Genomic DNA, 72,089 nt, shown 5'->3' with positions numbered 1-72,089 from the left:
GTCAAAAACTTTTAACTATTGTTGTAGGGCTGTAGTACTCGAGTCCGGTCTTGGACTCGAGTCCGGACTCGAGACATTTTTCTGTCGTCTCGGACTTGTCTCGGACTCGTTGAATTTGCACTCGGACTTGTCTCGGACTTGGCCATTGGACTCGCCAAGTCTTCTAGTTGGTCTCGACCGAGTCCAGCAAAAAAATAAAATAAAAAATGTCTCCTTCAAAACAAAACCACATTTGCATGATGTCGCGACTGAAACTGTGTGGAAAACGCTAGGCGCGCCGCTCTCCTTATTTCCAAAGCACTCTGTAATCTGCGCTCGCGCTCCAGTGGCGTCTGCTGTTGCTGGGCAACCATGACCCGCTCTCCATGATGACGCAGAAGTTTCAGCAAAGAATAAATGGAATTCCAGCAATTAAAATCACTTGCAGTAGCTCTGCTAATAGATTCATTTAAAAAATGGCTATGTACTACAACTATGATCATCTGTTTCTCCATCTTGCCTTAGCTTTCAGTATTGTTCCGGGAAAGGATGTGCATGACCAGTGGTGCACTTACTGCGACCTGAAAAGTTTAGATGTTTCTAATTTAATTTTCTACCTGTTAGATTGCGTTTTATTTACGTCTACACCTAGATAGCCTTTTTTTATCAATAAACGCGTATTAATGTATAGCCTTATGCAACATTTAAATATGTACATTTTAAAAACTTTATATATGACATTACATATTTACATTTTCATGTAACAGCCAGTATTTGTATCTGTAACAATCACAAAATTTTTCCTATCTGCATTCGGATACAACATCGTAGCCTACAGTTACTTGATAAGACTGTTATGACTTTTTATATATTTTTTCGTAGTTATCACTGAACAAGTATGTCGTGTTAAACTGAATTAATTATTAATTTCTAAAATAATATTTATCATGCAAGCAGAGAGATGTCATGACAAACGTGTCATAGTGATCATTTGAACACGACTGAATCCATTCAATGCACACATTCTCATTACGCAGAACACTTTGAGCGAGTCTATAATGTATAGTCGACTTCACTAAACAGATGTGTGTGTTCCGCGCAAACCAGCAAAACATAAAGATGCAAACATGTAGGACAAGTAGACAATGTATCCATATCTATGTTGATTATTAGCCTACTTTTGAGAGAGAACTGATTTGGTTTTTGAGAGACTGAGACGCGCAGCGCTGCTGTTTGATTGGTGAGCGCGCTGTGCTTATTCCATTCATTCGTATCATGGTAGCCTAAGCTTTCAATATTTGCCTTTTAAATATATACACATAATATAACGTGTAGCTATGATGTATTATTATAGGTAAAATTACTCTTGAACGCTCTGATTTCTGAGAGATGCACAGAGAGGCGACAACAATGCGGTGTTTGATTTGCGCTCTTTTCACTCATAAAGTTTACATTCATTCACTTCTGGCGCTGATGCCCTGGCTCACCTGTTATCTAGCAAACACCAGACTGTGTCAGCTTCAGCCGAGTATTCAGGCAGAATTATTCCTTGTCCGTTATTCGTTTTTTAAGCCATTATCCGTGCCATTCCGAATAAGGTATTCGGCTTCAGGCACAACCCTAATTATTACATTACATAGGCCTATTTTATTTTTACATGCAACATAGATAAGGTCATATAGTAACAGCTCCACGCAATATTGTAATTCTAAAATTCACGTCGTACTTGCACACTTTGTATGCATTATGGTTAATGCATGCTGGTGTAGTCGATTGTTTCCGACAGAGCTCGACTTGTCTATGCAAACACTAGCACAGTATGACAAAAATTGCTGTATTTATGTGCGCATGTCCAGTAGAGCCAAACGTATCCATTCTAGCCTCGCTGCGTGCATTTGTCATATCCCGAGCTTTGCGTGTGTCTGTGCACTGTGCCAAGGCATCTGTCATATACATTTTTGACCACAGATATAATGTCAACAAAAAATAAAGTACATAAAAATTATTTGACCTTACAGTTCCATCCAAGTTTAGCTCCCAGGGTCGGACTGGGGGTAAAACCAGTACTCATTAGCAAGGCCCCAAAGGAAGAGAGGGACCTTGAAAAATATGAATCTGAAATATATTACCTGGATATTTTCATGGTTGGGGGGCATGGGGGCCCATCAGGACTGCCTATGCATAGGGCCCAGGATCTTGTTTAACGCCCCTGTTAGCTTTAACCCTAATTATACACACTTGAACCTAATCAAGCTCTTACTAGACACACTAATCTTCCAGGTGTTTTAAGGCCAGTTGGAGCTAAACTTTTCAGGACATTGGCCATCCAGGATGTAGTTTGGAGACCCCTGTCCTACAGAGTTGTTACTTTGCACATGCTTTTTGATCATTACAAATAATAATGTAAAATGATTTTCTTAGAATAGGAGATATGCTTTCTCTCGCATCACAAACATTATCAGTAGTTAAGTATGTGGTCTTGAATAGGACCCTTTTTTCACTCATTTGGACTCGGTCTTGGACTTGGACTCGAAACTTTTGGACTTGGACTTGACTTGGACTCGAACCTCTTTGGACTCGGTCTTGACTCGGTCTCGACTAGTCCTGGACTTGGACTTGACTTGGACTCGACAAAGCCGGACTTGACTACAGCTCTATATTGTTGTGTGAGGTAGGATTTTCAGTAATAAATGACAAAAATCTCATTTTCGTCTTTGAAATTCTCTAGTTTATTGTACAATTTTTCACTCATACTTCCTTTATAAACATATTGCATGCATGCTTATGGTAGCTTAGGGTCTTCTGAATCCATTGATACCAAATACATGGTGGTCCATCCTCATTACATATGGTTTATAAGCCGAAATGTAAAAATAGAGAAAACGGACCAAAAAGGGCTTAGTCCCCTAAGGGTTAAAATGGTTAGAATGGTTCACTGAAAGGTTCTTTAGGGAACTCAAAATGGATAGCATGAAACCTAAGAATGTATGGTACAAAAGTTACTGTAGTGTACAACTGGATTTTTACATTGAACTTTAAATCAATATAATCGAGTATATCATATTATATACAGATTTTATGTAAACTAGTAATTAAAGGTCTGGGCTCTGAAAAGTTGAAGGTTCATACACCATAAAATGTGATCTGTGAAACATAACTATAGTGTATTTGAGCAAAGCACTTAACCCCATTTACTCCAGTGAGAGGTCTCTGTAACTTAAGATTGTGATTGTGTGTGTATTTAGCAATGGACCTGGTCATTGACCAATATTTTAAAAAATTCCTTTGCCAGTTTATTTCCAATGGTTCATTTCTTTTCATACACAAAATCACTTAAAATCATCCAACCAGGAATTCTGTGTAATGGCAGTTATACTCAACCTGTGCAAAATGTTGATCTAGTCATTTGTTTCTTAGCACTCCTGAATTAAATTAAGCAAATAATAATCTGTGAGCACAACTTTGTCACGCCAAAACTGCAGGTAGACACCAGTGAGGAGAAAGTTCAGTTTTAATAGTCTGTCTTCAAACTATGTTACAGCAGTTAGTATGAAGGGAAAGGTCAGCTGCAAGACAACATCACCTGCACCTTGCCAAGATTAGGTCACATCCCTAAATTGGATCTCTGAGTTGGTGAATGTAACAGGTACACTGGAAACCCTGATAAAGTTGCTGGAAAGAGAAAAATTACTGCCTTAAAAAGGTTTTGTTTATGACCACTTCAGCATAAAATGTTATGTATTGTAGTAGATTCATATCATTTACCATTTATTTATACAATTCATGCTTAGGAAATTTATAGGATTAAAAAAAGTGTGAATGCTCCAATGTACAGTATGCCAGAGACCATGAGAAATACTCATATTAGGCATTTGCTATTTTCCCATCCTTAAACTGTAATTAACTGAATTAAATAAATCTACATTTAAAGGAGGTTGCTATCCTCTTTCTAATTCTGCATTTTCTACCTGGTGCAGAGGTCTCCGGAGAGTGGTTTGACTTGAGGTGAGTCCAGACGGAAATGCAATTATGCAAAGAAATTGGATTTATTCAGTTTTGACCACTCAGTACCCGTTCAAGCAGTTATCCCCTGCAGGCTTTGCTGGGACAGAGAAAGGAAGACAGGGAGAGGAGTGAACAACAATTGGAGGGATAGGCTGATAAAGAGAAGAAGTGTGTGAGTGATTCTTGCATGCAAGGATGGTTTGTGATCAGCCGACACATCATATCATATAATATCAGGCCTGGCATATAAGGTGTGTGTTTTGTCACTACATGTTACGTATTCGGTCAATATCTTCCCATTAAATTCTTATTTGAAGGTGTTACCATGTAATCTTTAGCAAATAATAATAATAATAATAATAATAATAATAATAATAATAATAATAATAATAATAATAATAATTAATAATTTGAAAAGTAGCATTTTCTAAATTGATTTTTAGATTCAAGATTTTTCACATACACAATTATATATAGCATTTATAACCAGCAGTGAAATGTGAGTCAGGCCCTCTCCATGGACAGTGCAATTATTAAAGAAAAACAACACAGATGGAAATATACATACTGCTATGTAAGAATAAAATAAAAGTAAACAATAAAAATATAAGAATAAAAAATAAAAAATATATAGAACAAAATAATGTGCATTAAAGTAAACTGTAGTCTTATATATTAAGACACACAGGGATGTATAATGTGCATATGTGCATTATAATTTAGTCTTAAATATTAAGATACACAGGAATGTACAAGAGGCAAATGGGCAAACAGGTTGACACTGTCAGAGTGTCTATGTGAGGTAGTGAATGATGAAGATCTCTACTGATAAAGTGAACATTAAGTGGAGACATGAAGATTGGTTTTGAGTTTAGGATCCTGATGGCCTGGGAGAAGAAACTCCTCCTGAGTCTCTCGGTTTTTGCCATCAGGCCACGGAAGCGCTTACCAGATGGCAGCAAAGTGAAAAGATGGTTACTGGGGTGGATGGAGTCCTTGATGATTTTAACAGCTCTGCTTTTGCAGCGTTTGAGGTAGATGTCCTGCAGAGAGGGGGAAGCAGACCCGGAGATGCGCTCAGCTAAGCACACAACTCTCTGCAGGGCTTTGCAGTCTTGACTGGAGCTGTTCCCATACCACACTGAGATACACTGAGTCAATACACTTTCTATAGGCCCTAAATAGAAAGTTTTCAGGATTGCTGGGGAGATTCTGAATTTCCTCAGCTGTCGCAGAAGGTCATTGCCTGGCTTTATTAACCTGTGTTTGAATGTGAGTAGTCCAAGTCAGGTTTTAAATAATGATTTTAATATTTGATTTGTAACATTTAAAAAAGTTTTTTTTTTGTTTTTTGTTTTTTTAAGTATATTTTTAAGTATAATTGTATTTGGATTATTTTATTATTATTATTATTATTATTTTTTTTTTTTCTGCATCCCTGCTTATGTAGCCTACATGTGATCTGTTAATGCAAACTTAAACAACTGGTTCTCTGCCATGTATTGAACAATGCTGTTGCTTTGTTACTGGCAGAAAAAAAAAATAGCTTTATTGTTGAGGCCTGCTCATGATGGTCCCTGATTTTGTTTGATCTAATTAATGAATGTAAAACTCAAAAAAAAGCAAGTTGATTTATGCACAGCAATCCACTTGAGTCACATCTTAAATTTCATCGGCCTGATTTATTCCAGGGCTCTTTAAATGACGTCTCTCTGGGGAGTGAGAGTGAGATGACAAGAGAGGGGGCGTGGATGTGAAGCTCTCTCGTTTGTCAAGCATATTGTCTAACACTCTGGCAGGCGGACAAGGTTCAGGCTGCTTAATTTGCTCAATGTTCATAATTTACTTATTCAGAATTTCGAATCAGCCAGAATGGGGTGATGGCCCTTTTCTCGCCATCCCACTCGTGATCAAGGTTAGGTGATATCAGCGCTCAGTGTCAATGTCACCAGATGGCTGAGTCACAATCAGAAGATGAGTGAGAATTGTATTCATGCACTTATTCAAAGGAGATCCACATTAAAATTTGCATGCTACTCATTACTGTGCAAGATTAATGCACCCAAAAATAATAGTACCACAAACATCTTTTTGTGACAAGAAAACACTACATTATAGTACTTCAGATCTCAAAACCAAACTTTTACATTTTTTTAACTACAGTGTTTACATGAAAGTAAGTAAGCACATTTAGTGTGCTGTATAATGTGAGAAAACAAAGTGGGACATAGCCACTAAGAGAGCGAGAGTTTATTATATCTTCTTGTGAATAGCACTACGAATAAATGTGTGATTGTTCGTCTTCACAGGAGAAAATGCCCTTTGCATTCATGTGCAGAAATATATTCAGTATTTCCACAATGCAAGAATGAAACCTGGGGATGTTGAATATATTCAAATTGTACGGGTACAAACGAAATTGAAAAATCTGGCTTGAAATATTTTTCAAATGTAATCTTACTGCGAGCAATGAAAGCACATAGGGAAATTGCCAAACACTGTATTGTTATTCTAAGTGTGACACAGCTATTGTTGGCTTTTTCAGTTTTGTTGTCCTTTGTGTTGATAAGCACCACATCTTAATGTGTCTCTCTGTCATTGCCATTCCTCTCTCTCTCTCTCTCTCTCTCTCTCGCCTGTCACCCTGAGGGTGTTGAGTTTGGCAGTGAAGTGAATCTAGTGGAACTCTAAAGCTGACATATTCTCTTTTTCTGTCTCTCTGCTGCTCTGCCGTTCTTCTCTCCTTCTGTCTACCTGTCTATGCACTCTTTTCTCTCTCTCAGTTCCAGCCGTGAGACAGTGAGCTGGAAGACAAATATGCTGATGGGAAAATTTGCTTTCTCTATCTTTATATAGCAAGGTGAATCCATTAAAGCGAGCACACTTGCGACCATTAAAACGTCACACACATACATACAAGATTATGTTTGATATTTTGATAAAGAATTTTCCATAAATGTACTAGGGTAACCTTATTTTTTCAGCAAAATATTATTAGTTAATTAAAAATAATATTACTTACTACAGTTATTTTTACTTGGGAAAGAACAGGTATATTTGTAGGAATAGCCAAAAATACAATGTATGGGTCAAAATTATAGATTTTTCTTTTATGCCAAAAACCATTAGGATATTACGTAGAGATCATGTCCCATGAAGATATTTTGTAAATTCCCCACCCTAAATATGTTTTTTATTAGAAATATGCATTGCTAAGAACTAATTTGAACAACTTCAAAGGCGTTTTTCTCAATATTTTATTGTTTCAATTTGTTTACACATTCTGATTCCAGATATTCAAATAGTTGTATCTCGGCCAAATATTGTCCTATCCTAACAAACTATAAATCAATGGAATGCTTATTTATTCAGCTTTCAGATGATGTATAAATCTCAGTTTTGAGAAATTGACACTTAAGACTGGTTTTGTGGTCCTTGGTCACAAAATCATTAAAACAGTTAATGTGTGTTGGGGTTTAAATCAGAAATGTCAAAATAATAAGCTAAAATGTTGAATGCATTTTAAATGTATGAAAATGTAATTTTAGTTGCTATTAAATTCTGTCATCATTTACTCACCCTCATGTCATTCCGAAACCAAATTATCTTCTCTTTCTTGCCTTGCCTTGCCTGCCTCTGTTGATTGATTGATTGATTGATTGATTGATTTATCATGCAATAGAAGACTGAGGGGTCCATTGCGGTTGTTTGAACCCCATTACATTTTATTGTTTGGACAAAAACAATTCTATTAAATATGTTTTTAGAGCCTGCCTGACACATGTGAGTTTAAACCAGAAATTGCAGTAACTGAACCTATACATACTTAAGGTTGTGTACGTTTGTACCTTCAAATGTGACATTTGCTGTTTAAACAACACCATTCTAGACTTCTTTCATACATAATAGCACCTAAGACGTTTGGTCTTAGCTGTGGCCTCTGTCCTCTGCACTTCCTCGTATGAATATTCCAGTAAATTACCAATTAACGCTGTTATGCCAGGCCTGCTATCACATAGCACACACTGGGGGCTTGTCAAAAGTAAATGACTTTATGTCCACCGCGGACACTGATTAATGAGCTATAGAGAGCGCCTGAGGCTCTTCAGTTGAGTCTTTCTGTAAATGGCAGCTTGGAGAGCCTAGAAGAGGCGCACTGATGCAACACAGGTAACAGAGCAAGCAGGTGTTTATTAAAGCCAGGGTCACTCACAGTCAATTACCCTTTCACTCAGAACAGAGGACTGTTCGCTGAGAGCCTTGCCACCAAACACACATAAAAGCACTCGCATGTACATACAGACACACACACATACACACACAACACACACAGACACACACATACACGCACACACAAAAATACTAACCATCCCCATTCACAGTATCTATAGAAGTTTACTTGATTTGATATAATAGCTCATTTGGAACAGCCATGATAGCAATCATATGTTATTAGGAAGATTAGGAAGATTTTTTTATTAACTGTTTTCAGCATTGATAATAAGAAGAAATGATCAGCAGATCAGCATATCTGAATGATTTCTGATTAATCGTGTCACACTGAAAACTAATTTAGCTTTCCATCACAGAAATAAATTGCATTTTAAAATATATTGCAAATGATAAACAATAATTTTAAACTGTGATAAGGTTTTGCAATATTACTGTTTCGTTGTATTTTTCGAAATATAACGATATAAACGACATCTATTAATCTGCTAAAAAGTGCTCCAAACCCCCATGAATATGTGAATACTGTAAATTTATAAATTCAACAGTACATAGTAACTTTTACTACATAGAAGATATGGTTATTTTCAAACATAAATAGATGGGATTTGGTCAGTCTGGTAATGATGGACATATCCACTGCACAAACAGAAAGTGCAATTAAACTTTAAGTGCAACTGGGGTCTGTTTACATCAGTAACTTGATCAGACGGCTGCATGCACATTACACTCAACTACATTTGTTCACATCTGCTGATGTCTCATGGCTCATTTATAATCTGCCGTTCCACAGAAGTTTAACACCATGCAGCATTTCGGATCTCCACGTTTGCAGAACTTTTTGTTATATTTTAAAGAACAGTTCAACAATCATTTACTGACCCTCACGTTGTTCTAAAGTCATCCAGACAGTATTGCTTTTTTTTTGGAGCAAGTTCACGAAACCAGCAAGGTGTGTGGAAAGACAAATACTTGATGAACACAAAAACAATAAAGTATAGATTTCTTCCAGCCAGCTTCTTATGCGACCCTTTCATTTCCCTCCTTCATAACTTGCGCATGGTTTGTTTTTATGTTCATAAAGTGTTCCAGTATAACGGCTCTTAATGGAACAAAACTGATTTACAGTCGGTTACGAGATGCAGTTCCCCATATATTTCTCCACTGAAGAAAAGACATTTGGGTTCAGAACGACATGAGGGTGAGAAAATGACGACAGAATTCTTTTATTTTTACTTTTTTGCTTTAGTCCTCTAACTGATAATTCTGTAAAGTGTAATGGCAACACGTATTTTTTCCAGACAAAAGCACAATTCCCTGCCTCATCAGACACAGTGTTTGGTTATTAAATCTTTTCAGGGGAACAGTGGAAATAGTATGTTGCTAATATTGTTTATGATTCACTGCCCCAGCAAGGCCAAGCTTTATTCATCTCTCTCTCTCTCTCTCTCTCTCTGTCTCTCTACACACAGCTGTTCTCTTTCTGCTGCATGTCTGCCCTCTATTGTTCAGATATCATAATTACAGCCACACTGATATTTCACTTATCTCCATTGGTTGATCAAGGGCATCTGGAGAAGGAAAGAGCTGAGCAAACGATTAATTCCTGAACTATTCTCAAAACTTAAAGCTGAAAATTCAAGTTGAAATGGACAGAAAAAAAACTATAGGATCTGATAATCTGTTGCCCAGCTCCAGGTTGAAGAATCCGTTTTAAATTCAATCCAATTTCCTGGCCAATACCGTCGTTCAACTTTGATTGACTAGCACGAAATACAGAACAAGGAGGGAGTGATAAGATCACATTATGTATGCTGTGAACCTGAATGTGTCAGGCAAGGGAAGTAAAACTGCAGGTGAAATCTGATTCTTTTAAAAACGCCGTCTACACCTTTATTGCCATCTGTCATAGATGCTTTCTCAATGGAGCACGCAGTGTCTGTCTGAAAGTGTGAAAGTGGCTGCTGTCTCTGAAGCAGAACAGAAGTAATCACATGGAGCTTTTCTGCTCATAGAGCTTCAGTCTAGCTTGTCTTGAATTCTCTCTTGCTCTCTCTCTTCAGTCTTGCTCTAGAATGAGGTCTCTTCTTTCACAAGAGGCTGACCACACTGATGAGCTCTGATAGGAGAGATCCCCCATGAGCTGAACCCAGAACTATACAACACTGATGGAGACCATCGATCGGTGTCCATACGTAATGATTATAGTTCAATTATTGAGCTTGGTGACAAGTGTAATATTTATCACAATATATCATCCAGACGTATGATGTACAATGAAAAAGCATCAACTAAAAGCAGATTTATAAGTAGAAGGATTGTTGTGTTTGTATTCTTCATGCACCATACAACCGAGAATAACTGGAGTAGCTTTTTACTGCTAAATACTTAATTATTCATATATTTAATGTTTTAATTTTTGAGCATTGTTGGCTTGATTGAAATAAAATTGAAAAAAAAAAAAGATATTATATTCTTTGTAATATTATATTATTATCATTACATTTTCTTATTAGTATAAATAAAATAGTATTTATATTATGATAAATATAAATGTATTTTAATTGAACGATTTAAATAAGTTCATTTAGGTTAAATGATACCATTAATATTACAATAGCAATACAATTTATAATTTATAAATTTTAATGTACTATTTTCAAATAAAATAGTATAATAATATAAATAATAATGTATTAAATAATAATGTATTTTTATACTTTTATGATCACAGATATTTAAATAAAAAAAATGATGATGATGATAATAGTAAGCTGCATATAATGATAATAAATATAATACTAACAATTTTAAATATATATATTTTATTACAAATAATTAATTTTTGTTTTATTTGTAAATATTTAAATGAATAATTTTTTATTTAACTAATGATAAACCACATCAAAATTATACACAACAATCCATTTTAATTCACGTTTTAAAATAAAATAAAACTAATTTGATTTTATTTATATTATTAAAATGGTAAAATATATTTAAGTAAAATAAAATAAAACTGCCAGTAATGATAATTAAAATATACTAATACTGTTCAATACATGTTCCAATCATTTTCTTAAAAAAAAAAAAAAAAATGTAAAAAATCTTGTTTGAACTTTCTGTAAAAAAATAAAATAAAATAAAAAAAAAATATATATATATATATATATATATATATATATATATATATATATATATATATATATATATATATATATATATATATATGTTTGTAGTTGCAATCTCCAAAAAGACTTTCTGAAATGATTTGCCTTTGATATATTGTGGTTTTGAAGGATACTAAACAAGAGCTCTACTCAAAGACACAAAACTTCAGATCAGATAAAGGAGATCTCTCCATTACAGTCAGAACCATAAGTATAAGAATAACTTTATTCCTCAAGAATAAAGTGTTTTATTGTGAAGCAAAGTCCACTTATTTGTTAATCTACAGGTCTGACCATGAGCAAAGGGATATTTCTCTGCTGGTGGTCTTTAGACAGGAGGAATATCAGTTGTTGTAAGAGGTTTTAGAGAGACGTACAGGATTACTGAGCAGGTTTGGGCTCAGAGCTCTCTATAGCCTTTACTGTATGTGTGTTCGGTCTGCAGGTCTCCTTCAAGCCGCAGAGCTTTGAAGCTTTTACAGTGCTCCTGCAGTGAGGTTCAAAGCACAGTCCTCTCTCTCCTCTGCTTCCTTCATTACTCTGTTTCTACAGTCCTCCTCTCACCCACTCATTCTGTCATTAATAACTGGGCATGACTCCTGTGATGCAGGGACTTTCAATAATGGATAAGCTTTCCTCAATAGGAAATTCCATCCTATCATCTTAAAACAAAGGTGGAGATGAAAGGACAATGTTTCTGTGGGTAAATCTGAACTGGATTCAGCCTACTTTGTTAGAAGAGATTTTGGAAATTGGAGCTTAAACTTCATTCGATTTTTGGAGTATTTTAGTGGCATTGTCATTTTACATACTTTATTGCTTAATTTAATTTAATTTAATTTAATTTAATTTAATTTAATTTAATTTAATTTAATTTAATTTAATTTAATTTAATTTAATTTGACTTTTCCAAGTTGTCAGTCGAAATATGCACTGATTTGTTTTGTTCTCATTTCATTAATTAAAATATTGTCAGTTATAAATATGTGACTGTAAAAATGCTAATTGATTATCTTTGAGTTCATACAATAAACACTGAAAATAGTTTTGATTTTAATGGTGAATACTGTAAAATTCTGAAAGTGTATGTAAACAAAATTATGAGTTCCCATATGATCAAGTAATTATAATATATATTTATAAAAATAAATAATACACTTTTTAATAAAATTCAATAAATGATAATAAAAAAAATATATAAAATTCCGTTGAGTGAAAAATATTCATAATTTTAACAGTTGGTTGGTGATTATATGAAATGCTAATTGGTTAAGACTGAGTACATTAAAAGAATTATAATTTTGATCATAAATAAAATAAATCAAAAATGTGACCATATAATTTACAATTGAAATGTATATTATTATTAATAAAATTATACATAAACACTTACAGAAACATATTGTTAAAGTGGTTTATTTTATAAATAAATAAGTTACCTTGAAATGTTCACAGAAGCAAAACATCACATTTGTTTTACAGTGTTTGGTTTCAGTTTATTGGATTATTTTAGTGTTACCCCTAATGGTGTTTTGTGTTGGCGTGGGTATAACTGTGCTCTGTCTCTCTCTACATATTTATCAGCCACCATTTTTGTCCATGACCTACTTTAGGTTATTCAAAATTGGTTGATATATTAACATTATCAGAAACAGTGTTACTGTATTTCTTACAGTAAATTTATTGCACGACACTGCAGATAATAACTGGATTAAACAATCCTATAAATAAAACATCTATAATATTTTCATGCCTCATGTCTTTGGAAAACCACTGTTCTCTTTGTCAGAATGAAGGGTGTTAAAATATTCGAAGTGATGCTTGCAAAACAAAGTGGAAAAAGAAACAAAGAGACTTAAAGAGAGCCACAAAATGATGGCCTACTTCAACATCTGACAGTATGAATCATCGTGTGCCCTACTTCTATGCTGGATCCGTCTGCGAATCTGTCCTTTCCCCTCTGGGCTTCTTGTACACGGAGGACTCAACAGGGCTTCTGTCCCACTCATGACCTAAAAAACCAAACAAAGCAAAAATATGAATGAAGTGAAAGGTTGATTGATCGTTTTGTGGAATTTGGTGACAATTATGTGAGTTAAGATCACATTTTCTCCAGCATGACTGTGAGAGCAGTTTCAGGTGTCAAGACACATGAAAACGTGACCCTTACACAATGAGAACAATGAAATTAGGTTAATCATAGCTGTAAAGGCACCTGACAATGTAGAGGTCAGGCATTAGTGCATTTGACAGGTCACAGTAAAATGATATTAGACTGTGATCAGATTTTATTTCAAGCTTTCATACTAGTATTGCACTAGTGATACCCAAAAATCCCCTTTATTGAATGAATTTGCATGACCCACTTTATTTAGGTGCTAGTTTTTATGCATATAGATGACTTTTAAATAGGTATTCTATACCTTTATATCCTTTTACACACACCTCTGGCACTTTTTTAAGTGTGCATTATAGTTTTAATTACAATGCAAAAGGCCCAAATGCTATTTTCAGCCAATCTAATTCCATTCCCATTGCAGATGTCATGATTTTATGCCAAGTAAGAATCCACTCGAGAGGACAGTGATTTGTTCTTGTACCAGCAGCCTTTATTCAGATGAAGCATGCATTAATGGATGAATCACAAATATACAGTACATCTACTTTAAAGAGCTCAGCTTGCCATAGGAATTATAAAGACACAAAGTGCAGAGCCAAGAACGAAACTTAAGATCTAAAAATCAACGCTTTGCAGCACTCTCCTTCGGCTCACTTTCCCTCACTCCAAATTGCTTTCATTTCCATTTCTTTATTCATGAAGTTAGACATGCAGAAGGAATCTATAATACTCTGCTTCAAAAGTGTTGATTTAAAAGTTATAAGTTTCATTGTAAATGCAATGATGTTTTGGGCTGTGCATGAGCAGTCTTTAGATATGGGGGTGCCAAAACTTCATTGCGAGTTAAGTAGAAAGAGTAGTGTTTTATAAATAACACATATAACATTTTAGAAGGGACTGTCTTAGCAAGCTCCAAACCCTCCACACACATTCAGATTTATTTCCTTTTTGTGTTTTACAGGTTCCACAGCGTGCGCTCATTGGGATTGGATTCATTTGATGGGTCAATACTTTCATTTTTAATGCACTTCAATTCAAAAATACTAAATCACAGAGGAATCCATATCGCCTGTTGTATAAACTTTTTTTAAAGATACATAAGCTTTTAACATGTATTCCCAGGTCCATGCTACACTTAAACACAAGTTTAATGAGTAGAGCTGATGTAGTGCACTGTTGCTCTTCTAAACCACATTATGCTACGATTATTCACCAAGAAGCACTATAGGAAAGATCAAGATGTCCAAAACAGTTCTACGCTGAGCCCTGCTCAGCCCTCAAGCGGCGAGAGATCATCCCGGCGGGGACCGGCTGTCCTCTCTTGGAGCAGTATCAGGGTGTCTCAGCTCACCGGAGCATTTTTGAAGGTGCGTTGCGCAAGTTTCTCTTGTAGAAAACTGCTCCCATTGCTACAGTCATGATGCAGGCGAATGCCAGGATGCCCACAGCCACGCCGAGACCCACAGAGATGTCTGAAGGTTTTTTTGTGCTGATTGTGACATCTGCAAAACAAGAACACATTGACTTAGAATTGACTGTAAACTACAAACCAAAGGAGCGAACTACAATACTGATCAAAAGTTTGGTTTTAAAATATAATTACTACTTTTATTCACCAGTAAATGAGTAAAAAATGACAAAATAGTGTTACAAAAGATTTCACTTTCAAAAAATATTATTATTTTAAACTTTTTATTCATCAAAGAATCCTGAAATAAAATATATCATTTGTTTCCACAGCACAATTGTTTCAACATTGATATTAATAAGAAATGTGTCTTGAGCACCAAATCAGTAAATCAGAATGATTTCTAAAAGATCATGTGCCACTGAAGACTTGAGTAATGACTGCTGGAAATTCATAATTTTTTGAGAAAAAGAAAGAATCAGAAAGAAATTCTTTGGCTGAAAAATAACTTTGAAAAAAAAAAAAAACTAGGATGCAATGTCAAAAACAGTGATAGACAGCATTGCTTACTGATTGTTATCTGTAAATATACATAATGCCTCACAGTCTCAAACTGATTCATTGTTTCTGTTTGATCTAGTTCATTTAGATGATTCATCTGAACAAACTGATTCACTTAAAAGAATCAAACTTTAAATGTGCTACATATGAACATTCTACAAGAGAGTGCTTTATTGTTGCCGTTTTTTTATTTTTTATTATTAATTTAGTATTTAGTTAAATTAGTTAACATTGCTACATTCAGTACACTGGAAATATGAAGGATTCTGGACAAATATTGCATGCTTTACACGTGAAACAGTTTTGCTCACCTTCCTCTTTTGTTGCCACCACTGAAACGAAATAAACACAATAAAGTCAGTTTCTTAGATCTGGAATGAAATGTAAACAACTCATTCATTCATTTTGTTTTCACGAAGGGGAAGGATTGTACCGTTTTCTGAGCGTATGAGGATGGCTGGTGATGTGACGGTGGTGGTTTCTGTGACTCCATTTGGAGAAGGAGTGGTGGTCAAAGGCACGACGTCTCTCCTTTTTCGGTTGCCACATTTCTGTGGAAAGAGCCATGGTGAGTGGACAATGTCTTGGCCAGTGTTTGTCTCTGGGTAATTGAACTGTATGTATGTGTTTCTATTTTTTTGTAGACTAAACATTTTCAAATGTCCTCCCAAAAATACTGAAGCCAACCCACCCATCCCAATCCAAAACGTGTTTCTATTTGTATGTATTTACCTTGAAAGTACTGCAGGTTGATATTTCACACAGTCTTGTGATGCAGTGCAGATAGTATGTTGATACTGTTTGGTTTTGCTGCTCTGTAAAGCGGAAGGCCGGAAACGAGAACCGAGCAATCTGCATCTCCCCATTGACCAGCATTTTAGTGAACTGATCACTGCTGCATCTGATCAAACAAATAATCAATCAACAAATCATTCTCTCTCATCTTACAAACATGGTGCAGTTGTATTATGATATGACTATAGTAAGCTTCCATAATTTTATGGTTAAACTTACGGCACAAAGAGGTTGAAGAAGTTTGAGGTGGTGGGTGTAGTGGAAATGGAAGCGTAGCATCTGTCCAGCAGCACAAAGTATCTGTGAAATACATAATAATTGTCAACTTAAATGCAAAATTGATTCATTTACTGCCATGATGAAACTCATCAGACACAGGTCTTACTGGGAGGTCAAGTTGGTGGCCTCCACTTGCACAAACACATTTGTCCTCAGCTCAATACCGAGGGAAGGCATGATGAGAGGCTCTGTAAAGTTTATGTCCTGAGAAATGAAAAGATGTCCAGATAAATGAATATTTAGCATATGTCTCTAGCTGATCTGATCTATAAATGCACTGAGATTTAGGGACTGACTTTGAAGAGTTTGAGACGCAACGTGCTGATGAAACTGCCATTGTTGTCTTTTACTGCAATCGAGGAGGACGACCTGTGTTAGAAAACAGAACAAGGTTCAAGTTTACCTGAAAAAGCCCACAATCACTCAATGTGGACAACTCCAAAACTAGACGTGTGTATCAGTGTCATTGTATCTCTCTGTTGTGAATATAATCTCATCTTCCTGTCCTTTGGGGACAACAACGTGGATTAACCAATTGGATTTTACATGTTATTAGAGAAAGACACTAGACCAAGAAGCTTACTCCCGAGTGAGTTTTGTTCATTTGTCCTTAGTAAATCTTCAAACTGGTATGCAATAGAATGACAGAAAATGAGCACTTACACATCCAGCCGAGTGTTGTTGATCAGGTACTCCAGAGGATAGGCACACGAGTAGTAGTACTTCAGCTCAGCGTTATACGTCACAGTGCCTGTTGTGATGACATTTGATTGTACAGTTCCACTGATGTTGACCATCTCGATGTTGGAGAAGTCAGAGAATACTCCTGTGCCTATACTCCTTATTGTCTGTGGAAAAAGTTAGGTAATGTATTGTATTTAAAGCCATTAAAATAGATTGACCCATTAGTTTTGACTAGGATTGAGGATTTTTTTGGTATCACTTTACTTTGATTTATAGCCATTACTCACAACAAAGTTGCTGCCACAGGCATTGGTTGAGTTGATTGGGAACCGGAATCGGGCCATGGGAGGTAAGACAGAGGTATCGAGGGTCGCCCTGCAGTCTGGGTTATTCTTGACATTGTTGAGGATTAACTCTGATTCGTTGTAGCCAGTGTACATGACAGGACAGAATTTGATAGCAACATTTATGTACTCCGTTCCACATTCTACAGAGATGTCTGTGTACTCTGTGGTGACAAGAACGACAGGATTAGTTATGCAAAAACCAGTATGAAGTCTTACTTGAGGCAAACAACAACACTGAATCGAAGAAAAGTTTTGTTAATCAAATTGGACAGAATTAGAATCTTGAAAACACCTGTTAACATACATCAAAATAAGCCAATTCAAGTGATTCTGATATTGTTATGATGTAGACCTGTGTGATTCAGTCAGGAATGAAAACTATACCTGGACGTCTGTATTCTGATCCACAGTCACTAAGCACTAACTGGAAACTTTTCTCTAAATTTGTAGCTAAAAGTAAGAGGGAGATGTTGAGCAGAATATCTTTCCTGGTGTTTGCGGAACGGGAGCCTGTTCATGGAAGAAAATACACCATATTCAAAAATCAGTCAGTCACCACTGGTGCATCCCAGGTGCTCAGCACATATCCCACAGTTACTCGTCCTAGGACACGTACAAACCTTGGATCATGCTTGCGGTTGGTCTGGGTATCCTCTGCCTGTGAGATCTTGTGAACTGTGGAGTCCTTTTATAGAGCACTTTCTTTTGTGGGAACGGGAATAAAATAAGGTCATAGAGGTTTGGTGTATCTACTGTTTGGGACCAGACCTTTTATGAATAAAGTCCCGTAGTTGACCGCCTGAAGGCATTTGCTGAAACTCAACACAACGTGGGCTTTCAAAGAAATGGCCTTTTTTTTTTTTGTCTACTTACTTAAACACGGATACCCTTGGCATCTTAATACAAGACCTCAAGGAGTAAGTGTCGTGCCTCCAGGGAGCAGAGACAATACAGCAATGGCTCTTTTCACCCTAGTTTGACACTGTACGAAATGTCAGGGATCATTATGTTGCTCCAAAGGTATTCCTAGCAACGCAGTAAATAAGGATGACAATACAAACACACATAATTCACCAAAGGGAGTCTTATGCATTTGCCTGTTTTGATGGAAAAACCTGATGGGGTAGGCAGCTGAGTAGCCTACATATTTTTTGGTTTTGTTTATTTCGGTTTGGGTTTTTTATGGATTGTCAGTCTCCATGGTTACATTGTTTTCTTTGGACAAGGTGTTTCCCAAACCATATGACTGTTTTAGCCATTTTTGTCTAAGTTCTTACAAATGCAAAAGATCTATCTATCTATCTATCTATCTATCTATCTATCTATCTATCTATCATAAAATGTGTGTTTTGTTTTTTTGTCAGTTAGTTTTTCATAAAGGTATGTTGACAAAACTGTTGCAACAAGTTACATAAGAATGATTTGGTAAACTAGAAAATTAATTCTGTCTGTGTTTCATAAATTAAGCCCACTGGGCATTATTTGATAACCAAATAAATGGATCAGAAATCAGACAAGGGTGAGTAAAGGATTCATTAAGCACACCAAAGTGCACTCCTGGGCTTTGTTTTGACTATCATCTCTTCACAGTAATATCTCAATCCAGTCTTGAGTCACTTACTGTGTGTAGTTTGGTTGATAGCTTGACGCCCGAAAAAATATACAAATATATATAATACCAGATGTTCCCAATTAGTGCTTATTTAGTCACTTAACTGTACACCAACCATACTCATCCCTGCTTTATTGAAAGTCTGGTTTCTCATTATACATTTTCAGTCAAGTTAGAGTTATCTGATCACATAACCTGTGCCTCTTTCTTTAAACAATTTTTTAGTAAACTAATGCTGTTATCACATATATCAAGAGGTCCAAAAACAGGGCACGTTTGATTGAAGGGCAGCTATTGAGTGTGAACACTGTTAAGTGGTGTGAAAAGGTCAATGGATTACTCTGTAATGAGAGGGCTTTGCTTTAAGCTGCAAACGAATCACTTTGTTTTAGCATTTTTCTTTACATTCTCAGTGCGAAGAGCCACAGATCCTGATAAATCTCAGGTGAATCCGTGGGGAATCACAGAAGGGTTTAATGAAGCTTAAAGGGGTAGTTCACCCATAAAGAAATGTTATGATTATCTGCTTACCCCCAGGGCATCCAAGATGTAAGTGTCTTTGTTTCTTCAGTAGAACACAAACTGAGACATTCAACTCAAACTGTTGTCATATAATGCAAGTGGATAGGAATCACGGCTAAAACATGCAAAAAAAAAAAAAAAAAATACACAAGACACTGAACAGTATTTATATCCTTTTTTTTTTCATTTTTTTTTTTTACCTCTGATGCACTAAAACTATCTGAACTATACTGCGTGCCTCTACACAGCCTGCACTTGAGGCATCTTCTTCTTCTTGTTGCTTTACCATGGATCGCAGACTTAGATAAGTACATTAAGTACATTAGATAAGTACATTACCGCCACCTATGGCCCTGTCCCAAATTGTACCCTAAACCCTAGTGATCTTCCTCTGATTCTGCACATTTGTGACGTAATGTTGCTTTGACTGTCGGGAAGCAGTCTGCTGCGGAGTTTTCCCCAGTGCAGGCTCGGCAGAAGTGAGGATCGAGGGCGTATAACGGCCGAAAAGGTGGCACTCGCGAGCACCCTTCTGAACACTAAAATGACAAATGGGACATCTTGCGGTCTCGTGGACTTAACGGACACACGGAACGGTGGCACATGAAGTGTTCCATTTGGGACAAGGCCTACCTCTCAATTGGACCATTGACACTCTATCGACAATCTCAATCAAGAGTGTAAATGGTCCGTTTGAGAGATAGGTAGCAGTAATCAAGGTAATCACAGTAATCGAGGGTGCGAAAGTACATTTCAGACAGTTCAGGCATTTTAGTATCAGCATATTTGAATTTTGAAGGATTATATTACATATAATAAAAAAAAAAAAAATATATATATATATATATATATATATATATATATATATATATATATATATATATATATATATATATATATATATATATACTGTATAATAAAACATGTAACAAAGATAAAAAAAATTTATCTAAATTTAATTTATATAATTTATTTTCCATTCAACTAATGCTTTCAACACCGTTCTGTCATTTGGATTCAGATTAGCACTTTATGTGTCAAAGTTTGGCCTTGTATGATTTGGGAATTGTGCTCTCAGGTCACTTCCATATCAAAAGAACTAATATATTCTATGCTGACACTCAACCCTTCTTTATGGAAGATGAGGAGATTTCCAGGAAGTTCATGTCAAGAACAAAGGTGTATTTTTATTTAAGAGGGTTATAGTCATATGTCACTATGGAAACCATCCAGCTTTGAAATCAATACAATATATTATACTCTTACATAAAGCACACTGACAGTAATATGGTACAGTAATGGTTTTAGAAGGAAATGTCATTATGTTTTGATAAATGCTGTGGTACCTGAATGATTGCCATGGTACTGATAATATATATCTTGTTTTCTTAGAGTTCAGCTCATCTCAGGAGAGGAGGAATTATCCTCTGATGGATTGTTTGTTTTTCATATCCAGAGAGGACATTATGTGACCCAGAATTCTTCAGATTAAATTGAGCCATTCATTTATTCTGCCACAATCCCATTAATATTTGTCACTGATGTCACAGTTAATAAGCCTGGAAGTCTTCAAAGGTCTGATATGGATACATGCTCTTTGTTTAGCTGGAGTCATGGTGATTACTAAGATTGTGAAGAGCTTTAAAAGCTTTCTTCAACAAAACAATAATGGATTGTGATCCCTGTGTGTTTTGTAATTACTACAGGAAAATCTGCAAATAAGATATTCAGACACACAACTGAATTTACTTTATTGTTAAAAATGAGGAAAGAAAAATCTACAAAGTAATACAAGTGTGGGTTTGGAGGACAATATCATGGTTTGTTAAATTTAATTAAATTATCTTGGACATAAATTCCATTCAAATATCTTTAATAAAAATATAAAAAATAGCTAACACTGAATATTAGAGAATGTGAAACTAACTGCTAAGACTTATTACTGTTCATTAGATATCACTTAGACACATACATTCTAATGAGTATAAAACAAATACAATTAATTAAAACTAAAAATATCTTAAATAGTCTTTTCTTCCACCTCAATCACATAGCATAGTGATCTAGGTTACTGGCTGACTTAATTAAATTTGTTCCCTATGGTCTCTTTCTCAGCTCTTGTAACTCAAACGAATTATTCTAGAGAGTAATGTACTTGGAATCACTGGTGTCTCATGATCCTTTGTGCTGAATAAACTCCTCACTTTCCATCCTGTAGCCTCTAATATTCTCACTGAACTAGAAATATGTGTTGGGCAGGTCTATAAGATACCTTTGCTAATGTTCTTCATGTAACTGATCTTAAACCCTGTAATAAAGCAAAGGGGCTGAGGTATTAACTTTAAGTTACGCTGAACCAGCAGATCTGGATCAACTGACATTTACAATTAAATACAAGTTTAAAAAAAAACAGTTTGCTCCTCTGTTGATCAGTTAATGTACAAGTGCAATTAAATAAGTTTGTAAAAAACACTATTTATGTTTGTGTTACACTGTGTAACTACGATCACTTTCAATATATTCTTTTGGATGTTTAGACAGAAACAAACCGTGGTGCTGTCATGTAGTGGTGGACCAGTCACATCTTAAAGTATGAAATAAACAGAGGGATAGTTAATCTAAAAATTAAACTTCTGGCGATTATAAACCTGTATGAATTTCTTTCCTTCGTTGTACTTAAAATAATATATTTTTTAATGTATTTCATCTGTTGTTTTCGCGTATAATGAAATTCAGTGGGGTCCAAAATAATACCATTGCACCCCATTGACTTTCATTTTAACGATAAAAGACACTAGAAACATTTTGAAAACATCTTAGTTCCACAGAAGAAAGAAAATCATACAAGTTAGGAATGACGTGAAAAATGGAAAGTATCCCTTTAAAGCCAGAAATATACTTTACACAAGTACATGAATGCAGACATGAGAACTTGGCCATTAAACCAGATGTGTTCAGCTAAGTTGCTATCAAAACTGACTTTAACTAGCTTGCTTACCAAGACTGCGGTTAAACTGTCACTCCGCCATGACAGTAATTGACCTGAAGAAGAAATCTTAGCATAAAAGCATATAGCTCCACTTACAGCAATGATGAGAAAAAGCATTTGCGTTGCACAATTTATTGTATTTGGAAGCGTCTGCCTTCATGTACATGAATAGAGCATGTTCGGGCCTAAAAGGGCACTTGAAATGTTTTTGTTTATGTTGAGTCAGTCTTCTGGTACTTATACTGACACCTAGTGGTGTGGATGCAGATTTAGGGGAAATCAATTTTTTTCAGTTTTAGAAATGCATTATCAGCCGTGACTAACTTAATTCATTAGCAAAATCCTACAATAACAAGAAACCTTACAGAGATGAAGTCAGTATTATTCAGCTGGTCATGTGATCTCAACATGGCAGCCCCCAGATTTGTTTGTCAACCAGTATGACTAAGAATCTCATGTGAGTGTACATGATTTTGTCAAAATGACATTTCTTTATCTGTAAAACATTTTAATGAGGAAAGAAATGACTGAGTGCATCTTTTAATGGCGTTATTCCTGATTATCCTGTGTGTGTGTGTGTGTGTGTGTGTGAGAGAGAGAGAGAGAGAGAGAGAGAGAGAGAGAATAATTTCCAATCAGAATTCTGCCTTATGGTTCAGGTTTGTGTCTAGGACACTGATGATGAGAGTATCTGCATTGATGCTTTGTGACCAAAAATAGGCAGCTGTATTTAGCTAAAGGCTGTGTAGAGTGATAATATGATATTATTTCCCTGTACTGTATGACTGTGTGTAACCTGAAGAGCTCCTCACACAGGTATTGTTGTATTGTTTAGCTGACTGAAAAACCATGTGTGTGTTTAACTGAACGTTGGGTTGTGAGTTCCTGATAGAGGTGTTGGTGGCGTATATTTCCCTCTTAGCAGTGACATAGACAGGATGAAGAAACACGTGCTCATAACGGCGAGGATCGCACTGGCAGAAATCAAGGCACTCGTCGCTGAATTCATTTTGAATGGAGGGCTGTTTAACTGTGCTGAAAGACACACATACACAGAGTGTTAGGAAGACTTCTTACAATATGTAACCCACCATTCAAACTCTATCGCACACCCTTTCTTTCCATCGTCTAGTTCATTTCTTGATAACACCACCTGCTTCTACCCTCTATTAACTTCTCTCTGTCGGAAACCCTCCGACTCATCGTTATTTTGGTCACGGTTTTAAGCAGCTACATCCTTTGAGGGAAAAAAAATCCTTTATATTTTCTGGGAGGAAGTAAAGCATGCTTTTATCCTTCATCAGAAAAACTGCAGTTCTGGGAAAGAAGGATTTAGCTTCCTTTTAAAAGGCCTAAAGTGGAGGACAAAGGAAGGCTTACCTAGTTGGGAATTATTGCTGGGAGTTTCATCTGTGGACAGACGGAGATTGTTTTAGTGAAATGAGCACACGTATTGCCTTGAAAGGTTCAATCATGTCTCATATACATAACAGGCATAATTTGAAAATTGGAAATTAGTGTTGTTGAAATCATGCACTACAAGTTGAGCTACATAAACACTACATTACAGTTCATATCGTACCAATTCGGGTGATGATGGGCCCAGCCGTCATGACTGCATTGTCAGAAGCCCCGGCAGTTCTTTCCGGCACATTCCTTTTCTTCCTCTTACCACAGATCTGTCAGGATGATAATATTTGTATTTGAGTAATAAACACAGTTTCAGCTTGAAGTTGATTTGTTTTTGATAACCAGTCAATATGTTTTTCAAAAATGTAAGTGTTTTCCGTGTAAATTAAAAAGTGTTGTTCCTATATTTTTCTATATGAAAACTAAAAGTACCGTAAATAGATAAAACGATTTTATAAATAAAAATAAAATTTTCATGATTTCCTCAAAAATACTGAGCAGCAAAAAACTGATAAGAATGATAAATATTTTTGATCATCAAATCATCTGATTAGAAAAACTTCTGAAGGATCGTGTGACACAGAAGACACCGATAAATTCACTTTGCCATCATAGGATTAAATTATGCACACACACACACACACACACACACACACACACACATATATATATATATATATATATATATATATATATATTGCCTATATAATTCACAATATTATTGTTTTACTGTATTTAGACAGTATTTAGACACTGGATTTTCACTGGATTTAAACACATAAATGGTAAGAATAAGATTACAAAAAATAAAATTGAAAAATTGAAACTTTATTAATAAATAACCTTCCCTGGTAGTAGAAGTAGTAGTACTTATAATAATGATAATAACAAATTGCATCAGTTAAAAAATATTGTCACAGTGTAAAATCATTTTATTTGAGAAAAATATATTATCTTATTTCTTTCTTAGGATTTTAGGATGAAGTATGACCTAGACATGTTGACACGCTTTCACTATGGTTTCACTATGGTTTCACTATTTCAAACAGCCATCCTTACAGGAAAGAGCAGGGGACAGTCATCAGAGCGACACAGCTTGGTCACGCAGTGCAGAAAGACAGTGGACATTTTCTGGTTCTTGTGCTTGACAAAGCGAAACACCTCGAAAGAGAAGCGGCCCATCTGGCTCTTCCCATTCTCAAACACTGTTGTCTGCTGGTCCTTATCACATCTGCTGAAACACAGACAAGATGCACTTAGCATTCAGCCTCAGTTCTGGTTATATACCACATGCAAGCAAATCTTCATATCTGCACAAAACATGGAGTTACCCAAAGAAAAGGTCGTATCGGAGCCCATCATTAGGATTCCCAGATGGAGTTGTGTAACAGTAGTCCATCAAAACATTCCACCTGTGGGGAGTGATATGCGTGAATAAGTTACTGAAACGTGGGAGACTGGATACAAAATGGCCCTATAGGAGCAAGCCACTGTTATTTCTTATAGAAGTCATGTGTCTTGTCTCTAGTCAAGGCCCATAATAATCTTTGCCATCCACTTTAGTGGCGCCCATTGCTGACCTTAAACAAGGCCGGCATTGAGTCACGCAGCATTCTTCCTTTAATGGGCTAAACCAGTTTTGTATTTATCAGACATAAGAGAGGAGGTCATTTAGAGTGCTTTAACAAAGCATTGACACAGTCCAAAGACCATGTGTCTGTCTGAATTTACATTTGACCTCCATCAGATTTCATGGTTAATTAACCATTTAGACTGTTTCAGTTTCATATCTGCATTATGTCTTGCATTTGGGCCTCCTTGCGAGATACTTTTCCAAGATATGTTTGTGTATATGTAGTTTACCTCCTGTCTAGGTTGGTGGCTTTTACTGCAGCAAACACTCGCGTCTTCAGAGTAAGTCCAGATACTGGGATGGCAAGATGATGGACGTATGAGGAATCCTTAAATATTGAACACCACAGGTAAGGATTCCACACACATGTGCTCAAAAAAAAAAAAAAAAATTTGCTTAAAATATATTTTTTATATCTTATATTTATAAAAAAAAATCTAATGATTTACACACACACACAATAAAGTTATTAAATATATTCTTATTTTAAATGCATTCTTATAAGTATAGCAAAATAACATTATATATACACTATAATATATATATATATATATATATATATATATATATATATATATATATATATATATAGATATAGATATAGATATAGATATATATATATATATATATATATATATATATATATATATATATATATATATATATATATATTATATTATATAATAAAAATTAAGAATAAAACTTAAGAAGCCTGTATTAGAAACAAGCAAAATAGAAAAAAAAAATGTCTATTTATATAGAACTAAACAAATACTTAATTAGAAACGGTGCTGATGTTCTACATATACTCACGTTGTATAGAAGTAAATTCAGCGTGCTCACAAACGTGCCATTACTGTCCTTCACTGATATAGCTGCAGCCGACCTGCGAACAAAAGAAGCTATTAAAACATGATAAATATATTTTTCAGGCCAATTAACGTCTGAAAGGAAAACTTGTGTAATAGTTTTTCCTGATTTACTATCTGATGTCCTTGTAATCAGCCGTGCATTAGGTTTTACAACATATTCGTTGTGCATACTAATTTAATTATGCCTCACAATTTAGCTCGTTAAAGCTTAACAATAAGTGCTAAACATTTTACAACAGACCATTTGGGACTGTTTTATCTTCCATCGAAATACTGTGAAAAAATTTAGCATGAATTAAAAAAGGGCACAATAATGCATTGGATTGAAATGCAATGCAATATAACAGTGATGAAGTCGACTTACGAAGCAAGCTGTGTGTTGTTGACCAGGTATTCCAGAGGGTAACTACAACTGAACTTGTAAAGAAGTCCAGGTAGGTAGCTGATGACCGTCGGGGGATCCGGAGTGTCAATGTATCCTGCTATATTCCCAATTTGGACCAAGGAGAGATTCCCATAGGCGTTGGGCCCCTGAGCCGTGGAGACCTACAGACACAAAGGAACTAAGGTGTGATTGCTCTTCCTAAAACTAATGTACCTTCACCTCTCTAATCTTCAGCTCTTTTATCAATGCCGGATCTCTGCTGTCATCCAGCCGAAGCTAAATCCACCTCACCTGCAGATGTTCTTCATTTATTACAGGCAAATTGTCATAGAGTATACTGTCTCTTCAAACACAAGCTGTAGTTTAGCATTTACTGTAACAAATGTGTTTTTCTTACTAACGACCGAACCTGAAATTAAAGTTCTGGGCCATTTGAGGGCTAATGTAAGTAAATTATTCTGTCATGGGTCAGTGCCCTCTATGCAGGCCCTTAAAAATGGCGAAAACCGGTTTCTTACCACAAGTGAGTTTCCGCAAGCCTCCAGCGTGCTGAGACTGATGCTGAACAGCACGACTGTTGGGAACGTGTTGTTGTTGATGAACCCTCGGCAGTGGGCATCGCCGTGATGCCCGTTCAATGCAAGGTCAGTGTCGGTGTAGCCAGAAAAAAGCACCGGACAAAAATTAATCTTCAGCGTTATGGTTTGCACTCCACAATACACGCTGATGTCCCGCTCGGCTGTTGAGAGGGAATAATATATCATTAATTACGCGTCATTGATTAAATGCTCGCCCAAAAAAGCAAGTGCTCATTCACCGGGGAAGCGGCTGTGGAAGTTGGCGTCACAGTTGAACCCATTGAATTGCGCATCCACTATGAACGTTTTCCATGCAAGCAAAAGAATCACACACAAACGTTCCATTTCAGTGCCTGAGGGAGACAATGTATGAGCAATTTCCTTGGATTCATCAGAAATGCTTCTTTTTCTGAAACGAGAGAAGAAATGCATGATTACACTCACTTCAAAAGATAATTCCGCTCTATTGTTCTGTAATCATGCGATTAAGTCGGAAGAAAAAGACAGAAAAGGAGAAATGCGATACTTTTGTTGGTGCTTCAGTTAAATTTGAAACTAGTATTGAGCATAAATTGATCTGAAGTGCCATTAAGTCTGTGATCAAAGCATCCTCCATTTATATATTGAAAAAGCTACAAATCTATCCAATCCGTTCACTTCTTGTAGGTATTTGTAAGTATGATGCTTTTACACAGAGTTCTGCATGCTGCACCCTAAACTCGTCCTCTCTTGCCCTCCGTCTGCTCTAATATCCCTAGCTCCATTTCAGAAGACTCACCTGTTTCCCTGGCAGCTGTTGAATCAGCGGTACTCCATCTGTTCTCTGCTGCGACGCAAGACTGACTGGATCGCCCAGCATCCCAGCAAAACCACTAGAAACACGGCCTTGCTCGGAGGAAAAAAAAGTAGCATAAGAGATTCATTATTTGGACGCGTCGGCAGCAACAGAGCTGTCTGGGGGAACATGGGAAAGTCCATCAAAAGTGAATGTGTTATACAAATCCTTTCACGGGCCCAGAAACATGAGCAGGTTTTGAAGTTTCCCACTCATATCCTTTCTGCTTGATCTTGCTTTGTCAGCGCTCACAAGTGGCCCCACGCCGCATGTGGTCTGCGAGGGGGGAATTATCTTTTCATCGGCTCCTGGACTGGGCTCGTCACTGACTGAGCTGGCCTTTCTGTGTGCCAGGACGGTCTGGGTCGGGACCAGGATTGTCTGGACGCTTTAGATGCTTTGTTTGGCCTGGCTCAGTCAGCACATCCCCAGCCGCCTCCCATGATGGTATCCCACCTGTCTGGCCGTGACCCCCCTTTCCGATTGCCGCTCTTGGCCGTGCAACACCTCCTTGTGATTATCAGCTAAAGTACATGAGAATCTACATTACAAAAACGGTTTCATCTGTGAATAAATGCCATTTCTAATCTCTTATTATCTCTATTATCGCCATACTTCTAGTGATGGATGCTTGTTTAAACCTCTCCAAATTCATAGCAGACTAATATTTCATCAAATTAGCTGCCATTTGTACATCATTATTTTTAAAATAACTTTAATCTGCACGATTAATTGCCTTAATGTCTCCATGCTCCATCCTTGCAGCAAAAGGGGAAATTTGAATGATTTCATTGTCCGTTCCTACCTGATTAATCAAAGCTCAAGGCATCCGGGCTGCTGGCCAGCTCCAACTGCAATACATCACCCAAAAGTCACTTGTCAATCAGTGCAAAATGCAAGAAATCCAGAGAATGAGGAGTTTTAAAACTATGTAATACCACCCCAAACTGCCGAAATCCTAAATCCAGCTGGGTTCTGCTACAAAGACACACATGAGATGAAGCTTTGAGCACCTTCGGCTGGATTCAGTAGGTCTTGGACTTGGACTTTCTTCAGATGGAAGGTATTGTGGGTAAAATGGAGCTGTTGGTCTATATTGGGGCATGCAGTACTTACAATAAGTATCTCTATTTATGCGCTTCTAGCTAATGTCATTCTTTAATTTTTCACACATGAATGTCTCTATATGGCAGGCTATAATTTTGTTTATCAGTGTGACACAATCTCATTCACCTTGGCAGGATATCAGGGCAAGCATAACTATTACTTTCAAGATCTCCTCGTGTTAGTACATGTACACTCTGGAATAGTATTTGAGAAAAAAAAAAATAATAACATTAAACTGATTTTTGGATTCCATTATTATTAAAAAAAAAAAAACATTTTACGTTTTGAGCCATGCACAAAAATTTCATTTCATTTCATATGTCCTTGGACAGTTGAGTTCTTTTAAAACCTTGTTTAAATGTTCTTTAGTTAGTTATTCACAATAATGGGTTTAAGCGGCATTTCGGAAGCTTTCAGCCATACAAAAATATAAGCATTTGTTGTTTTATTGTATTTTATTTTATATTTGGAAAACTGTGCACTTGGCCGATTTAGGGCTTTAAAACCTTGTATAAATGTTTCTGAGTGAGCAGTTCATTACTCAAATACTGGGTTTGGAACAATCACAGGCTGGTTTTATAGTTACAAATGTGTTTTGGGCTCAATTTAAACAATGAAATGGTCTCGGCTCACATCTGAACTTCTAAAATCAAACCCACCAGCAGCAATGGTGTTTACGAGCACATTAAGTGCTTATCGCAACACAAAGGCAGTATCTGTTTTTATTTGCCTGGCATTTGGTGGTGCCTCATTTTCTTGTCTCTTTATTTATCTGATGCCTTTATTCAAAGTGCAAATGAATAATGTGGGTCAGGATGTTATGGTGAGAAACTCAGTAATACAATATAAAACTGACAATAATAGTGATGACAATGACATATCTAACCTTTCTTAAAGTCTTTAGTCTAACCAACAATAATCTTGACCTTGTTTTAGCAAAAAAATATCTGCATATCTTGTATCACAAATCAGTTTATGGTTTCAGGAAAAATAAATGTTTTTTTGTTTGTTTTTTTTTTTTATACAGGGTACAAGTAATTACTGTTTTTCTACTAGCCGTGTGAAATGCCATCAGCTGGCGGGCAAGCAGGTGTCAGGTCCAGTGCATCAATCACTGCAGCCTGTAAGGAGTTAGGAACGATGAGCAATCTGTCTCTGGTTGTCATGGCTATCCGGTGGATAGGATACGTCTAGCCTGCTGAGAGAGAAGCAAAGAGGAATTTCAAACAAGGGAATACACTTTCGTTGGCCTTTTTGAAGTGCCAAAAAAGTTGGCTAATTGCCTCTGTCTCTCTCAAAGAATCTGCTTGCTTTGTTATTTAATCATGCCATGTTTATTCATAAGGGTTTTTAACTAGAGGCACAGTCGATTTATACTCCTTATGATGTAAATTTGATTTGAAAACTAACTGGAATGATTTTAGCCCACTAATTGGATGTTAATGTTGCAATTCAGTCGAGATTAGAAAGACTTTGTTGGGACTGACTCAAAGTCAAGTTCTATAAATCATTATGAGCAGACGAAATATCATTTTAATACAGATGGGTCTGAAATACCAACATTTAGGACTGATAACAGCTTGAATATTTTCACCATATTTTATAATACTTCTAATATGGAAACAAGTCAGCTGTGTGGCGATCGAGAGATAGAGTGTGAAAAAGAAAGGGGAAGGGAGTAGGAAAGTCTGTCAATGACAAGTGTTTGGCCCTGTGTCGGGTACAGCACAGACGAAAATGCCTTTTTTCTTTTATAGATTGTATTGTATTGTCACAGAAGCCAATTTAGTTACCTCCTAACTGTTTTGCTGTCAGCAAAGGGAACACCACTTGACATCTATATAGGCCCTCATCCAACACAAAAACAGTTATAGCTGCTGGTGAATGGGGTCATATCACATGCTATAAAAAAAATAAAAAATAAAAATAACATATCCATGTCGCGTATCTGACATTTATATCACTTTTCTCCGCACACCCTTTTAATGACCCATTTTGTGACCCTTTTTTTTTTTTAAAGTAAATCTGTTACTTAAAATATCCATATTAGAAATTCAGATGTTTTTAATAAAAATAACTTAAGCTATTTGAATAATTTTGGTGAAATTGAGTGTAATAATTGGTAGAGGATACTTGAAACTTAAAAATGCTTGAATAATTTTTTTAAAGCCAGAATAAATAAAAAATAGTAATAAACATAATTAACTGATTAATTGATTGATTATTTTATCATTTTGGACCTATGGTGTAAAAAAACACACTGATCCGGGAAATAGATTATAGAGCTGAAATATTTCTGGACAGCGTTTGAGGAAACTATTGTGCATGTGAGAGAGCTGTGCGGATTTAGACAGAAAAGCTGTGTTTCTGGTCCCAGGTGGCAGAAATCACAGGATGCCTTATTGTTTATGTGTGAAATACAAGCCATGTTGTGTTCAGACCTGAGGGACACACACCTTTTCATTATGAGCCATATCTATAACCAGCTCTCTTCTGACAGACACAGACCTTGTCAGAGATGCATATAACACAGCATACAAAACATCAGTGTGTCAGGATTTGAATGCAGGAAATGATCGAAAAAACTAAAGTGCTACAGCAACAACAACAACAGTAAATAATAAATAATCATCCATACCATTATTATAAATATTTATTGTATTGCTTACAGAGCTGGAGATTACTTACAAATTGTAATCTGTTACTGATTCCAAATTACATGACAAAAATTTTAGCATATAGTAATCCATTACATTATACATTTCAGGAAATATAATCAGACTACTTTTTGAGTACTTTTAGATTACTTGACCTAACTTGTTTATCACATTGAGTAAGAAAATATTTTACATTAGTTGAAATTAACAACATAAAATGCATTAAACATAACATTACATCAGTGTTTCCAGTTTGTAATTTTACAAATTTAAAATGTAATTGTTTTAAATAACATAAATCTAAATAAAACACTTCCTAAAAAATGAATTATTTTATTTGTTTACCTGCTTGTCATGTGACTATTAACTAATGTCAGACAACTGTGAACATGCAAATGTGACACTTAATTATTAAATATTTATTTTAAAATCTCAGGGGCACTTCAAGTGAATATATTAGGAGAAAGATGTTCAGATGACAAAAAAGTTTGGGAATCCCTGTATTACATGTACATAAGAAATAATGTGAATTTGTGCATTTTAATAAGTTTGAAAGACAAAGGCCTCTCAGAGACATTGTAATAGATGGTTAAATACTAAGTAATAATTCAAATAAACAGTATTGTTCATCATTAATTGATGCAATGTTAAAACAAACGATTTTTGTAAAAATCATTCAAAATCAAATGCTGTGTAGCACCTGAATGTCCACAAAACTGGAAGACTTTCTGAGTGTATAAACGGCAGGCGATTTTAAAAAAGGAACATTTAAAAGATGAAAAAGAAAAATTATGAATAAATTATTGCTATTGTGTGAATAATATGTAATCATGTGATCCATAAAAAAGTAATTTTAGTCAGAGTACAAGTATTTTAAAATGTAATTGAATCGAATTACAAAAATCTGATTATGTAATCCAGATTATTACTTATAAGAAGTTACTAGCCAGCCCTTATTGCTTTGAAAAATAAAAGATATAATCATTTTACATGCCAAAGTCTCATGAAAGATAACATGTGGTGAGTATAACCCAAATTATCGAAGGATCCTGGAAGTTAAACAACCTCTCGAAATATTTTTCAGTCTTCTGGTAGAAAATTTGTTGTTAATAGAAAGAGCTGACATGCACCTGCGGTCTCTCAAATGGATGTTGTCAAGATGCTCTTGAAAGTTTGTGAGCAAGGACACAGAGACTCGCATGTGCATATCTCCCCCTACCGATAAGACTGCAACACGAGGAGCACTGGTGCCACCTGTGCGACGCCGACTGTTGCTTTAGGCCTAAATCAATCTGCTCGGCCCATTTAACACAAATGAGCCTCGTCCTGAAACTGATCAGTGCTCTGGCATTGTGCCTTGGTGGCTGATCTCCTGGACATTCAATCTCTGATAGCCACTCCCTCTCTGCTCCTCAGCTTGAGTTCCATCTAATTGCACCAGTGAGCTAAATATAGTCATGCTTAACAACATATATCAACATCCTATCTATCTATCTATCTATCTATCTATCTATCTATCTATCTATCTATCTATCTATCTATCTGTCTGTCTGTCTGTCTGTCTGTCTGTCTGTCTGTCTGTCTGTCTGTCTGTCTGTCTGTCTGTCTGTCTGTCTGTCTGTCTGTCTGTCTTAGGCTATTTCATGTAAACAGGATTAGATCGCATCTTTTAAACCAGAACTGATACTTAAAAGATGTCCGCTGCCACCGCTACTTTATTAGTAGATTATCCTTCCGATACAGGGACAATCATTTAAAATAACAATCATTTAAAAATTAATATAAATATAACATGTTTATATCGTGGTCCTTAACTCATTATGACGGCTATTATGGGAGAGGCTTGATGGAGCGCAGGAGATGCATATACAGTAACATGATCTTGACCCACTGATCTATAATATAGAACAATGTTATATTATATAGATCAGTGTCTTGATCCCTAAGTGACTTTCATTAATGCTGCCAGGTAACAAATCTGTCCAAATATAAAATTAAATGAATAGCTAATTACTACATTGGAATAAAAATGTGAAGACTGTACAAATATTATAAATCTCGAATCTAAATAATTGGGAATCGTGTAAAAAAAAAAAAAAAAAACAGTTGGCATTTAATTTAGAATAACATTTATGTAGTTTTGTTGGCTTGGCTGTTTTCTTACAAAAGTTAAGAAATGTGTCAAGTTTTTCGTCAGGTGTCTTTTTTAACTTGATGATATCATTACGTTGCCGCCACCAGCCAATCGCTGCATTGCTGATTATGGTTTCGAGTATCGATCATAGACTGTATAAAAACATAGCGATACATAGCCCATTTTAAACCAACCCATGAACGCGCAAATACCTCAGATAACTTGATAATCATCAACAACAGGTGCGTTTGAAGAACCGAATTAGCCAGATCCTGATTAGTTAGATAAATTCATCTTGGATGTGACATTTCATCTCGGATGTAGTAATAAGCTACGAAGAACAGCCCCCAGGATTTATCGACACAACATTTTTAATGCTTTCTGTAATTGCATTTTTCCCCACTAGATGTCTCCCTTTCTATGTATTTTGTAAGGAAATATTAAATAATTCTTGCACTGAGGAAAATTAAAGAAACTATTTTATTTTGATTTTCTTTCTCCGAAGTTATTCAGTTAATCAATGGGAAGCTAAAAGAATCATAAATAATGAAATCATAGTTTTTTTAAGTAATAAAGACAAAACTGGGAAATTATTTCTTTCTCAACTTTTATAATAGATTACATTTTCGACGTTTTCGTGTTATTGTGACATTTTACCATACTGAATGCTCAAACACGTTCTACGTGTTTATATTGTATTAAAAAAAACTCTCTCACAAACACACACACACACACAAACACAACTTTTATAGCAATTATATATTCCATTATTTTGTAAACTGTGACATAAATACATATTTAATCAGTGACACGTATCTAAATAGATGATGTTGTAAAAGTACCACATGTGAAACCATGAGTTTGGTTGGACAAATTCCGTCACGTGAACCATAATACACAGAAACTAGCCACCTCGAGTCGCCATTTTGGCTCACAATCCAAACAGAAATCCTAATTTCATATGTGGCACGAATGTTCAGAGCCAAAATGTCGTCATTTGACCACAACCATCCAACATCCATATAAACCTTGGGAGGATCCTCTGAAAAGAGGAAACAGAACCGCCATTTCCTACGAGACTTTAACCCAGCAGGGGGAGGCGAGATCCGAGAGGCGAGCCACTGAGGAGGAAAAGGGGGAGTTAAGAGAGAGGCAGAGGGAGAGACGGAGAGGAGAGTGCGTGACAGAGGGGTTGAGAGAGAGAGAGAGAGAGAGAGAGAGGACGCTGCTGTTAATAGAAGAGGAAACGTTTGGTACGTAAATGTCAGCTGACGGCATACATACAGAGCAAACTTCATTTGGACTCTTTAAAGCGGCGGATGCGTCTTACTTGTTATATAATTTCTTTTCTCTCTTTCTAACCCCTATCAGGTGGCGGAACAGTGCACAACCCAGGGACTACAGCATTGCCGTTGGATTTAACAGCCCGGGCAGATATTTCCCCCTCTTTTTTTCCCCTTTACCCCATCTTTCTGTTTGTTTAAAACTGCGAGGATGTCTGGACAGAGCATAACAGACCGGATAGCGGCAGCGCAACACAGTGTTACCGGTTCGGCGGTGTCCAAGACGGTGTGCAAGGCGACCACGCACGAAGTCATGGGGCCAAAGAAGAAGCATTTGGACTGTAAGTGTCATGGGATTTTGTACTATCTTTTCTCGGACCCGCGGCTGAAAGTTACGTCAGTCACGCGTCGCCCTGGGAACGAGAGGATCTGGGCTCGAGGCCTAGAAAAAGATTCACAATCAGTACTGTTCGTGTTATTTAACCAGGTTCCTTCAGCGACCTTTGCTGATGTTGACACCAGTCATTTGTTTCCCCTATGCATTGAGTTTTGAGATAGCATGAGTACAGTGCAGTGTATTTAATGATTTAACTTGCTAACTAATAATTAACCACATTTTAAAATGAACCCATCTGCTGTTTGAGCAGCACGATTGCAGGTCGAGTCGAATGGATTCACTGTGAAATCCGATTGCAAACAAACATGCCCGTTTTCTGTCTTTTTGAAGTTTCAAAACAAAAAGCAAGTTTTATTACCATATGACTAATTTATATTTTTCAAAGGAATAGTTAACAAAATGAAAATTGTCACTGTGGTCAAGCACAGTTTACTGTGATTAACAACTGAAATTTCACTTTCACACAAAGATATCTAGTGACTTTAAAGGCATGGGAAATATAGTGCAAGGTGTGTGTGAATTATTTTCTAATGTTTTATTGTATTTTATAGTGCCCATTTGGTTCTTGAAAACTGTAGTCACCATCCACTTTCATTACGCGGAAAAGAGCTACTTAGGCATTTTTGTATTAAAGGAGTCATATGATTTTTTTTATTTTTTATTTTTATTTTTTCTTTCTCTTTGGAGTGTTACAAGCTGTTGATGCATAAAGAAGATCTGTGAAGTTGTAAAGACTTGAGTCTCAAATCCAAAGAGATATTCTTTATAAAATATAAGACTGCCACGCCCCCTTTTAAAACTTCTCATTCAAACATGCCCCCACATGTCTACATCACTATGTGAAAACATTTGCATAATGCCGTGTGTGTGTGTGTGTGTGTGTGTGTGTGTGTGTGTGTGTGTGTGTGTGTGTGTGTGTCTGTGTGTGTGTGTGTGTGTCTGTGTACATGTGTGTGTGAGAGAGAGACAGGGTGACACCGGGGAGTCAGCGGTCTTAACCGTCCGTGGCTTGTGTACTGCAAACACATACGAGCTTCATCACTGTCTGTCACGTCACTCTGTTCCCCTTTCAGCTTGAATTAATGGTAAAACTAAGGACATTATTAACTGTCTTTACATTTAATTTGAAAGATGAAGCAATGCGATTATGGAAAAGGGGCATTAGATTTACGACGAGTGCTTACTGTGTTTGGCCAATCACAGTGCACTGGGTCAGTTGGCCAATCAGAGCAGACTGTGTTTATCGGAAGGAGGGAGTTTGTAGAAAAAAACGCGTTTGAGAGAGGCATGGCATATAGGACCTACAATAATGGACAGTATTTGAAAATGTGTTTTTTTTAGTCATTAAAGCGTGCCAACATATTCTGTTACACCAAATACATGAAATAATGATCTTTAAAAAAAGCATCATATGACCCCTTAAAAAAATATGTAGAACTTAAATGTAATCAATACATATTTCACAGAAGTGTCTACATTAGTCCTGACAACATGGAGTCTTATTAAAATTCATTGGCACTACTAACCCTAGAGTTATTCAGTTCTTTAGTTGTATTTGATTTTACAAGTAAAGTGAAGAACATGCTGACTGTTAAAAGTTATGTAACATTCACTTTACTATATACTGTGGCAGGTGTTTATAGAGGACAGTGCTGTAATTGGCACAATCCTGTCAGCAGGTGAACGCATGAGACTGTTCTGTCAAGTTAACTTTTAACTTCACTAAGATGTCTTATTTATTGCTTGTTATAAGCTTGGTCTTCTGTGAGTGAGATGTTCTCAGTCTCCCACAGGTGGTAGGGTGCGGACAGCTCCCAGGGTTTCTTATAATTCTAAGGGAGCACCACACTGGCCTCATTTAGGCTCCATCCTGACCTCATCAGATCTTCAAGAATAGTGTGAATGTTTGTTCGTTTAGTGAGATCTGAAGCCCTTGATTAACTCAAACTTTATTCAGCAATGAATCAACTGCAGTTTGTTCATTTGTCAGTTTTGCAAGGATCATGTTTGCAAACTCATTCTTGTAGTACAGTTCTTTTTTTTGACCTTTGTGGATCTGTGTTTGTGTTTTTGCATAAATGTCAATAGATGTGGCGCCATCATTTGAGTCTAATCAAGGCCTGTGGCACTGGCATATGAAGCCTTTTGTCCCATACTGGCGACTTTGCATATGGTTTACATTTTTTTCCCACCCTACAGTGCTAATTTCCTCTAGTGAGACTATTTTTAGCTGGGTCTTGACAATACAGAGTGGCATTTGTGCTGACAGACGGCTTATGAAGGAGAAGATAGGAGGTCTGAACTGAGTGGACGTCAGATGTAATTGCCTTCTTCCCTCAAGAGTATGGGCTTATGTAAAGTTCTTCTTGATTATCGCGTCCAGAACATTTCACAGTAGTCCAGCACCCTCAGGTTGGTTCTCGTAGCTTGGAGAGAGTGTGTGAAGAGGTCTTGTAGGTATTTCAGGGCAGCAGTGCGTTCTGTGCATGGAGTTTCCTTTGGGACAGAAATAGCAGTGTGTCTCGCTCTCCTTCTGTTTGATTTAAACATTAGATAAGGCTCCGGCTCCGTCCCCCAGCCTCTTTGATTTGGGCTAGGTTTCCGGGGAAGGGAGAACATTCCTCTTGAACTACCTTTATCCCTGGAAAAATGTCCTCCAATTGTTTCCATTCTGCTTTGTTTTAGTTTAGGAAAAACAAGAACATTGTAATAATTAATGCTGCTATATTTTAGTCACAACATTTTTTTTTGTACTTTCTCTCTAAACTTTTAAACAGGAAAATAAAGAGAAAATACTTTTTTTTTTAATTTTTTTTTTTTTTTAATATAAAGTCTGATGAATAAAATTCATTTTCTAATTTCAAGTCTTTGGTCAGTAGGAGTTGCACTACACCAAATCTGAGCTCACTAATTTAAGACCAGCTTGTCTTCGCTGTTGCAAAGGGTTGCTCTGGATCAGCAGGTGTCTTAAACATCCTTTTATGTCCATATATGGATGTTTGCTTATGTTCCATAATGTCTGCCATTATTAGTCTGGAGAGCTTGAGTGTGTTCTGCAGCATATAAGGAAATTCAGACTCAAAGCACTCACTCACTATAGTGCTCAAGATTTGATAAATGTAATGATGCTTCACATTGGTCCAGTGTGTAATTTTTTCTCTGCTAGCATTTCTAAACAAAATTGAATACCATTTAAAAATAAATGGAAAAATCCCTCCATCTTTTTTTGGTTGGAAAAACAGCTGGTCCCACCCATAATAAAATTTGCAAACTTAAAGGGATAGTTAACACAAAAATGAAAGTTCTGTCACCAGTTTCTTGCCCACATGTCATTCCAAACATTTATGATGTCTGCTCTTCTTTGGAACACCTTATTAGATATTTTCTGAACAAGCATGTGAGAATGAACTTCATTGATTCTCGTGTATAGCAAGCAAGTACGATAGAGCTTCCACAGCAAGTATAGTTTTTTCTTTTTTCTTTTATCATTACAGTGGATGCTAATTTTACTGACCCTCCTAAATAATGGCCTATGGATGTAAATATGGGGTGTAAACAACCTTGTGTGTGTTGATCATGGTTTAGTGCAAGTAAACTGGTGAATTCACCACCAGAGATTGGATGGGTAGTTGTTGAGTTTATTGGAAGTTGATATCTCACACACATACACACCACCAAACATCAACATTGTATTTCCATGGCTTGTTGAAGTCATGTTTGTTGGCCTTCCGTGCCCCAGTGCTGTGTATGCATGTTCAATGGGATCAAGGCTTATTCTGGGCACTCATTCATATGAGTCAGTTCTGCAACATGATAGATGCTTCCTAGAATGTGTCCGAGACCGTATACACACACACACACACACACACACACACACACACACACACACTTATCTTTATTGTTTTGAGATAGACAGCCGCTCCTAGCAAATTTAGAGCATGAATTGAATTAACTCATTATACGTTTTCCGTCAGATAGCTTGATTTCCTATAACTGCAGAGGTCTTCCAGGCAGTATGTACAAGAATGTTCCAGATTATATAATGTTTATTCCGCAGCGTACCTGATGGGTGGTTCAGTGTGTAATAAAAAATAAATAAAACGTTTTCAGGACGTGAAATGCATCCTTTTTGATGAACCACTGGACAGTCGGCGGAAATCGGATCAGTCGTTTGTTGTAATCGTAGATTAAAGTGCTCTCATCTTGATTGGTGTTCCCACTGTTTTGTATCCGTATTTGCAAATACACACTTCTTAGCTCAATTTTGAGATTGCGGTCATGAAAATGTCAACTTGAAAGCATCAAGCACCAGGTTATAGGGTGGAAAAGCTTACGGAGCATTGACTGTAGAGCTTTCATCCCTTCGGTGTAGTTACAACAGCCATAAAATGTCATCTGCTCCAACAAAGGGACCCCTCTGTGCTGTTTTATGGTGTCGGATCACTCTGGCAGAGATCTGCTGTAAGTCGGTCATACCAATGTGTGTGTGTCTGTACCTGTGTAGAAATGTAGCGTGTGACCTGAGAGGCATCAAATGACGGTCAGTCAGAAAGAGTGCTGACTCGCTGCCCTGCTGTGTGTGAATGGACACCGTACTGCTTTTAGAGTCACTGTTTGAACCCCCTAATCAAGCCCGGCTTTAAAGCGTTTGTAGTTGACTTTCTTCATTTTCCATTTCCTAAATTATTGACCCAGTATGCCATTAGCAAAGTGCCTGTTTAACTCATCGGCTTTAAGTGATCAGATATTATGTAACTAGTCACACCAACCCAAATACATCAGAGAGGGATAGGTTGTGACGCCGTCCTTACTGCTTTTTGAGTGATGACGACGCAGAAAAAAACCAGCAGGGGCTGGCTGCACTCATCATGTATTTCAAAGCAGTTACAGGATAAGTTTTGTCTAAACTACTCTCTCTCTTCCTTTGGGTTGCTCCCTTTTATCAGGGGTTGCCACAGCAGAGTGATCTGCACAACCGATTTGGCACATGTTTCACGCTGGATGCCCTTCCTTTTGTCTAAACTACTACTAGTAGGAATTCGTGAGGGCAGTGTTAACTGACAATGCTGTGCCTCTTGCTGCACATAGTTTGCATGGTAAAACCTTTTTTAAAAACATTTTTATCTTAAAATAGAGATCAGAAAAATATTGAGTGACCTTCAAATTGAACAATACATTGGGAAAAAGTGTAATGCACGGATTAATTATTCCGAATAAGAGTTATTTTAGTTAACTAAAGCTTAAACCATAGTAAAAAAAAAGTTAACTGAAATAAAATATTACCAGGCAACATTGATTTTTTTTTTATTTATTTTTTTAGATAAGTTAAAATGGGAAATAATATTATATAAATAATACTAAAATAATACTGTATCATCCATTTAGAAAATACATGGCGAAATTTTTTTATATCATGCAGACCTTAAAGCGTAGCTGTGATCCCCATAGCAAGCTGACTCTTAGTTTTTGCAAATGTTTTGTGCTAGGAGTTCGAACAGGGAGTTGAGCATTTCTGATTCCAGACCCTCCCAAACTCACAGTCGAGACTGTAAAGTGTCTTGTCCTGGATGAACCCAGCTGACCAGTTCAAGATACTTCCTGCATTCTTGTAGTTCGCCAACTATTTGAAATCTAAACGGCCAACAGGAAGTTGTTCCAGAAATCAGAAAAATGCTGGGAGCTGATTAAATGGGAGATGTCTGCAGATAGCAGAGCGCAGTGACTCTTCCATCAAGATAGATCTGCAAGAGGGGAAATTCATGAGTCAAAAATCAGTGGAGTTTGTTCTCAGAACATGCTGCTTCATTCTGAACGTCACTGTCTAAATATGGAAAAGTCCAGTGGGGAAGCAGTCCAAGTGATTCAGAGTTTACAAAAAAACAAAACAAAAACTTTATATAAACTGCTTGCCTGACGTTGTTGTTGTTGTTTGGTTCCTCTCTATAATAAATGTATTCATGTATCTTTTTTTATTTTAATTTATGTAGGATTAGCTAATGACTGTAGTAGATCTGCTTCCTCATACATCTTATAATAAGATGTTATTTCAGAATGAAAAAGTTACCTCGAGGATACTTGTTTGAATGCACTTGCTAGTCTGAGGTATTAACTCACTATTATTTTGTTAATGAGAATCTTTGAGAAAACTATTGATAAAATGCCTCCAGTAAGAATGATTAAGATGAGCCCAGCGATGAAGTTTAACTGTAGGATGTTCAGAATAATTTCTTATTTGTCACTGAGCAGCTGTTCTTTCCATTTGTGATGACATTATTACATGCCTGACTTCCTATTTGCTAATTTAAATTTTATTAAATTTTTTAATTAATCATTGACCTTTAACAGCTGCTCATTTTTGAGGGGAAACAATGCTATGCTTGACAGAATTGACTTCCTGAATACTATTTTATTTATTTTTGTGTATATATATATATATATATATATATATATATATATATATATATATATATATATATATATGTATGTGTGTGTGTGTGTGTGTTTTTTTATTAGTTTTCATTCCCAAGTTTACAACTTTTTTTTTTTTTTTTTTGAGTTTGTGGCATGCTTCCCTGATTTCTGTGCAGCTGTCTCCTTCATTCTCCTTCTCTCGCTCTCTCTCCTTCTCTCTCTCTGTCTGTCTCTCTCTCTCTCTCTCTCTCTCTCTCTCTCTCTCTCTCTCTCTCTCTCTCTTAACCGCTAGAGCATCAAAAGTTAGCAACTGCAGCTTTAAGCCACATTAAGCATTATTTATGCTGAGCATTGTACAATGTCTTGGTCTGTTGTATAATCTCTTAATATGAACAAACTAAGGCTTTGTCTGTGCTCTTTAAAATTAGAGGCAACCACTTGATTTTAATCATGATCCAAAATATAATTTCAAAATTTGAAGCCAAAACAGAATGGTCTGATTTTAGTTTTGTAAAACTATACTAAAACATATCTGAACGAGACAACAGATGAGCTGAATGAGATGCAGATTCACTCTCTGACAGCAGGAGGCGCTTATGAACAGCAATGATACAGTGTTTCCTGGGTTACCGCTGTAAACAATGCAGAGCTGTGCTTATGAACACTAATATGCATTGTTCAGAGACAAGGTGAAAAGAAAATACAAAGTAAACTTTTATAAAGATAGTTTACCCTCAGAGATATATACATAAACTCCTACTCCAGTTGTATCGCGATTTTTATCGTCAAATATTTTAATACATTTTTCGACTGGTTCACGGTTAATCGTTACATCTCTACTTGTTATTATTTAATATAATATATATGTAATAGGGCTGTGCAATTAATCACATTCGATTATGAATTCCGCTCAATCTGAAAGCAGGTGATGATGATTTACTACTAATCACGAGACCGGCTTTACTGATGAGATGCGCATAACAATCGAATGCAATTAACTGCACAGTCCTAACATGTAATATATATTCATTGTGGTCCGCGTTATGTGATGCAGAGCAGGATGCTGTGTTCTATCGGTCTAAAGCCCTCGAATCTGCAACAATCATTCACTTAATGGTTTCCTGTCCTCTGCCCTCACAAATAGGTGTCTCTAAAGCAGACCAGAGCTGTGATGAGAAGAAAAATAAAAAAAACTTTCTGTCTGTTTCTTGGTCTGTGTCTCTTGTTGCCTCCTGCCATATACTTCAGGGGTCAGGGAACCTATATGTCTACACTCCATCATCAGCCTTTTTTATGACTGTGCATTTTAAAGGATTCATGTTGAATTAGTTTCTGTCATGAACTGTGGACACTGACTACTTGAATGAGGTAAATGAAATGTTATGACATTTTGTTTATAAGCTGTTATATTGGCGTTTTTCCATGGTTGAAATGTTGACTCTTGCTCCGTGCTGCCTTTTAAACTGAGGCATTTATACAACGATCTGTCACACCACATCAAGGAGTGTCAAAACTGCAATTATGGTTAAAATTTCCTGAAAAAATGACAAGATTTGAGATTTAGTTTCTTATCAAAAGTAACAGTATATAAATATTGAAGCTTCTAATGAACTTCCGCTCATGCAGTGGTTTAAACAATGCTGTATTTGTTCGGTACACATTTGTACTGAACCAAAAGATCCATACCAAAAAAAAAAAAATGTTGGTCCAAATATGTGTACACCCCTATGATTTACTAATATGAATCCTGTGCAAATAGGACTTTAGTCGAATCCAACCGTGAGATCTTGTGAAGTGTGCATTTGTTTATTGCCTGATCCCATGTGCGCTGCGTGACAGTTGATCCGTGCTAATTGAATCCGGACAGGAGGAGAGGTCCGCTTCACTGGAGACGCGTGATCAACTTTAAACTTGTGATTTCAAACTATGCTGATTTTATGCGTTTGCACACTGTCATATTCATGTCATTTTTAGGGCCTGCTGTATGTAAAATTAGACCAAAGTTTGGATGCACCTTCTCATTCAAAGAGTTTTCTTTATTTTCATGACTATGAAAATTGTAGATTCACACTGAAGGCATCAAAACTATGAATTAACACATGTGGAATTATATATGTAATTATGTACGTAACAAAAAAGTGTGAAACAACTGAAAATGTCTCATTCTAGGTTCTTCAAAGTAGCCACCTTTTGCTTTGATTCCTGCTTTGCACACTCTTGGCATTCTCTTGATGAGCTTCAAGAGGTAGTCACCTGAAATAGTCTTCCAACAGTCTTGAAGGAGTTCCCCGAGAGATGCTTAGCACTTGTTGGCCCTTTTGCCTTCTGTCTGTGGTCCAGCTCAGCCCTAAACCATCTCGATTGGGATCAGGTCCGGTGACTGTGGAGGCCAGGTCATCTGGCGCAGCACCCCATCACTCTCCTTCTTGGTCAAATAGCCCTTGATGCCTTCAGTGTGACTCTACAAGTTTCATAGTCATGAAAATAAAGAAAACTCTTTGAATGAGAAAGTGTCTCCAAACTTTTGACCTGTACTATATATAGAGGGTGTGTAAATGATCACAGTTTCCATTTTTTAATCAACTATCCCTTTAATATCAGCCTATTCCTACAACATATGTTATAGAAGCAAATTAAGTCAGAACAGAACTCTGCCAGTACACTTTTTTGCATGTGTGACAACTTTGAATATTGTATAATTTACCCTGCAGGCATTTCAGTCAGATCATGCGCATCAATGTCAGAGGAACATGAATATTTTATTACTTGAAGTTTGCTAAGTTCACGATTCTTCATTTAGGTAAAATATCAGAGAGTTTGATGTTTAGGCAGAGCTGTTCACATAACTAATTTGTTTCCCATCACATGGTTGGATACACATGCATGTACACTCTGTTGAACCATCAATCATGTTTCTCCAGGGAGACAGAAATACACACTGGGTGGTTCTTGATTGGGAAGGAGTCTTTCATTCCTTCCTTCAGATGCGCTTGTTGGCTACATCTGGGCATGTTAGTTAAACCTGTCCGAGAACACCATTAAACATCGACTCCACATTGTCCCATGGACATGTGCATTTTCAACACCATCATGCTTGGCGCAAGGTTTTGTGTTGCCACTGAAAAGTCTTTGTTGTCACATGGCCAAGCCTTTGTGCAGGTTTAAATGGTGGATGTTATCTGTAAAAGAGAGGGCCTTCTGTAGACCACCCATGCTCGCTGTGCAGCATATTTTCACATCCCCACTTCAAAAGGTCGTGCATATGCACTAATATTGGGAGGCAGTTTGTTGGGAAGTTTGTAATTACTCTTGTGTCTTTGAAATGGGTTGCAGCGAGTGAATGTAGCTTTTTCATTCCATTTAAGGAGGTCTAGAAGTGGTTTCTCCATCATTTGAATCCAGAAAACTTTACGATGATATAATACCATTCGGATCCGTTTCTCAGCGGAGAGCGGTGGCGGCGTCCTCCCTCGCTGTCTGTGGGAGGCTTCATGAATGGCATGATGAGCTGCAGCCCTCAATGAGTCTCACAGTGTTGGTGGTGTAGAGAAAGCCTTGAGAGATCCCTCTGCCGCTCTCTGAGCACAGCTGGCTGTGAAGTCCAGCCAAAGAACTAATAAAGCACAGGATATATCAATGCATGTCTCTCGCTTGCACCATGTCAGTGCTGTTTGAATGTTAAAGCGCTGAGCAGAGGCACCTTAGCATCACACGGCGTCCACAGCATCAGGTGGTTCTCTGGAAACGGTAGCTTTTTTCAGTAAATAGGTTAGCCGACCTTTATAATTTTGACAACAGCTGGCAAGATTGTTACAGAAGTTTCACATAGCATCATTTGTTTTTTTACACTATCGCTTAATAAATGTCTTTTAGTCAGTATTTGGTAGAATCACAGTTGGTTGACTAAAATCTGCATAAAATTCTGATGTTTTAATTCATTGTATTGTCATTTTTCTCCCGTCAGTGAAAGACTTTTTGAACTTTAATTTTGCCAAATTTTGGATTGACAAATCAAAAGTAGGTCAGTACACTTAAATCAAAACATGATCTGGGCTAGTGTCTGAGAATATTAAGCCACAAAAATGCTATTTAGATACGAATCCTTAATGTTCCGCATGTTTACTACACACATACTTAGTTTCAGCCTCTGCTCCCTCAGTATGAACACACATGGAGTACATGAAAGCATAAATATAGTCTCTGGGACTGCTCTGAGAGTCACATTATGAGTATTTCACCATTTCTTTTGAGAAAAACTATCGTCATAACACATGCAAACAGAAACTTAAAGGTGTTCACAGCAACCCATCAAAATCAAAGTTTGATTTAACTTGGACAAACTGTGACAGAAATATATTAATGAATGGAATTATTAATGGAAAACACAGGAGGGAAATTAATGGACAACACAGAATTCGGTAAAAATAAAATTGCATTTGAGAAAAAAATTCCTTACATTTTTCTTTTTTGTAAAATGTGCAATAAATTGCTGTTAAATTGTGTAAGTTTCATGATTTAAATTAATTAGACATGCTTTAAAAACAAAAACAACAAAAAAAACAGAATACAGAAAATAAATGGAATTTGAAAAGGAAAAGAATAAAAAACAGACCCCAGACTTTAGATGGGTATTTTAACCTTGGACCACCATGCTCTCTTTATATCAGTACCATCATCTGTCACTGCAAAACTCATCAGATGAAAACTAGTTGGGACAGCCTTTTAAGGAAATCTGGAATGTAAGGGTTCAAACATATGTTAACGTACCAAAACTGTTTAAGTTATTTATGGCCCAAATACAAAGGCTGTGATGTGCTGACAGTTTGAATTATAAACGCACTGACCTCCTTCAACTCTCTCTCACCAGATCTGATCCACTGCACCAACGAGATGAATGTGAACATCCCTCAGCTGGCCGACTCGCTGTTCGAGCGCACCACCAACACCAGCTGGGTGGTCGTGTTCAAATCCCTCATCACCACACACCACCTTATGGTCTACGGCAATGAGGTCCGCTTCCCCTCACACACACTTGTACACATTCATCACTTTCTGCCTGAGCTCTATAGGCTGAAGAAATTCATACAAACTGAACTCAGGAATAGTTCACCCCAAAAACGTTTAATCTCTTATCATTCCAAAATCACAAAATAGTTTTTTTGTTTGTTTGTTTGTACTAAACAACTGCACTGTTAGCACTGTTATATATATATATATATATATATATATATATATATATATATATATATATAACATCTTATCATTACTCATTTTATTTTCATTTAAGAATATGCTGACCACTCTGTTTTAAAATTTTTTTTTACGTTTTATAATCCTGGGGGCATTGAGTTTTATAGTGGGAACAAGCTTTACAACCATTCACAATTCTTTTTGATTTTACTGAAAAGATTGGCCAAGATTCACCTTTTGTTTTCATGTAAGAAAGTAAGCTTGAGTAAATAACCAAATTAATGTTTTTTTTTTCTCAACTAATCCTTTAACTGTTGGTATTTTCAGCAGTGTTTAATCATGGTTTTGGTTAAGCTAAAACAGTATAACCCACACATATACCACAGTCAATCAATTTTACCCTTGTGGCTTTGACAGTACTGTTTATTTGCATGGTGACTAACTTCAGAATAAATTGAAACCCGAACTCATTGTTCTTCATGTTGACAGAGATTTGTACAATATCTGGCCTCCAGGAACACATTATTCAACCTCAGTAATTTTTTGGACAAAAGCGGGTTACAAGGTAGGTGCTTTCAGCCCAACGCTTCATTAGTCATTCTGTTTTTCCAAGCACATCCCAGGCATATCTCATCCATTTTCATGAGCGTCCAAACCTTAGACAAATGCAGACATGATGAATATTTGAGGAGCTGACAAAACATGCATTGTGTTCTCAGTTTTATCATTTTAATGTTAATCATGGTCAGATGTGGCGTTTTAAGGTTTGGGAAGTAGAAGCGTTAAGTCCTGTCTCTCTCTGTCTGTCTGTCTGATCTTCTCCCTGAACTCCCTTTTGGGACCTGTTCGGCAACATGGCTGACTTTCAGCTTAAATAAAGCACTAGTGGGTTTATTTACCCAAGGCTTTTCCCATGTTAACATAATGCCTGGCAGCCAGCTCTCAAAAGAAGCAGCAGGGGAATCAGCACAGCGAGACTCTAGTTTGTAGAGTCTTTCAAGAAGAACTCTGGGCCCATTTTTGGAAAGTGACTTGAACTTCCTGGCTCAGATTTTCTTCCTGAGGCACCTGCAGTACTACACTTTTATCCTACTTTTGCAATATAACCCATACATAATCTAGCTGGGCAATAAATTTTTTTTCCATCCATTGATCAATCGATCTATCTTATGATCTATAATGCCATTCAGGGATCTCCTTGGAAATTTTGGAAAGAGTTGAATCACTGTTTTGAAGACAGACAGATGGTTTGAACAAACTGATTCACAGGAATGAATCAAACTCTCATAGTGTTTTTGGTTACTAAAAATGAAGTTGTGTGACAAAAATATATCTAGTTAGTGCTTTCATATTCACATAATTGTGAATCAAACATATTTTAAATACATTGTTCAGTGTTCTTTTGCCTTTAAGTATGGTTGCATTTGAGCATGTGACTAGTGGCATAGACCAGTACACTTCACAATGACCTGTCATACTTGGCATAGTCCGATAAAGCTAATGGGTTCTAGGTTGTGTCATGCACTGTACTAACCCTTTAGAAACCAGAATGTTTTTTTCTCTGACCGTTTAAAATGAGTCGCAATCATTGCGCCAGTACATTATTTTAACTGGTACATCAAGGACTCATGTCTTTTAATAGTCTAGAATGAAAACTGCTGTGTGAATAAGTTTAGCAACCCAAGGATTGAACTCAAAAGACAGCATGTTCTCTTTTGCATGCAGGATATGACATGTCCACCTTCATCCGAAGGTACAGCCGCTACCTGAACGAAAAGGCAGTCTCATACAGACAAGTGGCTTTCGACTTCACAAAAGTAAAAAGAGGGTAAGTCTGTTTTCTTAAGGGATAGTTCACCCAAAAATGAGAACTCTTCACTGAATTTGTTGTCTGCTTTGTTGTCAAAGGGCGGATGGCGTAATGAGAACTTTGAACACCGAGAAGCTCCTAAAGACCATCCCTATCATCCAAAACCAGATGGATGCACTCCTCGACTTCAACGTGAGTTTCTGATGACAACAGCTAGACTTATTTAAGTTCCATATCCAATACTGGCTAGACCTTTCTTTAATGGTAGCTTCCTTTTGTTTTCTCGTAATTGCGTTGGTGTTCAGTTCTTGCAGCATAACCGTTTCAAACCAAATTGAGTTCGGCTTATTTTGTGTCTGCAGGTAAATGCCAACGAGCTCACAAACGGGGTCATTAACGCTGCATTCATGCTTCTGTTTAAAGACGTCATCCGCTTGTTTGCAGCCTACAATGAAGGGATCATCAACTTGCTTGGTGAGCTGTTATTCCAATTGATCTTTCAAAACCTAATGTGGGCTGTCCTACATATTGGCTTTTACCAGTTATCTCCACTATTGGTTCTTGTTGCAGAGACCTTTAAACTTGAAGTATCAAGCCACTCATCGACAGTAAGGGACTCTGACCCGACTCGTCACTCAGTTTTATGACAGTTTATTTACTGCCTGAGAGCTGTAACTCATAAAACAAACCCTTCCTGTCCATATCAGTAGTCTCAGAAATTATTTTTAGGGGCAAGTAAGGATTGTGTCATGGTTTAGGGCAGTAAAATTGGCAATGCACTGAGCAAATTTCATCTTGAAGTGATGATTAGCTAGAGAATGTGATTAAACTTGGTTATCCAGACTGTGTGATATCGTCTTATCAAAGATTGATCTGTTATTTGAAAACTTGGAATTCAATAATGATCGTTTTAAGTAGGACTGCACAAGTTGCCTAAATAAAATGTAAGGATTTAAAGCATTTTTTTTTACTTGAAACTATTTTATTAAAAAATTGGTAATAATAAATATATTTTATTAATAATAAATTATGAATATTATTGTTGTTTTATTTAATATGTTATATTTATTTATTATAAAATGATACGTCAGTAGAGTAGGTTTCAAAAAGGTAACTTTTGAATAAAAATGGACTGAAACTACTGAAGTTTCAAAAAGAGATCACTTAAGTTAAGCTACAATCCCTCACCTCATTCACATTTGCGTCTGCAGAGTGGCTTGAGTTCAGTTCCACGCAGAGCCCAAATACATTGCTTTGTAGTTAGTGTTGAAGATCAGCTTTTTCATTGTGATTTTATTCCTTTTTACTTTTATCTTTGATATCTAAGCAGCAACATGGGATTATCATATTTGTTAAACAACTGCAATATGATATTTTTACTAAATCGAGTGGTTTTGCTTGGACTGTTTGTGTTGGGTGGCTCCATTTAGGGGCTGAACTGTATCCGTTGGCCTCGTCTGTGGTTAAATGTTGGATGAGAATTACTTTCGAGAGGCCGACATACAAGTGAGAGTCGCTTAGGGTCAGGTTGTGGCAACAGATTCCAAGCATAACTCGGCCTGGTGAAGTTGCAGAGTGAAAAGCAAGCCCCCTTAAAATGTGTTGAGAATTTAAAAATATCTAAAAATCTGACTTCATACCTTTTCCCAAATACAGAGAAGTACTTTGACATGAAGAAAGCCCAGTGTAAAGAAGGCCTGGACATCTATAAGAAATTCCTCACTCGAATGACGAGAATCTCAGAGTTTCTCAAAGTAGCAGAGGTGAGACGCATAACCTGCACTATGGGGATCCCTGATTATGTACGATTATGTAATGTGCCAATACAAATGAGACACACATTAACCAGCTTTTTCTGCTCATTACAGCAAGTGGGAATTGACCGAGGGGACATACCAGACCTATCACAGGTGAGGCAACAAATATATTGGCCTTGGTTTTAAGGAAAAACTTACACTTACTGCTCTCCCTTCTGCCTGTCAGTGACTTATTTGTCACTCTGCCCATTATTTTGCAAGACACTGCTTGAGCTCCACAGCCAAACTTGGCACGGCTACATTAGATCCAAACAAGTGCAAGTTGTAGAACTCTCTAACCTGCAGTTACCTAGAAATCTCAATACTTAACTTGAGTTGTAGGAAAAGTAATCCGAGAGTTCTAGAACTGCAACTAATTTGCTTTTGCAGTGCGCTGCAGTGCTTGTCGCATGCGGACATCTCTGCATGACACTGGTGGGGGAAACTATTCTAACTGTCCTTAATGTTTGATTCATACAGCACATAAAGGTGTGATGCTGTGGGCAGCTTACAGGTTTGAGACCAAATCGGATCTTGGTTTAAAATCTAATTTCATTTGTTTTCTTTTACTTTTCAGAAACTAGCTTTTTACATGTTTACCCCTCAAACTTCAGAGTTGTGCTCTATAAATATGGGGTTTTCATTGAATTCTTAAACATTTATATCTGATCCTAGCTTTTTATATGTATATAGAAGACTTTTTGTATGTATTAAATATATCTGTATCTTTTTTTATTTACATAAAACACAAATTTTACACAATTATAGGTTTTATATTAAAGGTTTGTTTTTTATTTGGTTTGTTTCTTAAATTCTCTGAAAACACCTCTGTTAAACTACCACCTTTATATTCTGTATCTTTCCTTATCTTTCCGTATTCAGTTTACAGTTTGTGTAAGTACCTGCATCTCACTCTCTTCTCTGTGTTTAGAGTCTTTGGTTTGTACCTTTGCATGCTATCTGACTTTGCATGCTATCTGTGTTTTTGCACAGCAGTGATTCTTCTATTAAGAATAAATTTTTTGTCCATAGTATGTTTGAGATATATATATATATATATATATATATATATTTTTTTGCATATGTAGTATTATATAGTATATAAAAGTGATGTTTTAAAAATTGGATTGTCCATTTGTTCAGAATCTATGTGAACAATTTATATTTTTTGTTAATAAATATAAAAGTGACAGTGATTCTATATTATTTTCATTTCCATCATGCCAAATATTTTATAATATAACATTTTCTCAAACATTTGAAAAGTAGTAATCTCAATACATCATGTACAACTAAAACAATATTATTCAGAAAAGAATCCTTTTTTTTTTCTTCTTCTTTTTTCTTCAAGATTTTAAGTAGTCAGAAGTCCCTAATTAAATCAGTCACTCACATAAGTTGCGCATGTATATTTGTGTCTGTCTGTGCGTGTTTAGTAGCCTGTAAAGGAATGTTTCCATCTCTCCAGGCCCCCAGTAGCCTCCTGGATGCCCTCGAGCAGCATTTGGCTTCATTAGAGGGGAAAAAGGTTAAGGACTCAACGGCCGCCAGCAGGTACAGTGATTTTCATGCAGTTAATTTTGAACATTCTAGTGTGTGAGGTGGTTGCTTTCCTCATGCTCTGCATTCAACAAGTGTGTGCGACTTTTGGATGTGCTGAGCATGTGTGGGAGAGAGAGGTATTTCAGGGAGTTGTGTGTCAGGCTAAAAGTTCTGTATAGTTTTTCTAAGTGAAGGGGGTTTTGAGCTATGTTTTATATTTATGATGTAAAAAAACTGCATTTTTGTTGCCATCTATAAAATCAGTATTTACTTACTAAATTAGCAGGATATAAATATTCTTATATCAAATCATTATTAAATTATTCTTTCAATGGGACAAAGAAAGCTGCATTACTTTTTACGTAATAAAAAAAAAAATCTGATTAATGTATGTGTATTTCAGTACATTATTTTGCTTTTTTTGTCTAACTTTGTGTGTTTTGTGGCCTGTCATGTTTCTGTAAAGTTGTGTAATTGAGTTCTTAAGTTTAATATTTTAATCTGCTTGAAGTATTACATTTTGATCTGAGGAAATGTGATTTTAAGGTTTGAAAGTGGTCATTTTATTTAGATGTTACAAGTATTTCTAAAACAATCAGTTTACTGTGTTTAAACTAAGTGTAGGAGGAATGTACAGGAATTTGATGACTTGCAGTTTAGATATTGGCTTAATGGCTAAAATGCAAGCGTTGCAAACATTGGCTATATTTGCGGAAGTACTGGGTCAAACTGGGTTCCTGTAGCAGAAGCAGTAAAAATGTGCCCTGTGCTCATGCTGATAGCAGTGATATCCACCTATGCAACCCTAGCGAATTCAACAGTGGTATGTTTATTGGATCAGGTATTCTGCCTATGGAGATGGAATTGTTCAATAGTTCCAATTAAACAATTATGATCTACGAAAAAAAAAAGGATGAAAAAAATAAACCTGTTGACATATATAGAATGAGATCCACAAATAATTTTAGAATTTCACAAACATGAATTAAATTCACAAATAAACTGAGATTTTTAAATAAAAAAACTCATTCACAAATATCTGTATGTCACAAAAACAACTTTACCTGGCATTCGTTTGTGAATCGCTTCTTGTTTATTTGTGGATTTTGAAACATTTCTAGCGTCAAGATGCTGACAATCCACAAATGTGTGGACTTCACCCCACAGTCTACTCAAGTCAATCAGATAACAGCCACACTTCGCTGACCAATCATAACACACTCTGGCTGTAACCAATCACATTTTACTTTACAATCAGGGCGGCCTCTTCCTGAAATAACTTCATTCATCTGCGTTGGCTCAAATAGGAAATCTAAGGGGCCAAAAAAAAATTGTACAGTTAAATGTTTAAAATTGGATTTCATTATACCATTAGACTGTGTATCAAGCCAAGAGACCATATAATATTTTACATGCCTTTGATAATGAAAGAAAACAGTACTTTAAAACACAAACGAACAAAAAAAGATGGGCTATGGGAACAACGCTATACTGGATACATATGTGTTATGGAAGTGTAATGTTTTTCAAGATGGAAAGAAACGCGTCAATAAGTAACTGACTAATTAATAACTGGATTCAATCTCATGATAAACATACGAGTTTGTGTAATAGGTTACATTGCTGATTGTGGATCTCATTCTATTTATTTGTCAATATGTTAAAATTTTTGTAAATCTCTTTATATTTATTTAATGTAAAAGCCCTTTCACACCAAAAATTATAATGAATAAATCTAAATTCACGTCTGTACAGTAGAACACCGGAGAAGAAGGTTCAACACTCTTCAGCAATAAAAAAACAAAACAAAACAAGCACAATTATTAGTTTATCTAATATAATGTAATTTTTTTTTTAACTGCATCATCAAAGGTGAGCAGCAAAGAAATTAGTTAATATAATGGGTTTTGAAAAATTTGTGTTGATTAACAGATCTCTGTACTTCCGATTAGGAATGTGCGTTTTCCGCAAATATCACATTCGCAATATTTGAGCTCACAAAAAAACCAATATTCGTTTATTTAAATTAAGTTTAATGAGACAGACGTTATTTTTCAGCAACATTTATTGTTTCCGTCATTTTGAACAAGCTTACACACAATAAAAGTGTACACAATCCGTGCACACCCCTACTTCCGATTTCACCCAATATGGAGACAGGAGACTTTTCAGTCAATAAATGGGAAAACAATTAACTGGCGTTACTTTTTTGAAAAAGTAACTCAGATATTTTCTTGTAAATTAAAAAGTAATGCATTACTTTATTAGTCACTTGGAAAAAAAGTAATCTGATTAAGTAACTCGGGTTACTTGTAATGCGTTACGCTCAACACTGGTGGATCATAATCTATTTATTTGGAATGAGGCAACAATTCTAACTCCATATCTGGCTGTCTTTCCACACAGAGCCAGTACACTATCCAATGCGGTGTCCTCCCTGGCCAACACGGGAATCTCTTTCACCAAAGTTGATGAGAGGGAAAAGCAGGCAGCTCTGGAGGAAGAGCAGGCTCTATTAAGAGCTCTTAAGGTATGTAACACCATCTATGAAAGAGTGGAAAGGAGTTTTCTTGTTTTGTTAAACAGCTCATTTCATTGGCGCATACTCAATTAGCAAAGTAATTAACAAGGTTACACGGTCTGATTCTTCCATCAGGAGCAGCGCTTGATGGAACTGTCCAAGAAGCCCTCCACGACTGCTGCATCTCCCGTTTCCACAGCGACAGGCACCATCAGTTCCACCCCTGCCATTGACCTGTTCTCTACACCCAGCAGCTTCATTAACAGGTAATAGTTTTATGTATGTATTGTTCAAAAGTTTGGGGGTTTGTTTTTGACACTGACATCAAAGACACTTTAAATGCCAGCTATTATGCAAAAATCACTTTCACATGGTGTTTGGACATAAATATGTGTTGGCAGTGTGTGAACACATTGATGATAATAGGAAATGTTTCTTGAGCACCAAATCAGCATATCAGAATGAATTGTGAAGGAGCATGTGACACTGAAGACTGGAGTAATGATGCTGAAAATTCAGCATGGTCCTAACATAAACAAATGGCATTTAAAATATTCTCAAAATATGAATATTTGAATATCTTTAAGTACAAATCAAAATGAAACATTGCATTGTCATATATTGTAAATGCAGTTTTATGCTGATTACAAATGACTGCTTTTCAGCCAGTCCGATTGTGTGGGCAGAACTAATTGCTCTGTATTTGATGATTGATCCCACATTCTTTTTGTTCTGATGATGCACGGCTGATAGTGATTATTTTTCCAGTTGGTGCATGGGTGCACATGTGAAAACGTTTGGCATCAATGTTCAGCTTTTAATGTATTAAGGCTCTATGCAGGACTACATGAGTATGGTTAGATATACTCAGCGATTACAGTATGTTACAGGTGTATGTGCTTTTAATGATGACGTCATCATCCAAGGAGAAATGGGGGCATATGATTTTAATGGTGCTTACTAAGGAGAGCATCGTTATTGCATTATACTTGTGGTTAGGGCTTTGTTTAAATCAGAGTAATCTGTGCTGTCCTGAAACTGTGCAGCTTTGTGTATTAAAAAAAATAATAATCTGTTTAAAGTCTTTGGTTTTCTTGTTTACACTGTAAGTGTGTGATTTGGCTGTGAAGAAGGTATTGATTGCATGCAAATTTGCCCTCAACTCTCTAAGTCTCCACTTTTAACACTTTGAATCAACGTGCCAAGTTTGTCTTTGCTATATAACTGTGAAATGCTTGGCCCTTAGACTGCCGTTTAATGGAAGACATTAATGCAGTTTCTGTGTGTGTCTGTGTTTGTCTTGGTGCATGTCTGGCTCCAGTACTCCGAAGGTGCCGAACGATCTGTTGGACCTGCAGCCCACGTTCCAGCCCTCCCTGCCTCTCTCCACTGGCCTGCCTTTAGCCAACACATGGGGAGGTGAGCGGCCCACACCACAGGAACTCACAAATCTGCATTAATATGCATCTCAAAGAAATCGAGCTTAAATCAACACTGTCTTCTCCTCTGTAATCAAAACTGAAGCAATGAATGTTCCCTGTTGATTTTTATCCAAGATACTGTCGCCTAAAGAAAGTATGTTGTTGTTGCACACATCTTATTTGTCTGAATAACATCTAATCTGTAAAGTCTGATAATTGAGAGTCACATTTTTTTTATCCAGAAGTGCTGATAGGGTGTGTAACCTGATATTTAACGTGACGGAACTGATATAATTTTGGTTTCTGATTTTAGTCGGGCAGAACCATAAAAAGCCTGCAGCTTTCAGCGTTTATTAGATTATATTGTGTAAAACGCTCAGCAGCCTTCGCAGATGTATTATCTTGGAGCTCTGTGGAGATTTCTGTAGGCTGTACACTGTCCAACAGCTCTGATGTCATGTCCTCTGACTCTTAAAGGAATAGCTCATCTTAACATAATTCTGTTCATCCTTATGTTGTTCCAAGCCTGTATGAGCTTCATTCTTCTATGGAACACAAAATGTGAAATTTTGCCACACTTCTGCATATAATAGAAGCAAATTAAAACCGTCATACTCCAAACGGATCCAAAAAAGCCTTGTAAAAGTATATACTGTAAGAATATATTCCAAGTCTTTGAACAGCACCTGTGAGTAAATGATGACAGAATTAATTTTTTTGTGAGAAGTAATCCTTTAAAATTATTTTAACATGTTCATAGTGAAAATGATAGCCAGGAGAGGTATACTGAGATGTTCAGAGATGTTTTTGAACTTCGCGTTGGATTTTGTGAAAAATTATTTTAAGAAAACATGACATCAAATGAAACTTCTTTTTCTTTTTCTAAATTAAATATTTCAGTACATAAAATCTGAATTGCAACTTTAAAATTTAATTTAAATAATATTTTATAATGTTGCCCGTGTCGCACCTTTATGTCTTTAAATCAGGTTAATGGTTTTTGAACCTAGTAACCCCCCCCCCCCCCCCCCCCAGTTGTACAAATAAAGCAATTATTAATGGGGCTGATTTATTATATTGTGTATAAATCTTATTTCCTTACTAATAATAAAATGTATTTATTATTAAATATTAATAAAATATTATGTTTATTTATATATTTTAGATTTTAGTACAGCTTTAAAGCTTCATATCAGACTGAAGTTCTACTGATTCCAATGATTCTGTACTGATTCTCATGATTCAAAGAATCATTCTTATCCATTTAGCTTTTGATTTAATGTTACATATTAATTGCATCCCATGTTGGATGTCTCATTCAGTCTTAAATGTTCAGTCTAGTTATTCACTCATTCAGTCTGGTAGTTTAGTTAGATCTGAAAGCATCTAAGTCTAGACCAAACAGTCTCCATCTCATTTGTCTATTAGTCTGTGTTTGCATGCTTTCTCTCTCTCTTTAACCTTTTTTCCTGTTATTTTATGTTTCTGTCTTGTCTTTGGCCGTGTAGATCCTTTCACGTCTACAGAGACTGTTGACGACTCCATTCCAAACTTTAATCCTTTCCTTACAAAAATTGTTGATCCTGTCCATCTGCCTGTTGTGTCTTCAGATGCTGTTAGTTTTTCCTCTAGGACACCCAGTCATGAAATGTTCTGTGGTAAACGGCTGTTCTTTTCTCTCATGTAGTGCATTGTTTATTTTCTTTTGCCTGCTGTGTGCCGATCTGTTTTCCCTCCACTCTCATTTTTGTCTTGAATGGTCCACCGCATCAAGTGCACAAAAACCCGCTGGGCAGAACCAGCCTGACCTTAAAGACCCTTAAAGTTTCTGATACGAGTCGAGTCGAGTCGAGTCCTAATGAGGAATGCGCAGTATAGACAGAAAAATGTCTATGTTTAAAAAATAGTTAAATGAATAAAACTTTACATGCATTTGAAAGTGTTTGTAATTGTTGTATTTGTTTGTATACAGTGTTACTATATAATAATATCTAGTAACATTACAATACCAGTAATTGAAATATTAAACTGTGAGTGTGCGCATGCCTTTCTATGATTGTGTAGAAGCAATAAAGGAAGTCTAGCTTCTGTGAGTTTGTTCTACACTAGGGACTTTATTTATTATGTTCTCAGAGCGAACAATAACATATTTGAGAGCGTGACAGACAGATGGTTTGTTGCTGCTGTGAAGGGTGTTTGTGTTTGTACAGCTGTATTATGGTTAGTTGGCTTTTATGATCGAGTAATGCAGGTCTAATATGAATACATGAGTGTGATCAAGAGTGAGAATGGCTGTTATAAAGTACAAATTAACTGCTTAAAATACTTGTACCCTATTTGAGTTTGGTGGTCCTTTTTGTCTACACTGAACTTTAAATTAATTTCTTTTTGGGGATTTTCTGAAGGTCTGTACAATTGTTTCTGGACCACTTTACTCAAAAACTTGCTTGGTTGTGCTTTGCTGCCTTTTTTAAATTTTCTTTTACTCTTTTTAGTTTTTCCCATTCTTAGAGTGTTAAGTTTTAATGTTTTTCCAAAATATCAGTTTAATTTCTTGGTTCTCCAGACAATTACAATCCCTTTATTGATTCAAGCTGTTCCGTTGCATCACCCGTCGAGCCCTCTGCTCGGATGGGCTGCTTCCTGCCAGGTACAGACGTCCCAATGTGATGTATGTTTTCTGAGCTCAGGAAACATAATCCCGTTACCCCGTGTTTTCCCCTCTGAGTGCTTTTCTACCCCAAATTGCTCTTAGTACCTTTTATTCTTTTACTTAATTTGTTTCGATTCAACCCTTTTGATTTGAATATAGAGTATTCATGCTTTACATCCCCCTGTTTTATTATATTTAATTAATTTTGTATCTCTTCACTAATTTTCCCATTTCTGCTTCTCCTGTGCTTTTGTTCTGGGTCTGTCAGACTCGTTCTGCTCTCCAGCTGCTTACCCTAGCACTCCTCTCTTCCACGCTGAGCCCTCCGCTGTAGCTGGACTATTCGGAGGTAGGTGCCGTCTCTCCGGCTTCTCTTTCTTTCTTTCTTTCTGTATCCTTCAGCTGTGCATGGTCTTTTCTTTCCTTTTGCAGTTGCGCTTTTGTTGAGCTGGTAGAAACAGGTTTATGTTTTCAGTCAGTTTGGCTTGCAGTTCAAGTTTGCAACCTTTATTGTCAGGTTTCATGGTTATTTATTTATTTTAAAGCGGGTTGTCAATTTTATTTACTTTTAGCACAATGTTTTATATATATATATATATATATGTATGTGTGTGTGTATATGTATATGTATATATATATATATATATATATATATATATATAGATATAGATATAGATATAGATATAGGTGTGTGTGTGTGTGTGTGTGTGTGTGTGTGTGTGTGTGTGTATATATATATATATATATATATATATATATATATATATATATATATATATATATATATATATATATATATATATATATATATATATATATAGATGTGTGTGTGTGTGTGTATATATATATATATATATATGTGTGTATATGTACGTATGTGTGCTTGTGTTTTTGTCTTTTTACAATGTCTTGTGTTTTCTTTAGTATTTATACTCTTATAGTATGTATTAATTTTCTCTTCATTCTAATTTTACATGTCTTTGTCTTTTTTTTAAGTTTTTTTACTATTGAACTTTTAATGATTTTTAGAACTTCAGCTTTTTTAACCAATTTTTTTTTAGTTGCCAAGGTTCATTTCTAGTATTTCTATAGTTTTCATCTAATATTTACATTTTATTTAAGCTTTTTCAATTAACAAAAGTTATTTGTTAGTTTTAGTTAATAACACACCTTCAGTGAAATATTAATATGCAAGATTTAATTTGATTAATCAGTCTGCATAACATGTAACTAGTTTAATTGAAACAAGAATATAAGAATTATATAAATATAACTCCCTTTATTTATTTATTAATTTTTTACTTCAAACTACTGGTATATTGATGAAAAGGAATTAAATGTGGTTTTGTAAATGCAAACATGTTTTGGGAAGCATGAGTCTGTTGCCGTTGGCTAACCCATTCAAACAGCTGACATTTTTGGAAGTCTATAGACTACAACAGAATCGATCCATTTAAATTATTAATGGCCATTATGCATCATGTGAGCTTGAAGAAAACATTAACTACTGTTTTGAAATTGCTGTTCCTTGTCATTCTTCCAGCCCTCAAATATGTGTAGGTGAACCTGTCTGTGGGTTTTTAAGTCTGACCCTATTTCCTTCTACACAGGGTTCTCTGCTCCTCCCGCCGCCCAGCCTCCCAGTTCAACAGGCCTTAATGTCGACTTTGACTCCGTGTTCGGCAACAAGTTGGCCACCAGCAGCACAGACTCGGCTGGTAAGCTACAAGTTAACCCAGTAGCTGTGACTCACTCACTGCTTTTCTCCACACGTGATGCTTCACATCCATCCCACTGCTGAAGGTCAATGTGTTTTGAGGGCCTTTATGAGTCGTTCGTTGGACCATACTTAAGCTGACAGAGTGGAACTAGCATGTGAAAACTATTATACGGCCCCTTTTCATTCTAGAGGTTTGTTTTCATAACAAAAGTGATCATAATTTGTTTACTCGATCTCTTTTGTTTGGTTTTTGAACACAAATCAGGCTTCTCATAAAACAAAAATTAGTTTGGTCTTAGTTTTGATTTAAAACCAAGATTGGTTTAAAATCGGAGAGTTTTATGTTGGAGATGTGGCTTAAGGGTTAGGGCTCTAAAACATTGAGCCATGGATGACCCAGGTTTGGTTCCAGTTTGAAAACAAGAAAATTATGAAATAAACTCTTAATTGAAAATTCAACATCCTACTACACAGTCTTGGTCTTATTTGCATGTTATATCAAAGGAAAATAAAATTAAAATTGAAATAATAGTGTATTACAGAAGTTTGACTTGAATTTGTAAGCATCTTTAAATGTGATCCCAGACCATAATGAACTTGGTCTTGTTTTGAGATGTTCCTCATTTTGTCCTTTTTCTCTCCTTTCACTGTGTGGTTTGATCTATTTGGGCCGCTGGCTTTGCATGGCACTAAATGGCACTGCATGTCTTGGGTGAGTTGACTTGACAAGATTTTTCTTGACAAGATTCTTTCACTTTCGGTCCTGCAATGTTTGTTTCGAGGGCGGCTGCCTCTCGCTTCACCTAACCTAACTGCGCTTCTTCTGTTTGTGTATGTTGTCTGTGTCTTTCATTCCTCTCCCATTCCCTATCCTCTGTTTGTTTAAGATGATATTTTAGGTGGCATCCTGAAACCCACAGTGGCCTCTTCCAACCAGGGCCTGATGCCCAGCGCCCAACAGCAAGGCAAACTGGTTTCCGATGACTTGGATTCCTCCCTTGCCAACCTTGTGGGCAGTAAGTGTCCTGGTTTTGTTATATAATATATAATTACCCTCTTTATTAGGGCTGCATGATTTTAAAAAAAAAAAAAAAAAAAAAAGACCTGTACATTTTGCAGCCTTACTCTGTATTCAGGTATTGGCCATCATGAACATTTTATTTATTGATTTAGGGTTTTAAGTGAATTTAGCATTTCACAATGACATTCCTCACCAGTTTTATTTTTTATTCTTCCAGATCTTGGTATTGGAAACGGAACAACAAAGAAGTATGAACGTTCGCAGCTCATCTCAGTTCTGATTCAGAGATCTCTTCAAATCTCAGCGATTTGATCATAATTGTCTCTTCTGTTTCTCCTTAGTGACATTCACTGGAGTCATCCCGGTGAAAAGAAGTTGACTGGAGGAAACAACTGGCAACCAAAGATGGCTCCGACCACAACATGGAATCCTGCCACCATGGTGAGGACAACAATATGTGCTTTCTCTGACTCGAATAAAACAAGGCTTGTGCTGAAACAACTGTCATAAACTAATAGAAAGAAAATAGCTGGAGTTCCTCCACTCATGGGCTCTGTTCCAAACCCTAATGAGCTGCCTCACTGTCAAGTCAAGTCAAGTCAAGTTCATTTATTCGTCTCCCTTGGGAGAAATTTGGTTTAGAGACAGGGTACTGCTGCATAGGCAGACATAAAACATATAGACAACATAAAACATAAAACATCCAACAAAGGAGAGGGTACATAACTGGCAACCAGATGGGGACCAAAGTTAGGGGTGCGCATCTCGTCAGCAAAGCCGGTTAACCAATCAGCGGCCAACTCCACCAGGTGCGCGACCCCACACAGAGCAGCTGCCACCACACAGAGCCGCCGTCAATAGAGAAGACGCGCAAATCCACTTCATTTTCAGCGTTTTTTGGCGCATCTTCTCCGTTAACAACAGCTCTGTGTAGCAACAGCCGCTACACGTGAAACCACGCACCCGACGGAACCAACCACTGACCAGAGAACCGGCTCCACTGACGAGATGCGCATTAACGATCGGCCGATCGCGATCGGAGAACCTCCAACCAAAGTGCAAGAGGATCAAGCTTCAATACTTGAAGTACATTGCAATTACAATTACACATTTAAAGTGCAATGCACAGTAAAGTGCTGGTGCATGTTAAAGTGCGGTGCACAATACAGTACTGATACACATTCGAACACACACTACAAATGCTATACATATTAAAAATTCTGGTACGAATTTAAAAAGATGCTGGTACATGTTACAGTTCTGATAAAAACCTCCCTACATTTGCTCATTAATGAGCTTAACTGACACTGGGACAAAAGAATGTTTGAACCGGTTGTATCTTCTCCCTGAGGGCATCTGCGAGTATTCGCTGCACAAAACATGGGAACTGTCATTTAGAATGTTTTTTGCCTGAGTAAGAACAGCCTCGTTGAACAGTTCCTGAGGGTTAAGGGGGGGGGGGGTGACCCATAATCCTGCCCGCTACTTTGACCAGGTTGAGAATCTGTGATTTAAGTTTGACACTCAGATTACCAAACCAACTGGTGATACCACACCGTAAGATAGACTCTATTACTGCCCTATAGAAAATTAACATTATGTTTTTACTGACACCAAACAACCGCAGTCTGCGTAAAAAAGTGGAGGCGCTGATGGATTCTGGCGCACACAGTGGCTACTTGTGTCTGCCAGCTCAGGTCACGATCAATGTGAATGCCTAGGTACTTGCATGAATTTTGTTGAGTAATGTTATTGTCATGTATCGTCACAGGGCTTCGGTCACCAATTGATTTGGGATCAAAGAGCATTTCTACAGTCTTACAGGTGTTAATCTGTAATTTATGATTGTTGCACCAGTCCACAAACCTGTCCACAGCATCTCTGTGAATGGATGAGTCAGAGTTCTTAGTGAGCAGACTAAGAACAGCTGTATCATCCGAAAACTTCGAATACAGAATAAACAAAAATGGTGAGCTGACACATCCCTGAGGGGCACCAGTACTACATATTTCTGGATTTGATAAGGAGGAATTAAACTTCACCTGCTGTGGCCTCTTAGTAAGGAATGAGTGATACCACCTGATTAAAAATGGATTTACATTCTACTGTCTACTGTCTAGATGGGCAGCTACCTTCTAAGATGGCGTTAGAAGTGACGGTATTGAAAGGATTTACAATAGTAAAAACTCCATTTCATGTGATAAAATTAGCATTCCACACCCATGTGTGTACAGACACACATGGGTAGCAAAATGCTTACACTGGTTTTGTAGGTACTTTCTTCTTTCAAACGAATCCAGTCTGAGTTATATTAAAATTCGTCTTTGATCTTCCAGGCTGTTTAATAGCACTCAGCGTGTGTGTTATGAATTGGTGCTTTTTATTTCATTTCTTTTGGACTGATGCACTGCAAAAACTGCTGAGTGCCATTAAACAGTTTGGAAGATCAAAGACAATTTTTAATATAACTCTGGATTCATCTGAGAGAAGAAAGTCATATACACATATGATGACTTGAGGGTGAGTAATTTATGGGATAATTTTCATTTTTGGGTTAACTAACCCTTTAAGGCCACTTGATATAAAGTGGGACCTGTTTTTGCTGCCTGCAGTCCTTAAAATGTTCCGTAGGTAGGCAGCACACTAGCATTTGGAACAGAGCTTAAGCGTGAATGTATTCTGTCTTGTCTGTGTTTACAATGTTTGTGTCTGTGTTTAGAATGTGAGATGTTATTGTGTTGTTTGCACTCTAATTGTGTTTGTTGCGTTGTGTTACCATTCTCGTCCAGTGGGATAAACAGGATGGCATTTTTTTCCCACAATATGTAAGTCAAAACACGGAGTTGAATAGTTTGCTGAATCGCATGAGATTATTAACCCCACTGTCTTTGCTTTGGTCACAATTTATGACGTGTGTGTGTTTGAGCGACCAAAATGGCACTGAAACCCATGAGCTGATCTAACCAGATGTTATCTCTGCATGGCTGACAGCTCCGTTCCTCCTCTAACCTTTCCTCTCATCGGTTTCATTTGTTTATTGCCTTCAGCAAACAACTGTAGTCATTTTGGCGTGAATCAATGGCCTAGTGTTTCCAGCAGAGGGTTCACCGGACAATGTGCAAAGTCCAATAAAGTAGATAATCAAAAAGTTACGTGCCTTGGGAAACATTCTGATGGAAATGCTTCCTCCAGAGAGTTATTACTTTCTTAAACAGGATATGCGGAGCTGGATTGATCAGCACATCAGCATGATTTAGTCATATTTACTCTTGCAGTGTTGTTTGTTCTTGTCAAATGCATCTGTACGTACTGTTCCACATCTGAGCTGTTTGCTTACTCTGGCCGTTCAGAGTCTGTCAAACATTTCAGTGGTGCACAAGTGGAAATGAAAGTGTGTCTGTGGCTACTGAAGGCCTTACTGAGAATCTCACAGCTCCTTCACAAAGAGCTTCTCTCTTCCACCAGAGCCCTGCACCTGCAACTAATCACTCTGCCTTCAAAGAGGACACACACACACACACACACCCACACACAGTTTCTTGCTCTCTTCCTCTTTTTATCTCCTTCCTGGTTAGAGTGTGAAAAGGCATTTCTAATATTTCCCAGATGTGAGCGGCTGTCCATGAAGAGAAAAAGAGAAAAGTATCTTTTGTGAATTAACTTTTAAAAAGTGTTCCGTTAGTCCACTTGCACAAAGTTGCCCTTGTTCGCGGAGCACTGTGTGTAAACGTGGAAACTGAGATGGTGTTTCTGGAGCAGTTGTGATCTCATAGCTGCTCGAGTGGAAATTTCTTACAGAAGAATCGTTATTTTAATGCTAAAAAAAGTTGATGTTTTACCTGTGGTATTTCTGTACTAACGCCGAGCATGTCCTCCTAGGCACCTTCTGTCATGGCCTTCCCTGCCACGACGCCCACAGGAATGATGGGATACTCAGTGGTGAGTGCAATCTGTGGATTTGTCTATCCCTCACTCTTTCAGTGTCAGAAGTATTAGCTTTTCAACTCCTGTATATTCAGAGGCTGCAGTGATGCTGTCAGTCCCCACCGGAGCAGTGTGAGAGTGTGGAACACAGTAAAAGGCTCTCTAGAGTCCGACGCTTAGAGATTTGTTTATTTTTTTCCTTGTGTATTTTATTGTTCACTTTAACAGGGATGGCTACATTGCTCTCTCATCTATGAACGCTTAAAAAATCTGGGCATCAGGGCATGTGTATTGCATGGTCTTGAAAAACCTTTTTTTTTTGGGGGGGGGGGGGTGTAAGACTGGATAGTCTAGTGTGTGTTTGTTTATTTATTAAACATGAGAGAGTACATAAGATGTGATGTAGCTCCTTATTTTATTAATAATAATTATTAGGGCTGGTGAGCGATTATAAGCTGTAATCTAATTAAATACATGATGTGTTGTTTAATCTAATTAATTAGATTTGGAGAAATTACTCTGAAAAGATAATTTAAAGACATTGTTGTGCAAAGCATCAAACAAACATTACAAAAAGTAGGTTCAGCAAGAAATATTTTGATCAAATTGATTACATATACTCTTTTGGACCACGTGAGAAAATGATAATTTTCGGTTGGTTGTACTATAACTTTAATTATTTATTTTCTTTATTTGATTATTATTACAATGAAAATATTACATTATTTTTAATTAAATTATTTTCTAAATTATAAATCTTAAGCTGCCAGTAGGTGGTGATTTGTCTTCATGAGTAAGTCATTGAGTCATTTATTCATTCGTTTGATTCGTTCAAATGGCTGAGTAAATGGTTCTTTGTGAATGGTTCATTGAATCATTAGGCTTGAAATGGGACATCACAATCAGACCGATCGGTGTGTGTGTGACATCAAAGTACCACCAGAGCTTTAGAGAGCAGATGACTCCTTGTGCTTTTGAATTGCTTTCGCGGTACTTTAATGTCATACACCGATCGGTGTGATGGTGATGTCCCGCTTCGAGTCTCTGTGCAGCGCCACTTCAAATCCAAACGACTATGGCCAATGGTTCAAGGCGCCAAATGGTTCACCAAATTCGATCAAAACATGTTTTAAAAAATGAAATGCTGCTGTGTTGCCTCCGGGAATGAACAGTTCTGATTTGTCTTCATAGTTTAGTTTGCAAAATTTAGCAGACAACATTGTGTCTAAAATAACACCATATTAACTTCTCAATGAACTGTTGGTATAAGATGAGTATCACATTTGCACTCGTGTGATATTACACTTAGCCTACAGCTTGTGTGATATTTCTTAACTATATAAATATGAGACACAATTTCTAACAGGGCATTTTGCCCCACATGTTGAATTTTAGGGATATTCTCTAAGCTCCATCACGCAGCAAGTTGTTGCCTTGCCTCATATTAATCATCAGTCGACTGTATGAATTGGCAGATGATCCACATAGGTCAGCCCTAATAATTATATATTTTAGGTTTATTATTATATGGATTATAAATATTTTTATTTATAACACATGAAAGAGGACCCATGTTGTACATCCTAATGTAGTACCTTATAATTTATTCACGATACATTTAATATTTATTTTTAATTAAATTATAATTATTATGATGTCATGCAATGTGTTATTTTAAATGTATTTGTTTGTTTGGTTTATTAAACATGGAGGACATATTTTATAACACCTAATTGTGTTTTAACTATAAGTGTTATTATTGATAATAAAAAACATTGGAATTAAAAACTATAATTTTAGATTTTTTATAAATTTCATATTTAATTTTTTTATTTAATTAGATCTGAGGGGGAACCTGGGCATGATGCTTCTTTCTATAATCACATTTGAGTCATATTTCTTTAGCCATCTTTTAGAGATATACGATGTGCTCAGTAGAACCGAGGAGTAAGGTTGAGTAAGCCATAAAGTCAAGTCTGAGCGGGGTAATGGCACTCTGTAAATGACGCTTTTCAGTAACAGCATCTGCACTTACATAACTGCTATGACTTATCCATGTTGGATCGTCCAGTCCAATTTTTGTGTGTAACTCAGCTTTTTTTCTTTTAAGAGTTAGAACTAATGTAGTAAAATAGGAGTTGCGCCAAAAACCCTGAAGACTCCAAAAACTCAAGAGGAAGTTTGTGTAGCTTTTCCTGTCTGCTCAGGTGGAATTAAACAATAAGTCTAGTCAGATCAGATGAGAACAGTGGGTTCAGACTGGTTCACATTCCTCTTTGCTGAGTTTCAGTACTGCCAAACAAAATATGATGTCAACAGAGAAACTCTGTAAGCTATTGGTATTTAAAGTTCCAGGTAGAAACGCTGTGTCCCAACAGCTGTGACAGGCATTACACATTGCTCACTTGGTTTCTTTATTCCTTTAACTTTGGATTTATTCCTTTCAAGACCCCTCAAATGGGCTCCATGACCATGATGACCCAGCCCACCATGATGTACACTCAGCCTGTGATGCGGCCAGCCAATCCCTTCGGCCCGGTCTCAGGGGCACAGGTATGATCTCACACACAGTGAGGTTACAAATCAGTTAACCCTCAAACAATTACATTTAAATTTACAATTAAGTTTTAAGGTCTGGTCACATTTACCATTGTTGAGTTTTGTATTGACCGCATGAAAATAATAGTTGGATTGGCCAACAGACAGTTGCTAGTTTTGAAAGTGGTTCTGTGTGAGTTCTGCATCTTTTTGGTCCATAAAATTTAGCTAATGTGACCACACCCTAATCCAAATTGGTCCATTTCAGAGCACAGTAGCATCCATGGGTTTCTGCTTTTATAAATGTTTTTGCATTAATCCAGCCCCATCATCGTTCTTGTAATAGAGCCATCCGCTCAACCCTGACTGTATTCTAGAAGCGACTCTAGAATGCCGGGGGCTCTATTCAGAATGCACTCTAGTTCGTTCACTCTCATATGCCATCACATTGCTGTTCTGAATATGAACGCTAGCATTGATGTCTTCACACATCTCTGAGGAAGGATATGTATTCCACACATTGCACCAGATTCTCAGCTCGAAATACATATCTTGTCCCCCGCCACCCCTGTTTCATTTCTGCAGTAGTCTGCCTTGCAGAACGAGAAGGAATTTGGTGGCTAAGAAAATACCCCTCTTTTTCTGAAACGCTCTGTTATTCTCTAGCCTGTCTGGCTCTGAATTTTCCTCCCGTGTGTGTGTGTGTGTTTCCTGGCTGTCCTCGGACCCCTTCAATCTCTCGTTCTTTCTGAACTAGCTCTCTACAGCCTCTAGTCCTTCCAGTTCAAGTCTTCTCCGAGCTCCGGGACAGGACCCTTTTGCACAGATGTCTATGAAGGATTTCCTTTAGACCGTCTTTAGGTACAGCATGTGTCTGCTGTGTGTGTGACTGATTGATCAACAGGTGCTTCTTGCTTTTTAACAGTGTTTGTGTGTCTCTATTGTCAACTCTTACCCCGTTTTTACATGTGCTGCAATAGTAATGTTTTCTATGTATATCAATGATGTGATTTGTAAATTCAGCTTCAGAAGCACCATTTTTATGCTGATAAACGAGCACTCAATGCAGGTGTCTGTTATTGTTATGGCCTCCGGTAGTCTTTTTCTTTTCCGACTGTGAAGCAATGACCCAGGACAGTGTTTGCTGGGTGTACAGAGAATGTGCGATTTAGAAAAATCTGGCTGTACTTGTACAGTGCATGTTTTATTTCTAAGTGTTAATGGTTTTGGTACAAATGAAACTTTTTGTTACATGAACCCTTTACGTTTTAATCATTTTAATTTTTATAGCAAGTTATCCTGAGTTGCAGCTTCATAAACTCATATCACTATTTATTGGCTCCTTTACTGGTTCATTTGCATATTCAATTCATTTAGTGACATTTAAATTTGAATGGTCAGTCAATCATACCCCCAAAAAAAAAAAGAAAAAACACATTCAAACTGACTATCCTGGACTTGTTATAAAATGCCATAATGTGTCCAATTCATCACAATGAGTCAAATATACAAAAACGATCTAAAATGTCACTTATATGGTATCAGTAAATATGCATTTTTTTGATTCCAGATGCAGTTCATGTAGGTGAAGGAGGGTGGATGCTTCCCAAGGAGGAATTATATGGCAAATCTCAAACCTTTAATCTCTCTCCAGTTGACTATTCGACTCCTCACGGAGAGTTCTGCCCCAGTACAAACCTGTACAGGAATCAGAGGGAGGGGTGGGAGGGGCTTTATGGGATATGACGGGTGGGGACGGGATGGGTAAGACTCTTTTACCCAGAGATGGAGGACACTGCGCTCACTTTGTAATTTGTCGCTGTAACATTTATTGTACCAATCTGCATCTGTAATTAAACGAATGGGTGTTGAGAGAGCGCGAGTGCTGGAATGTGGTGGGTTTTCACTCAAACACGGCTTCACTTTTTTCCCATGGAGGGATTTGGGTGGACTTCTGTCTTTATCCGATCACCAATCAAGCATTACCTGATTTAATGATCACCCATTAGAAATTCTAACATTGGTTTCTACCATGATTTCTACTTTATTTCTATTTTTTATGACGTTTGCAGTTGACATTCCTTGTGTATTGTCTGTATTTATTTATGATTTACCCACTGAGTACATGAAAGAAATTCTTTTTTCCTTTTTTTTTTTTACTCTTTCTTATGGGAGGTGTTTTGAATTATGCATTCATATGGGTATGACTGGTTGTTTATTTCAGATTTTGACTGACTGAATTATGAAAAAAAAAAAACATATAAATGGGGGGGGAATGGACACTTATAAACTGACTGGTACAGCACTAAGTATTCTCAGAAACAGTTCTATGTCTAGTGCAATTTCTTTATAGCTCAAACACTCGCCGCCTTCCATTCGTAACAGACAGAGGATAAAATATATGAATCATTATGACACAGTCAGTTCTGTCCCCCGGGAGGTGGGTGGGTTTTTGTGAGGGAGCATTTAGCAAAGCACTACATTTGTGATTCAGCGACATTGCATTTGGGGAAGATCTGTATTGCTTTCTGTTTGGCATGTCATAATTTTACATTTGACCGTTATATGGCTGCCTTTTCAACCTGAATGTGCAGAGTCGCCTTCATTTTCGGGCCATCCTGAAGGAGAACAGTTGTGGGTGTGTTTGTGGCTGCGAATGTGAGCAAGGAACGCAGGATGCTGTCGGTGTCAGGATGGGTTTGGTAGGGTCTAGCTGTAGGTCCAGTAGAGTGATGAAAAGGGGGGGCTGTTGATCAGTGCTCCGTGTATATAAAACCAGCCCTGTCCAATATCGAGGTACACATAGGGTGGCCCGAATATGAGCGCGATCCTATCCATTGATTTATCATATTTACTCCATCATCCCCGCAGATTCTATTTTGTTTAAATGACAATAAATAAATAAATATGAAGCAGAATTTGGGTGATTTTCAAATAAAGTGCAGATCCCACAGAACTGAGTGTTTGTTTGTATATTGATTCATCAATTTTTTTTTTCTTTCTGTATTTCAATTTTTATCCAACAACTGCTGAGTTTCACAGGTGTTGTTTAAAAGATTCTCCAGACTGTGAAACTGACGGTTCAAACTTTCTATTGATGATCTCTGTTGTAACCGGCCACCTTTCGGTTTGCAGCAGGTCAAAGGTCGTCTCCTGGCCATATCAATGGGGTCATTCATCAGGGGATATGCTTTACCCATCATTCACAGCAGCTTCTGCTCCAGCGAGCCCAGATGCATCGGCCTCTTCACACTAACACAAAAAGCGGGTTCACACACATAAAAGCAGGTTCCAGTTTGGCTTCACTAACAAGGGCAGCGACTGTTCCTCATCCCTGCTTGTGTCATCTATATTCTAGCCCATGATGCCTGGAAATGGCAGTGGGAAAATCACAGACACGGTTTCCACAGACCTCACATTGCTTATGTGCCACTGAGAGCTTTTTTTAAGATTTGCCGCCTTTGGCAGAGATCCTTTCTGGGTATGTTGCCTGATAATATCTCGAACATAAAAACACAGAAGGGCCCTTATGAGGTAGCGAGTCATAAGTC

At 36.8% G+C, this 72,089-nt stretch overlaps 3 protein-coding genes across 23 annotated transcripts; 1 reads left to right on the top strand and 2 right to left on the bottom strand.

The window, feature by feature from the left end:
* Nucleotides 1-14,677: 14,677 nt before the first annotated feature.
* LOC113074659 (zona pellucida-like domain-containing protein 1) lies at nucleotides 14,678-18,207 on the bottom strand. The gene is made up of 11 exons (XM_026247532.1): nucleotides 18,198-18,207; nucleotides 17,962-18,087; nucleotides 17,518-17,738; nucleotides 17,210-17,394; nucleotides 16,843-16,915; nucleotides 16,653-16,750; nucleotides 16,487-16,567; nucleotides 16,205-16,373; nucleotides 15,906-16,023; nucleotides 15,784-15,804; nucleotides 14,678-15,005 (listed from the first exon to the last, which is right to left on the bottom strand). The coding sequence occupies exons 1-11, from the start codon at nucleotides 18,205-18,207 to the stop codon at nucleotides 14,851-14,853; spliced, it is 1,257 nt and encodes a 418-aa protein (XP_026103317.1). The 3' UTR covers nucleotides 14,678-14,850.
* A 4,377-nt stretch (nucleotides 18,208-22,584) lies between these two features.
* Nucleotides 22,585-28,468, bottom strand: LOC113074663 (zona pellucida-like domain-containing protein 1). The gene is made up of 11 exons (XM_026247537.1): nucleotides 28,357-28,468; nucleotides 27,818-27,987; nucleotides 27,519-27,739; nucleotides 26,980-27,161; nucleotides 26,557-26,629; nucleotides 25,974-26,071; nucleotides 25,442-25,522; nucleotides 25,170-25,341; nucleotides 24,283-24,379; nucleotides 24,081-24,110; nucleotides 22,585-23,735 (listed from the first exon to the last, which is right to left on the bottom strand). Exons 2-11 carry the CDS (start codon nucleotides 27,921-27,923, stop codon nucleotides 23,560-23,562), a joined length of 1,236 nt encoding a protein of 411 aa, XP_026103322.1. The 5' UTR covers nucleotides 27,924-27,987; nucleotides 28,357-28,468; the 3' UTR covers nucleotides 22,585-23,559.
* A 6,781-nt stretch (nucleotides 28,469-35,249) lies between these two features.
* Nucleotides 35,250-71,494, top strand: LOC113074657 (phosphatidylinositol-binding clathrin assembly protein-like). Of its 21 annotated transcripts, none has more exons than XM_026247510.1 (25): nucleotides 35,250-35,564; nucleotides 35,683-35,935; nucleotides 47,270-47,412; nucleotides 48,082-48,157; nucleotides 49,318-49,420; nucleotides 49,501-49,594; nucleotides 49,765-49,876; nucleotides 51,059-51,165; nucleotides 51,271-51,312; nucleotides 52,081-52,092; nucleotides 52,667-52,752; nucleotides 55,147-55,270; nucleotides 55,397-55,527; nucleotides 56,583-56,680; nucleotides 58,191-58,340; nucleotides 59,604-59,684; nucleotides 60,946-61,053; nucleotides 61,943-62,071; nucleotides 62,294-62,324; nucleotides 62,418-62,517; nucleotides 64,866-64,901; nucleotides 65,956-66,015; nucleotides 68,449-68,553; nucleotides 69,296-69,399; nucleotides 70,109-71,494. In XM_026247510.1, exons 2-24 carry the CDS (start codon nucleotides 35,806-35,808, stop codon nucleotides 69,386-69,388), a joined length of 2,151 nt encoding a protein of 716 aa, XP_026103295.1. In that variant the 5' UTR covers nucleotides 35,250-35,564; nucleotides 35,683-35,805; the 3' UTR covers nucleotides 69,389-69,399; nucleotides 70,109-71,494. The 21 variants fall into 21 exon arrangements, with proteins under 21 accessions (XP_026103295.1, XP_026103298.1, XP_026103297.1 ...); XM_026247513.1 differs by having other exon boundaries at nucleotides 35,251-35,564; nucleotides 61,976-62,071; XM_026247512.1 differs by having other exon boundaries at nucleotides 35,251-35,564; nucleotides 61,955-62,071.
* The last annotated feature ends 595 nt before the right edge of the window (nucleotides 71,495-72,089 follow it).

This window comes from Carassius auratus, unplaced genomic scaffold (assembly GCF_003368295.1).
Source record: "Carassius auratus strain Wakin unplaced genomic scaffold, ASM336829v1 scaf_tig00015289, whole genome shotgun sequence".
In the NCBI taxonomy this organism is placed as follows: domain Eukaryota; kingdom Metazoa; phylum Chordata; class Actinopteri; order Cypriniformes; family Cyprinidae; genus Carassius; species Carassius auratus.
The sequence above is the reverse complement of the archived record's forward strand: the minus strand, read 5'-3'. Positions and strand labels throughout refer to the sequence as shown.

What these genes read in the sequence shown, in the direction of transcription:
- LOC113074659 (XM_026247532.1), bottom strand. An exon ending in TTCTTCAACCTCTTTGTGCC is followed by an intron (nt 16,374 to 16,486) that starts GTAAGTTTAACC and finishes TTGTTTGATCAG; the next exon opens with ATGCAGCAGTGATCAGTTCA. An exon ending in GGTGGCAACAAAAGAGGAAG is followed by an intron (nt 15,006 to 15,783) that starts GTGAGCAAAACT and finishes CTTGTTTTGCAG; the next exon opens with ATGTCACAATCAGCACAAAA.
- LOC113074663 (XM_026247537.1), bottom strand. Translation starts at nt 27,923, where the DNA reads ATGGAACGTTTGTGTGTGATTCTTTTGCTTGCATGGAAAACGTTCATA. An exon ending in AACAACACACAGCTTGCTTC is followed by an intron (nt 26,630 to 26,979) that starts GTAAGTCGACTT and finishes TTTTGTTCGCAG; the next exon opens with GTCGGCTGCAGCTATATCAG. An exon ending in GCCACCAACCTAGACAGGAG is followed by an intron (nt 25,523 to 25,973) that starts GTAAACTACATA and finishes CACTCCCCACAG; the next exon opens with GTGGAATGTTTTGATGGACT.
- LOC113074657 (XM_026247510.1), top strand. Translation starts at nt 35,806, where the DNA reads ATGTCTGGACAGAGCATAACAGACCGGATAGCGGCAGCGCAACACAGT. An exon ending in TGTAGCTGGACTATTCGGAG is followed by an intron (nt 59,685 to 60,945) that starts GTAGGTGCCGTC and finishes CCTTCTACACAG; the next exon opens with GGTTCTCTGCTCCTCCCGCC. An exon ending in GCATTTTTTTCCCACAATAT is followed by an intron (nt 64,902 to 65,955) that starts GTAAGTCAAAAC and finishes ATGTCCTCCTAG; the next exon opens with GCACCTTCTGTCATGGCCTT.